The sequence below is a fragment of the Neopelma chrysocephalum genome, unplaced genomic scaffold (genome assembly GCF_003984885.1).
Source record: "Neopelma chrysocephalum unplaced genomic scaffold, ASM398488v2 Primary Assembly neopelma1_119, whole genome shotgun sequence".
NCBI lineage: Eukaryota > Metazoa > Chordata > Aves > Passeriformes > Pipridae > Neopelma > Neopelma chrysocephalum.
The window spans coordinates 5860376-5931922 of NW_020897781.1; the positions used below are offsets into that span (position 1 = coordinate 5860376).

The 71547-nt window shown below is 40.9% G+C and overlaps 2 protein-coding genes across 2 annotated transcripts; both read left to right on the forward strand.

Moving 5' to 3' along the window:
* The first annotated feature begins 5281 nt into the window (after positions 1 to 5281).
* Positions 5282 to 41093, forward strand: LOC113974372 (disheveled-associated activator of morphogenesis 2-like). Its single transcript, XM_027697453.1, has 17 exons — positions 5282 to 5405; positions 15630 to 15734; positions 16345 to 16431; positions 18400 to 18573; positions 19986 to 20134; positions 22271 to 22447; positions 23061 to 23487; positions 23668 to 23830; positions 26767 to 26878; positions 30241 to 30331; positions 30881 to 30967; positions 32697 to 32849; positions 34260 to 34389; positions 34520 to 34552; positions 36294 to 36397; positions 37917 to 38000; positions 40182 to 41093. Exons 1-17 carry the CDS (start codon positions 5370 to 5372, stop codon positions 40284 to 40286), a joined length of 2217 nt encoding a protein of 738 aa, XP_027553254.1. The 5' UTR covers positions 5282 to 5369; the 3' UTR covers positions 40287 to 41093.
* An 11905-nt stretch (positions 41094 to 52998) lies between these two features.
* On the forward strand, positions 52999 to 60163 carry CBLN4 (cerebellin 4 precursor). Its single transcript, XM_027697511.1, has 3 exons — positions 52999 to 53325; positions 54838 to 54954; positions 57649 to 60163. Exons 1-3 carry the CDS (start codon positions 53050 to 53052, stop codon positions 57844 to 57846), a joined length of 591 nt encoding a protein of 196 aa, XP_027553312.1. The 5' UTR covers positions 52999 to 53049; the 3' UTR covers positions 57847 to 60163.
* Positions 60164 to 71547: the final 11384 nt, after the last annotated feature.

Sequence of the window (71547 nt, forward strand, 5' to 3'; positions counted from 1 at the left end):
CTGGGTATCCAAGTGTCCTGCTGGGTTGGACATGCTGCCACTGTCCTGTCCAAGCCACCTCATCCCTCCCAGTTCCCTCCTCTCTCCCTTGGGCTTTATTTCATAATCACAGCTATAAACTAAATAATAAAAATAAGGTGAAATTGAGAATTGAGGTGAAATTCTCCCTCTTGACCCTGCCAGGAAAGGCTGGATCAGGTTTTGGACAGGAGCCTGATTTCAATAGGAATAACTGAATATAAACTGTTCATTTTTTGTATTGAAATATATTATTTCTGCTTCCAGTTTAAGAAAAAAATTGTAGAGACATAGAACAAGCTAAGTTGGGTGCAGCTGTGTACCTTGGGAAAGATTAATGGGTGAGAATACTGCAAAAACGGGCAGAATTTGTGTGCTGAGCATCACTAGATGTCACCCTCGACCTGAATTTAGTTTCACAGACTCACTTGCTCGTCAGAAATTTTAATTTTAAATTACTCATCTTCTGTTCACTACCCCCACCCTTTTTTCCCCCTTGCACTTAATGCACAGGGGACCTCCCAGTTCAGTGGAGCATCAACTGTTGTGCATCGATATTTTTCTTGCTTAAAACCAGAATCAAAATTAGGTCAAATAGAAATACTGGAATTTGCAGTACCATCAATTTCTGTGCCAGATAATCCCCAAGGAAACAGCAAAACCAGAACACCCTGGCAGGGTTTCCTTCCAACATGTTTGGTTGGTTTTCCAGTTTTGTTCAGATCTGGTTGCCACATTTACCATTTCATGTGAAATGAAGAGGAGGGTGTCCATTTCAGCCCAAAAGTTCTTCTTTGCTTCAAAATACTGGACTTTCACTTATGTTACCAAGCAGAGGTGATTTTTAGGTAATTTATCTGATTTAATGATCTTTTTTGAGTTGCTAGGGGTTTCTATTTTTATACTTCTTGGCTTCTGCATTGAGCCAAACTTCAGTGAATTCAAAGAACACTGCAAGGGCTCTATTCATCCTGAAAATCTAAATAATCCCTGTCATATAGCCCCAAATATCTTTGTCTCTTTAAAAATAAAGACAATTATCACTTAGAGGTGTGAGAAGGACCAGGCTCACCACTCCTCCCTCATCCCTTGTCCTGTCTGTGATTCCCAGCTCTGTTTTTGGCATCACTGACTTCAGAGGGGGCACAGAGGAGCTGAAGGTGTCTCAGCTGTGATCTGGAGCTCCCTGGCAGGGCAGCTCATGTGGTAAATGAAGGGTGTCAGGCCCCCAGGATTGTCAAAGTGGTTGCTTTAGAAGAGCAACTAAAATAAAATTATTGAGAGCTCCTAAATCATGAAACTTCCATGGCAGGAGGAATGAGCTCACAGGAGGAAGGAAGGATGGATGGACAGAGTTGCAGACAGACAGATGGAAGAAGGCCAGTGCTTAGCCAGCTAATAACCACTAAGATTTAATGTAAAGAGCAAACCCAACATCCTACAGGTGAGTTACCTCTCTGCTGCTCTCCTGTGCACCAAAAGTTTCTCAGCCTGGTGTCTCTTGTCCCTATGAGATCCAGGCTGAGCTCAAGGGATTGTTGCAGTTCAAGGCACAGCCTCTCTTTTGGTCACTGAGCAGCACATGTAAGTCCTTTCTCACACCAACCCTTAACATGAGGATGTTTATTATGCAGTATCTCAGTCAGTTCCTTGATTAACCTGGTCTAAGGAGTGATACAACTACAATGTGCTTCCTTTGGAGTGGATGCTCTGCCCCTTCTGGTCCTTTCAGCCTTTTCTTCCTCTTTGTTAGAAAAACAAACTGTTTTCTCTTTATTGCTCAGCTATTCTCCCCCAGGTTTTTTTTTCCTGATTTACCCTCAGCATGTCTCCCCTCATTCCTTTCTGCTGATCAGCACCCTTGGTATGCTGGTGGTACAAAGTCAAACCCCCCTTCATGTGATGGAGTCACGAGGAGCTCCACCTTCCTCTGTTTTTCAGCAGCATTTCACAAAAAAAAGAAAGAACCCTTTTATAAAACAGGTTTTAGGCAGTAATTTTCAGGTGAAACAAGTTTTCAGTGAAAGGCTTTGTTTTATCAGCTCTAAAATACTTTCTGAGAGCGTTCCAGCCCTGCTGGAACATTCATGCTTGAATGAGAGGTAAAAATGTTTCTATGAAGTCAATGCTTTATTTATTTATTTAGACAATGATTTTATTCAGGTCTCATTTTTTAACTCAAAATAACTTACCTCATGATGTTCTTTTTTAGGTATGAAAATATTTACGAAAATTCTTTTAATAAATTGAAAGAGACATAAACATTCTTTTTTACTTTTGCCTATTAAACACGTATTTAGGTTGATTAAAAACATACTGGCCATAGGAAGGTTTTTTTTTCAGTTTAACTTCCACAAAAAGCACCAGACAATGAGTTTGCACAGGGTTGGCCACAATATGCTGTTGGAAAACTGCTGGGGATTTAGCATTTCAGAAAACAGGTAGGGAAGTCCCTAATTTCTGGCATGTGAAGTCACTCCCAGGGCTGAGATAACATGAAGCAGGAGGCTGGCACAGAGGTTCACATCTTGTGGCTGGAAGGAAGTTTGGAAAAAGGTGTTTCAGAATTTCTGTTGGTAAATCTGAGACAAGTCAGTCTTTTTAGCCTAAAACCCAGGAGGCTGAGATAATAGGGATTGTTCAGCCTGGAGAAGAGAAGCTTTGGGATGACCTAATTGTGGCCTTCCAGGACCTGAAGGAGCTACAAGAAAGATGGAGAGAGACTATTTACAAGTACCTGAGTGACAGGACAAGGGGGAATGGCTTCACACTGACAGAGGGCAGGGTTAGATGGGATATTAGGAAGAAATCCTTCCCTGTGAGGGTGGGGAGGCCCTGGCACAGGTTGCCCAGAGAAGCTGTGGCTGCCCCATCCCTGGAAGTGTCCAAGGCCAGGTTGGATGGGGCTTGGAGCAACCTGGTTTAGTGGCAGGTGTCCCTGCCCATGGCAGGTTGTTGGAATGAGATAGTTGGAATGAGAGGTCCCTTCCAACCCAGACCATTCTGTGATTCCACGAAAGCAGGTCAGGAGGACCCAGGTGGGAGTGGGACCAGCCTGGGGGATCGTGGCTGGTCAGTGATGGGCAGCAGCAGTTTCAAGTGGGTCAAGGCACAGGCAAAAGGACCTTGAGAGCAAACACACCTTGTGCAAGTACTAAAGAAGTAGCTACAAAGTCATGTCTGACACCAGCTTCATTCCCTATTGTCAGAGTTAATGATTTTCTGAAGCAAAACATGCACTGCTGGTACAAAACATTTACCTCATACATTGGTCAGACAATGCACAAAGTGCTCTTGTTCTTCCACAGTTATTCCAAAACTCTTTCCCCCATACTTTGCATCTTCATTATGTGATTTATCAAGGAGAGTATTTTATTTCAGTTTATTCCAGCAGTGAATTTTCCCACGTGTTTGTTGCAGCACATGAGTCTGGCATATGTTTGGATCGATTAACTGAGAGGAAAAAAAGAAAATTACACCCGAGCCTTTATTAAAGGGAGGTGTAATTAACGACTTCAGATTAATTGAAAATGTTTTCTCTAAGAGTAGCAATTGAGCTCTATCCTGATTAACTGCTTTCTCTCAGGCTTTGTAACCTTGCAGAACGTGCTGTTCAGCAGGCAGTGGAGGGGAAAAGGCCATCTGATATCTGTGCAGAACCTTTATAAAAGAAACCTGTCATTTTCCCATTCTGAAATGTTCTGTGCTGCTATAATCACATTATAAAAAGGAGTTCCTTGGGATTGTTTAATTTAAAAAGAAAATCATAGTTTCTTAAGGGCTGAGGACTCTAAGGTGGAATAGGCTGGTACTAGAAATTTGATTCTGAGTGAATTAGTTGCTATTTTATTTTAACCAAATGACTTGAGATAGCTATCAAAGAAACATATTTCCCGTGATTTCTTTTTTCAGTTTAGTAAAAAATTTCCATCTTCTCACGCTGGATATAGAATAGCCAGAATTGAGAGCATTGAAAGACAATCTTTTATTAAATATTCCTACAGAAGATCTGGGCTCAGTCAGGCCCTGTTACATTATTGGCCTGTGTTAAGTTAACATTCTTTCAAAGAATAGGACTGACTTCTAATCAGTTAAAAGGATTAAAACCTGTTTATATTAGCATATATTGACCTTCCATTTAATTTCTGTTGCCTTAAGTACTCTGAGAGAGTTAATTCCCAATCCTTTCTCTCCCACTTGTTTGATATTGGGGTCTCTCTTGGGTCCATTTGGTTCAGTGAGTGTGAGTTGAAAGGCTCTTGACCGTGGGGCTGAGCTGAAAGAGCAGGTGGGATTTACAGCTGTGGGTGTGCTGGGCTGAGCCAGGGACCAGAGTGGTCCATTGGCACCTCTTCTGCACTGAACTTCTCAACTTCCTGTGTTTCTATTAAAAAGCAGAGGAAGGAGACCCGTCATCAAACCCAAACGTTTCAATTCCTGTCACCTCTTAAAAACTGTGCGTTGCAGGAGACACTTCAGAGCTTTTGATTTTCCCTTTTGCCTCCATTTGGAGGAGAAGAAATGTCAAAATGTGAAGAGTCCACCTTCCAGCCATGTCTGTTAAGAACTTTTAATGTCCAAATTGATTTCAATATGGTTTTGTAATGTGATAGAAACTACTTTATATCAGTGGGAAAACTGAGGTATATTTTCCCTGTAGCTGCTGAACAATTTTTGTCACAGCCAGGGTTAGATTTCAGGAATGTCTTACTGGCAATTCCCTCTTCTAATCACTAGACTCCCTCCTCCAGTACAGATAGCAAAGGCAAAGTTTGAAATGGTCTTTGTCTTTACAGGAATCTTGTACATTAAGCTGCAGGTGCCTTTGTGCTTTCATCCAATATGAACATATTCATGCTGGAGTTTGAAGACACGTTAAAGATTGTTGCTGTCCATAAAAACACTGCTGGGAAAACTGAGCACTGCATTTGCAGTTCCTCAGGCAAACTTCATTACATTTAGCACAAAATTTGTTTGGGCAATTAACATGGGTGTTCCAATAGATTCAATACAGAGTAATAAATCAAGTTTTCAATATTCATGGCTTGGTGATTTCAGGAAGTCCCTAGAACATAAATATCAGTTCAGGAAAACCAAACAAACAACTTCTACATTTTTTGTCTTTTCACGGAGCTGCCATAAGGAAGCAAAGCATCATTATTGTTTCTTTCAGTTCTCAGCATAAAAGGAAGTAACACTTAATAAAAGCCATTGGCTGCAAGATTTCATAAGAGAGACAAGCAGAGAGAGAGAACGAGCAGTGTGGTGTGGAAAAGCAGGTGTGATTCATGAATAAACTGTACTTTGCAACCCTGTAGGATACTGATGAAACAAATAGAATTTTCACAGACATGGATAATACAAGAACACAAGACACTTTTTCACAGGTAAAGGCAGAAATTGTTATGGCTTGTGTGAAAGTGCTATTTGTTGTGTGTAACTGGAGAAGGCATTTCACAACCTGAAAATGGCTTTGCACTTTACTGGCAAGGAATTTGCAGTAGATTGTTTGATGTAATTGATTATTATGTGATGTGAGCTCAGACTGCTGGAATATTTCGGAAAGTGTTTGCAGAAGATGTGGATGAGACAATATTTTTCTGTGCTTTATTCTTCAGAAAGTTGAAACTTGTGGGGTTTTCTTGATACAAGAAGAGGGACAAAGAGATAAAATCAGTCTTTCTATTGCCATGCTAGAGAGGATTTATTAATACTATATATTATCTGCGCTAAAAATTTCCATAAAGTAATTGGAGGGGAGAAAAAAGTGGTTTATATTATAGGCAAAAGCAGTCTTTTGATAATCACAGTGGAATCTGAAGTGATTGATATGCCAGAATTGAATGTACATCAGCTTGCAGCACTATTGGATTTGTCTGAGTGCCTGCCAGATACAGTCTTGTAGCATTCTACCTGTTTCAATACTTGGGTGTTTGGAAGTCTGTTATCTGGAGAATTGAGCAGTGGAAAACTCCTCTCTAAGTCTAACTAGGACAGCTGATGGGATGTATTGGCAGAGGCTCCCTGGTGTGTGACCTGGAGTAAAGAGCAATTAGGAAAAAGGATGGTAGTGATGCACAGGGGCTGAGAAGGTGATGGAAGGGTCTGAGTTATCCTGGGCAGCCACCAAGGGGGGCTGGGGAGGATCCAGCCCTCTTTGCATGATTCCCCTTCTTCCCTGAGTATGGGACATCCATTGGACAGATTTTCTAGGCAAGACTCTGGACAAACCCAGAGCAGTTGAAGGGAGAAAAGAAGTTTTTCCTATTTATTGCTCTTTGCTTTGTCAAGGAGGAGGAAGGGACAGGTGTCTGCCTTCGGTTACCCCCACACAACATCAGCCTCCTTGGCCTTGGAAGGTTTGTGCAGGGCAGTGTAACAGGTGATCCAAACCCTGAGTCCTTGAGCCTGACAGAAATGAATTCCTGCACCTGAAGCAACAATACCTGAAGTGTTGTAAAATTGCAGGTCCCACCTGGCTCTGTTCAGTGTCATGAGGTGCTGGGATCTATTTGGAGAAGCTGTTGATGACTGTGGGGTTGGAAAGGCACAAATCCAGCCTGGGAGTGTTTTCCCTTTCTTTGTTATCTGAAACCTGTGCGTTTATTGCTTGGCACCAACACACAGGCACGAGTGGCAGTGATGAATCATTGCTCTTATTTCTTACCTCAGGTACTGCTGGGGAGGTTGGGGCCAGCACAGATGTGGAAATAACCAAATGTTTGCTACCAGAAAGGGCTTTACATGAATGAGAATCTGAAAACAGGAAACCACAACCAGATGGTGCCACTTCTCACTCTCTTTCACTCCCCAAAGCCTGCAATAAAGCACATGTACAAAGCTCAGGTTGTACAATCGCTAAAACATTTGCAAAACTAAACTGTGTCTGAGAAAAATGTGTGTTTTAAACTTTTTGTGGACTCCTTTCAGAACGTGACTGCCTGTCTTCCTGAGGTTTTTCATGTAAGTCTCCTGAGAGCTGGGAAGATCAAGGTGCAAGGTGGAATGGCTGTCAGACTTTTTGCTTTCCACCCTGCCTTACTTTAATCAGCTACTTTAAAGTACTTTATCCCCATGGCTTTCCCCTACAATTTTCTTTAGACTTTTTGTTAAAGGCCACTTCTCTTAGGTGATTGATTATTTTTTTCCCCCCAATTTTTCTTTCTCTGATGTCTTCCAAGGTACCTTAAAGCAGATTTTCACTGTATACTTACCAAGGGATCAATTCCATTTAAATAAGGCCAAATGATCCCATATCTTCAGATATGTATATTCATGAACATGTGCCCAGCCTTGGAAGCAGCTCTTGTAGCCTTTGAGATGAGCTATTTTTGAAGGACTACAAACCAGAAATGTGATGCTTTGCTGATCTCTTGGGGCTTCTGATGTTTTGACTGTCCAGAATCTGCTCCTTGCAGATGTCAACCAGTGCCTGGGACTTGAGACAGTTCAGCTCCCTTGGTCCTCCTGGCTGTCTGTGGGTTCTGCAGTGAGAAAAGGGTGAGAAATGTTCTACCAGTGCATGTCACTTTGAGGCTGCACCTGTCCTTAAAGCCAGGATTACTTGTAGTTAGGCTAAAACATCCATATGAGCATTCTGAGAGGGAATCAGAGCTCACCTTTCCTTGATCCATCTAAAAGCACCTCAAAACTTGGGAATGAGTTTCTTTTAGATTGAAAGGCCCAGGAATGCTCTGAATTTTCATGTTTGCTGCTTAGCAGGAAGTAGCCCAGTAAACAAAGAGGGTAAGAAATGCCTGTGGGACAGGGATAAAGCACATCCTGAGGTATGTCCTCCTCAGGCAAAGGTGAAGCCCCTCAGCTAAATTTTCTGCCACTGAGCCATTTGGATGGAGCTCCATCTGTCCTGTTTCATCCTCAGCATTGTCCAAGTTCCTGAAACTGGGAGCACAATGAATATTGCCAATCTTTTTTTTTGAGTAGAAATTATTCCCTGAGTTTAAGAAAGGACTTTAAAACTCATCTTAAATGGATGTCCAGAGACGTCTGTTCCTGAGGAATCTGATCCTATTTGGAAAATGTAGTGTCCTTTTGTAGGTAAGTATTGAGAACATAACATTTATACAGACAAGGATCATACTCTGCTAAATCTGTTGGAAACCGAGAAAGAGAAATAGCCCATTTTTACCTAAATATTTTACTTGGATGATTTATTAACAAGCCAGAAACCTGGGAAAAAAAAAAAGTTATGTCAGAAATGATACATGAGCAGGTGGACGCTCGTTGGGGATTTTCCATGAGCTCTCAGACTGTGTTTTGATCAGAGCATAATGAAAGGTTTGTTCATTAAATGTTCCATCTAATTAATGTAAAATTCATGGAGACCCTGGATGCTCAGTTAAACGTGCATGAAATCAGTGTTACATTTTCTGTGTTGCACTTCATACCCTTTGCTTAGCAGGTGTTAACTAAAATGATTTCATAAACCTCTAGTATAATGAAATGAGTCTTGTTCAGCATTTAATAATTTTAGCAACCCTGTTCTTGCTTGATATGAATCTTTCTTTTACAAGACATTAGGGCACAAGATGAGATTGTAAGCCTGTCAGCAGAAAGATGCATGTTTTTCTCCAGAATGATTAGATGTTGCTGTTAAATAGTCCAAGATTAATTTGACTATCACGTTAATAAGCAAATATGATAATCCTCAATAGTTCTTATCACTGTGGATTATTTTAATTACTGTAGCTAAAGGCATAGAACATTATTGTTTTAGTAACTAACTGAAATATTTCTGTGTGAGCCACATTCTTTATTCTATTTCAGTGTATTTTGTATTACAGCATTTAAATTATATCTCAAAACACCAAGAAATGGCTAGGTCAGTTCACACTTAAGTATTGTTTTGAAATCAAGTATAATTTAAAATATTCAGGACATACTGTGTGTTTCTATGGGGGCAGGACACGGAAATCAATGGAAGTTTTACTCTTGCACTGAATGTGCTCAGTGTAAAACTGTCCCTGAAGGCTTTTGAAAATCTTCCTTTAAAATTGGACGTGCCTAACATGAAAGAGGGTTTTCCAGGGACCATCTTTGCATTGGAAATAAACACTCATAGGCTGGATGAGGTTTTCTAAAAGCTTTTAAATCTCTGACTGTCACTTTCCCCTAAAAGGGACACTTTGAAAAGCAGTGAAACCACCTGTTCTTCTCACTCAGGCTTGGAATAAAGTGCAAAACAACCGTGGAAACTCTGGTTCAAAGAAGGAGGAGGTTGGGTTTGGCACAAAGCTGGTAAGGTATCGAAGCACCATCCAAGGCTTTTGCACCTCACAGTGTCCATAAATCTTTTTGTTTATTTCTTCTTAAAGATGCTTAGCAGTGGGAGATTGCACAGTTTTCCCTGGACAGCTCAGTGTTGTCCTTACTGTTTTCCAAACCTCTTTTGCTGTAATTTAGATTGTATTTCCTCTCATCCCACCACACAGGGAGCAACCTGCTCCTTTCCTTTTTGCAGCAGCTGTTTATGTACCTGCAGGCTGTGCCTGCCCCAGCCTTCTCTGGGCTCTGAAATCCAATCCTTCCTCTCTTCAGTTGCAAATCACGTTTTTCCAAAGCTCTGATTATTCTCATTGTCCTGAGCTGGACTTTTCCAACTCTTTTCCGGGGGCATGGAAAACTTCACACCCTATTCCAGTAGAATCTTTTCTCAGTGCTGAGGGCTGCAGGAGGACTTGTATTTTGGCTGTGCCACTGCCTGGAACCTCCCTGAGGGATATTCCCTTTTATTCCAACAGCAGGACTTTGGTAACTGGTGTCACTCTCCAAGCTGCTCTAACTTCTGGGTCTTTTTCTGCAGATAAAGGGGCTTGTGAAGCTGGTAATTCCTGCTGAACATCAGGATTTTTTTTTCCCCTGCTTGCTGAATTATATATTATTGCTTCTCTCATTTGTCAAGGCTGTTTGGGATTTGAATCCCCCTCTCAACCCGCCTGCGATTCTTTTCCACCTTCGTGTCAAAGCCTGAGAATTTAACAACCAAAATCTCTGGCCAACCACTGGATCACTAATGAAAAACTGAGTAGTACAAAGCAGAGTCAGTCTCCCATGCAACACCACTCAATTTATCCTTTGAGTTTCCCCAGTGAAACTCCAGTAATTACTTTCTGAGTGTCATTTCCTGACAAGTTCTCAGCCCTGCTGGAGCAGGAGGGTCCATGCTGGTCTGTTAAGTGGTGATCGAGGGAGAATCCGAAGTGTTTGCTTCCTGTGAGACCTACAAAATGCCAGTTTTTCAGGGGGAAATGTTAAGGCTTTGAGATTCTTCAATATGGTGATATTTTCAATACTAAAAATAGGTGAAGTAGTTGGTATTGTACACTGTGCTATGCACATGTCACAGGGCACCAGTTTACATTTTAAGTTCCTAAATATTTTTGGAAATAGCTCTTTGAGATTTCTTTGTTGTTATAATTAATCACTCTATACCTTTATACCAATAAGAAATGAATTACAACAAAATATCTTCAGGCTCCTCCAGCTCCTACTGAAAGGGACAGAATTTCCAGTGTTTTCAAGGAAATCAAGCTGCTGTTTGATGAATACCTTCTTCTTTGGATAAATGTTGACAGATATTATTCAGCCAGATATAGACCTGAACAAATAATGCAAAACATTATTGCAGATGGATAATTTATGTGATGAATAGCAGCTCTGTTTGACAAATAATATTAGTCTATCTCTAGGACTGGCTACAAAAGATGGTATTGCCACACCAAAATATCACATCAGTCACCTGTATTGATATTTCATGTAAATGGCAAGTGAGGGCCTTTCAGATACCCAGTCACAGGGAGCAGCCACTCCCCTGTAAATAAATGGGAGCACTCAGTGCACTCTGGGCCAAGTTCAAACCTGATGAAAGTGAATATATTAGGAGATGAAAGTTGATAACACCAAACCTAAACTTTAAGACAATCCAAGTTGTGTCCACTGTCCTTAAAATCACTTAAATGACATGTTCAACATGCAGGTAGAGTGAGGTCAGCATAATCCATTGTAAAGTAAGCCAGTGCCTTTGATTTAACAAAAAATAAAAAGTGTTTTCTTTGAAACACAGCTTGGAAAAGGAAGTAGCTACTCTAAATTTCATCACAGGTCAATCACTGCATTACATCCCAACAGTTACCTTTAAGCTTCTCTACTCTACTTGCTTTGCAGAAAGTGTTGTGCACTGTAGCTGGGAGGCACTGAGTCAACAGAAAATCCTCAGAAGGCTTCACCTCAAAGACATTTTATCCTGCTGTTCTGGATCGAAACCAAAATCTTCTATTATTGAAAGCTGTATTAAAAAAACAGACTCCAAAATGAATGGAAACATGACCCAGTGCTGGCTAAATGATGTGTGTATGTTAATCCAGGATATTTCTGGCTGTGTGGACAACACTAGCATTCAGATTTATGCCCAGAAGTTCATGAGATCTCTGTAAAGCAACATGTAGCCACTACTTGACCTTTTTCTCTTGTATTGAGCCCCCTTGGAGCACTGACCTGAGAAGGGCTAAAAGGGAGATGCTGTGGAGCACAGAGTGTGGGGAACAGGCTCCCTCAGCCCAGCCCTCCCTTCTGGGCCCTGCACAGCCAGGAGCTGCTGTGTCTCTTGCTCCTGGCAGTGAGCAGATGAGGATGTTCAACACTGTTAATGTTTAACAAGGACAAGTGTAAGGAATCCTTAACAGCGAAAAGCTTCACTAGACCTGAATAAAAATCACTCCTCATTTGTACAGGGAGCAGGATTTCTGCATGACTCGGTTTTGTTGTCACAGGAAATGATAGAGCTGGGTGCACATTAGCTATGATCTCCTAAGTGAAGCTGAAATAATGTCTCAGCGAGTTGTGCTGGTGTTTGCAATGATTGTGATCCAGTGCAGGGCTGACTGACAGCCACGGTTCTGGCTTTATGTCTCTGTGAGTGCATGTGCACACATTGCAGGAGCATTTTTGCATTAGACTGCTGTCATATCATGATGATTCGGGCAGGACGGTCCACAGAATAAGAATAAGCTGAGTAAAAGCCACGTAGCTCAAATTCCTCTGTAGGTAGGGAAGGGAAAGAGTTGTCAGATAACAAGGTGGGTTGAATTGCCCCCTGGAGGAGCCCAGGTGTCTCAGGTGAGTGCACAGGAGTCACAACCATCCTGTGGCCTCCCGGGGGTGTGAACCAGTGTGTATGAAAGGCTGAGAGTCAGAAAGAAAAGGCAGAGGAACATGTTTGCTGTGCTGTCCTTGAGCAGTTACCCATATCCTGTGTGCCTTCCACTGCCTTGCTCAATCAACTGCGAATGGCTCAGACGATGTGGCTTTAACCCTTCTTTCTTGATTTAGTCCCAGGAAGGTCAGGGAACCTTTGTGGAGTCATTACAGAGTTTCCATGGCGTGGAGACTCTGTGCAAAACCTTCCAGGAGGTCCTCTGAGGGCTCCTGTGAGACTGTGCTGGGTAAATGGAGAGGGGCAGGAAGCCCTGGAAGGGCTCATGTGCAGTGCTGTGCTGGCAGCTGCCCAAGACTAAGCCAGAAATCTCCTGTCTCACCATTAAACACATTTTATACCATGTCTAGGCCAAAAATATAAAAACCTCACCTCTCATTCCAGAGAATGTCTGGAGCCCCACACTCTTCCTTCAATTGTGAATGTTGATTTTTCTTTCGAATCACTTACGTGGCTGTGCTGAATTTTGGGTGGGTGATGAAAATTTAATCTGTGTTAAACAAGCTGCTTTAACCTGGCAGGTAAATGAATGCATTATTAACACAATCTCATGTATTTCCTTAATGTGCCTGCTTTATAATAGAAGCCTTTAATTTTTTTCTAAGTTTTGTGATCCAGCCTTGTATAAAAACATTCTGCTTGGGTTCCTCAGTCACATTCTATCAGGCAACATAGCACAGACTGACTTAGTGGCATTTTGGTGGATAATATGACAAATTTTTTTTCCTTTTAAGAAAAAAATACAACCAAAACAAACACAAGAATGAACACTACAAAATTCGTGTCATGCTGAGAGAAAAGCCCCACAGATACACAGTGATAAAGGTCAGGATCTGTTACTCAAGTCTTGTTTGCAAGTGAAAATACCATGTTAACGTGTGGCTGTCAAAAACCTAAGTGAGCCAAACAGACTTCTGACAAATAATTTTGACAGTTCTCATAAGCTGAAAAATGCCTTTTTTGCCTCTCTTGTCTTTTGAAATGTTTCCCTCCTGCTTACAGATGTGCAGAGAGAAAGAGAGTTAACAGAGGTAGTAAAACAACAGAGTGCTGTTAAAAATAACCTCCCCCAAGCACTGCCTTGTGTGCTCCCTGGGGAATGGATTCTGTCAGTGGTCTAAGTTCCTAACTAAACTCCCTGAATTTGAAAAACATAGAATTATCTGTTTCTCCCCTGTAAACATTGTTTTCTTCATACATTATTAAGCAAATTAAGAGATGTTCCCTGTTGCTTTCATGTCTTGGACAGAATTTTATTTTAGTCTAAAGCAGACCTCGGTGAAGGTAAGAAGAATGAAGAGTTGAGTACTACATGCCTTCCTTTCTGCAACTTTTTTAAAAGAAAAAATATATTAAAAATTAAATTTGAAAAAAATTGTCATCCTGCTGCAAAAATCTTTGAACCCTTCTCCATGCAAAAAGGCCTAACAGGCAAAAATACTCTGCAACTTCCTCTCAAGAGCTGCCATCCTGAATAGACAGGATCTTGCATTTTAAAGCTGGCAGAGCTTAGCCTTAAGGAAACTATATTTTTCAATCCAAATATATCCATACTCTTGTTTACTCACCCAGAGCCTGTTCAGTGGGGAATTATCTTGTTAAGATCTAATCCTACACGGTGCATGTGAGGTTGTAAATATATGGCCGTTTAAATTCAAATACCGAGTGTGGAGGTCATTGTAGGAAACTCCTGTGCCTCTGCAAGTGTGAATGAATTATCAGCCTGTTTTCCTGCTTCCCTCACTGTTCACATTACTGTTTGCAGCTAGGAGCTATGCCATAAGTTACTTTCATATTAGCATTGAAAATTCCGAGGCTTTAAAACCAAAATATTACTTTCACTCCCAGTTTTATTTGTGGGCTGTAAAAAGGGTGTGTCTGTCGGTCAGACACTGGTTCAGATTTTAGAAATTTGGTAGTTTGAAGTGTGGTTGGTGTAGCGTGGTTTGAATAAAGGGAGAGAACACGTGGATTTACCACCTCTGTGGTGGGACTGGTTATTTTTATGTGCCCCATCAGACCTGTGTCAGGTGGCTGTGGTGCTCGGATGGGTGGAGATGTTCAAGAAACACTTCCCTGGAGGTGTTCAATGAAAACACTTCTCTGGAGATGTTCAAGAAACACTTCCCTGGAGGTGTCCAAGGAATGACTGGATGTGACACTCAGTGCTCTGGTCTGGGTGACAAGATGGGGCTGGGTCACAGGTTGGATGATGACCTTGGGGTGCTTTCCAACCTCTGTGATTCTGAGAGGACCTTGTGCTGCTGGGCTGTTTAGCAGAGGATGCTCTATCTGTGGAGAGATGTAGGTGTAGGCAAAGCAGGAGTGGGTGCCTTGTGAACTCCAGCTCCTTCCTAAGCCTCCTGCCCCTTCCTCTTGCTCCTGCACAGCCTGGGGTGGGCTGTTTGCCTGGATGCCCACCTGGAAGAGTTTGAGGAGGATGATTGGAAAGAAAGACTTTACAGCAGTAACTCCTCTCCTGGTGGTGAAGTCGTTCTCCCGGGGGAAGGGAACATTGGATGTTGTGGCTAATTGAGTAGTGGAGCTACTGGATAAAATATCACAAGTTTCTGGGCTCTGGTGGTAAAACCTACACACTCCTTTCCAATTCCCAGTTCTGCTGCTGTTGAGGAATGGATATCACACCCGTGAGCTCTTTGGTCTGTCTCAAAGGAAGGTTTATTCCTGCTACAAAGTCTGTGAAAGAGCTTTGCCAGTGGTGTAACAGCTGTAGCTCTGGGTCTCTGGTGACTCCACTTGCCTTTTTTCTTTGCTTGATTCCTGTTTCCATTGCAATCCCCACCTGGCTCTCTCAAGAGTGACAGAAATTTGTGTGTGAGCTGGTTGGCAGCACATGAAGCTGTTTTGGTAAAAGAAAGGGGAAGTGTAACACCGCCTTGTTAACGTGGTTCACTAAGTTCATGTGACAGCTGCACCTCCTGCTACCAACAACAGTTTGCCCCCTCTTCACCCTGAAAATTTCAAAATGTTCCTGATTTTTCTTTCAAGTTATCTGGTACACAGGACTTCACACACTCAGGGTAAGACACAGGAGATCATGCAAAATTGATGGTTTTGCTTCTTGCCAGACTCTCTAACTAAAAAAGGTTTCCCCCTGGCAGTTTTATCTCCAGATATTACCACCCCATCCCCTAAAATTGTAAAAACCCCTGTATATTTGCTATCCTGTGGACTTTTCCCAGGTTTCAAAAGGAGTTTCTATTTGCTGGGCAGGTTGTCGATAGAACATAAAATATGAATGAAATTGTAATTTTATGGCAGGCACTGGAGCTGTAACTGTCACGAGCCCTCTGTGTCCTCCACAGCCAGGTGAAAAAGCAGCCTCTAAAAACATTTGATTGACCTTTTTATTTTCCAGTTAAACCAGGAAAAGATCCTCAAAATTATGAACATGGTGAAAAATAAAGAAGTGAGCATTGAGGGGGCTTTGCATTTGGCACAGAAGGAGGTGTATGCTGAGAAGGTAAGGTCACTCCTCTGATCTATTTTGCAAGATATTCAGATGTATGAGCATTAGGAGCGTGTCTGTACTGTTTTCAAAGGTACAATCCCAGCTTGTGCAAACACATGCACTCAAGTTTCTAACAAAACAGGATATGTACTAATGGCTAATGGTACCTGTGTCCTATGTAATGGATATTCCATGTAGATGATGCAAGAGAGGCAGGAACACCTTCCACTATCCCAGGTTGCTCAGAGCTCCTTCCAACCTGTCCCTGAACACTTCCAGGGATGGGGCAGCCACAATTTCTCTGTTCCAAGGCCTCATCATGCTCATAGTGAAGAATTTCTTCCTAATATCCAATCCAACCCCACTCTCTGTCAGTGTGAAGCCAGTCCCCCTTGTCACTCCATGCCCTTGCAAATAGTCTCACTCCATCTGTGTTAATGTGATTAAAAAAAGCCAGGAGCATGCTGCCATGTACCTCCATGTGAAATTCTTCTCCAGAGCCTCTAGAGCTGTTTAAACACTGTCTACTGAGGGACATTTCACCTGAGAATGTGTTTGGATTTGGGTGGACAAACGTTAGCCCAGTGCTGGATGTGTTGCTGATTTCTGTTCTGTCTTTCAGGATTCCCAGGATTTGTTAACTGGATCACAATTTAACTTCATTATCTACAAATACAAACACTATCGGTGGCAGAAGCGAATTTTGCAGGTAACCTGTAAGATTGTCCCTTTTGGAGCAATATATAAAAATATATTATGCTTAAGTTGCTGGGTAAATGTTAGGAGACAGCTTAAAAAAATCTTGTGGTTCAGCAGCCCATCAGAGAGGTGTAAGATAGTGAAAAAAATCTCTACTTTTTACACCAGAAGAAATCTGGGGGTAATATCTGACATTCCCTGTACTGAGGCCCCTGGGAGGGCCCTGGAGGGGACCTGATGATCCAAGAGGTTATTTCACCACTGCAAAACACGAGTTGTCCCCAAGGTGATGGATGATAATGGGCTCTGCCTGGGAGTTGTTCTTATTAACTACCAAGAGTAAATGCACACAAGTGATGTAAACACATCTAAATATCTGTGCCTTTTGACAGGACATCACTTCCACTGCACCCACTAAAACCTTGGGAAGAAACGTTCCTGGGATACTCAGGGTGCATTTGGCAGACTGTGCAGTTTGTCTCTGGTTACTCTGCCCTGTGAATCTTTTTTTGGATATTATGAACCCTTAAGGCTTTATTGACTTGCATGATATTAAAGCAAACTTGTGTTGACAACAGCTGATGGTGATTTGATTCCATGAAGTCATGGACAAAGGGTTTATGTTGTTACCAGGGACCTGTATTTCACTGAGTTTTCCTATAGTTTTGACAAAATTTAAAAATGAGCAAGTCCAAATCACATATGCTAGAAGGTATTTTTTATTTACTACATCTAAACTGTAGAAAGTATAATTTCCTTATTTCCCTCAACATCCACAATGTTTTAGAATTAAAAGATTATTTCTTTTGACATAAAACTGATGGAAAAAATGCAGAGAGCTGTAGTAGATGTGGAAGTTATCAGTCTAGGAATCTGGAGTAATTTAATTTCAGTTCTGTAGTTAACAGCAGCCTTCAAAAGTCAGAGATAATAATGAGAATGGTTCTGCTTTGAAGGTTTCCAGCTATAAACAGAAGGCAGGGAAAGGCCACAGTGTGGGTATTTGGCATGGTCTGCACATACAAGTTTTTAATCCTGCAAATATAGATTGGGCAGTGGAAGAAGAATGATCTCATCTTGAAGCAAACAATTTTTAATTGTTATAGCCATGAAACTGCACTAAAGTAATTTTATCAGCTATTATTACTCCATCTATTTGTACACATATGTATGTGTAAAAATAGGGAGGAAGGGATTTTTTTGATTGGGCAGGTAGTAAGAGAACACAGAGGAAATGGTTTTAAACTAAAAGGGGAAATTCTTTACTCAGAAGGTGGAGAGGCCCTGGCACAGGTTGCCCAGAGAAGCTGTGGCTGCCCCATCCCTGGAAGTGTCCCAGGCCAGGTTGGATGGGGCTTGGAGCAACCTGGGCTAGTGGAAGGTGTCCCTGCCCATGGCAGGGGGTGGAATGGAATGTTCTTTAAGCTCCTTCCAACTCAAACCATTCTGTGATTCTGTGACAAAAAACTCTGTGTTAGGTAAGATCTAAATCAAAACACAGTAATATTTATATCAGAAAGTAATCCCTCAACTGTCTCCTCTTTTCCTGACATGGAAGCTGCTGCTATAACCACCTTCACTGCATTTCAGTGCTGGGGCACAGGCTGAAGGAGAAACTGAACCTCTGCTCAGATGGTCTTGCCTTTAGTTCTTGCTACCACTGCTGCTGAATGGGAAGATTCTGCACTGGGTTGTATGAGACAAGGGGAATTTAAAAAGAAGTAATGTGTCAGAGTGATAAATTGATACATATTCATCAAAAGGGACAGGGAAACACAGCTGCATGGAATATCTGTTTGTTTTGTAACTAAAACAAATATTGTATGGTATCTTGATGATGGAATGTCATTTTTTTATCCTATTTATTCTGAGCTGGTCCTTTCCCTAAATGCCTTTGCATGGTGATATTGGGATGTTGTCTTTGCCTTCCTATGACAAGAAGCGACGGAGTCAAGTAATGAGGAATCTTCTATTCCAGATTGATTTCAACACAAGGACCATTTTTAACATTGAAAAAGGAATTATTAAGAAACAGTTCCCTTTCTCTCAAGTCAAAGCCTGTGAAGACACTGAAAGGAGGCGCTTCAGCATCGTGTTTCATGGGCGACAGGATTATGAGCTGGAAGCTGTGTCTCTTGATGATAAAAGGAAGGTAAGTTTTTACAATGCCATGGACAGATTGCTATAAATAACAGTTGATGTGCTGGTGGTACCCAGCAGGTCCCAATCATTGTTATGCTGTGCTTTGTGCAAGCAAAAAAGGAGGAATGTCTTTATTCCGCGTGTGTTTGTGCACAGAACAAAGGGAATGGGAGTTCAAGATAAAGTTTGGCCTTAGGATTTGGGCACAGTTCACTGGGACTGGAGATGTGAAGCCAGCTCAAGACATGATATAAAAGTGGATGCAGTTCTGCAACTACACCTTGAATGTAACCCCTCTGAGAGTGTATGAAAACAAGCAAAAAAACCCTGATGATGTGCACAGTTGAATCTTAATTGAAACTTTCTAAGCACTTTTTATTCTCTGCATAAGGTATTTCTTAAAATGCCTGCTTTTAAGAATGAACAAGGTCATCCTGATGCTGTGAAAAGAAGACCTAGTAATTAATCTTTCACCATCAAAAGAAGCTGAAATGACACAATTAGCAGAGGAATGAAGTCTAGGTGCAACTAATTGTTTAATTAAATGATTCAGTGTTGCAAGATTTTGTATGAGCTGCTTCACTTTGAGATTTCAGCTCCTTTTGAGTTCTACTGAAACATGAGAAAGTCAAGTCACGAGCTTTTCACCCGAGTGCAGGTGTCCAGGGGTGGGCAGCTCTTGGAGTTTGTGTCATTGAATCCACCCTGCACAATTTAGGCTGAGGTACAAACTTTAAACCTCGTGGAAGAATTTGCATCCAAACTTCTGCTGTGACTCATTTTTAGGGGGCTTTTTTTCCCCAGAAGGATTAATTCCCTGTGAAACCCAGCGATTCATCCCACATGCAGAAACCTTTCCTCCAGATGAGCAGAACCTCGTGGTTGATTAGCCTAATTTTCAAAACAGATTATTAAGCAGAAGAGCTCAAAAAGGAACATGTATTTAGTGATAAGAACATCATATATGGCCCTGTACAGCACAAAGAGCTCTTTAAATTCACACCCACCTTAATCCATAATATTTTCCACTGTAGCCAAACCTTCATTTTGTACTGGGTTTGTCTGAGGTTTCCAGCTTAATCAATCAGGGGCTACTTGGGCTTGAACTGATCTGAACAGACATTTTTTCCTAGATTGCTTTGTGTATGAGTTAAAAAAGTAAAGTTAAATTTTACAGTAATCCCTCCAAAATCAAATTGTATTCTCCTTACACTGATGGGTTTAGAATTGTGGGCATAAAGCCAAATTCCAGTTAAGTAGTTTAGCATAAATTACTTATTTTATGTTCATTTGTTTTACCTGTTTGGCTGCAGCTTAGAGTGTTGTCTCTCATCTTTGTACTTGAAAAATCCAACTATTGATGTCTTATTCAAGGGAATTAACATGGAAAATATTCTCTCTCTGCTGCCACTTTTTATCTAGATAATTTACCTCCTGAGCAGAGTTTTACAGAGCAATTCATACAAGAGACCAGTGGAGTCCTGCTCTGGGAGACCTGCAGAATGGGATGTGATACATGAAGGGCTGCTGGATTTGCAGCAAAACACTTCTGCATCCACTGAATGGGTGAAGTATGAACTCTGGGCTGTGGATTTTGTTAAAATTTCTGATAAATGCATTAAGACTTTAATTTGCTGATGATAAGTTAATTATTTAATTGCTTTTGAAAGTTAACAGGTGGATGGCAAATCTGCATGAGATGGAAACTAAAGTAAACTTTCAGTGCAATTGTGGTCCCAACAAACCAAAGTTCTGGTGTGTGCTGGAGCCTGCTGGGTCCATCAGCAACACAAATCTGTAATGGTGATGGTGCTCAGAGGGATTTAATGGTGGGACTTTATGTTTATGCCTTTATCTTCCCCTCCATTCTCAGTAATAAGGACAAGGAGAGACTGGAGAAGTATAGGAGTCCTTCTAGAGAACATTGGCTCACACTGGCCAAATGGCTGCCCCAAAATTCATAATTCCTTCTCAAAATGTTCTGAACTCCCCTCCTGGGGGGTGACCAGCCACGGAGGCCTGATGGGCTGGTGGGTTTGGAGACAGGAATCATTATTCAGTAGGAAATGGACTGTCATGACCATTTCAGCCCCTAAACCATCCCAGATCAGCACAACTTTTGCTTCTGCTTGTTCTGTTGCTGGACTAGTGAAGCAGCCCCAGTGGTTTCACATAGTTTGCTCCCCATTCCACAGACAAGCCACCTTTCCCTGAGCCAGCTCCTAAAATACTTGGGAATTGCTTATGCTATCAAAGGAGAGAAAGAGAGGGGGGGGAAAAGTCTGTCTAGCAAAACTAAGGAAAAGAATTTAACATTGTAATTATCTGCATGGGGCAATTATCTCAGCATCCTTCAGAGAAAATGATTTTAATTGTTTTTAAAAGGCTACGCCTGCATGTCTTGTAAACACTATCCTCAAGTGTGTCCAGGATTTGTTACCTTGCAACACTTAACAAGTTTGTTAACAAACAGAAATTGATTTTTATTTATCTTGTGAAGCAAAGCCCTTGTTGCTTTCTTCTTTATATTAATCCTCTCTCTTTTTTTCCTTTTTTTTTTGCTTTTTTTGGCAAAGTAAATAATGGTGGAAGCATCTGGAGATCCGATTAAACTATAAGTCTCTGCCTTAAAGAAAGGAGAGATCAATATAACTGCCAGCTCCATTAAACAATTCTTATCACTTTGACTGTTTATGTGGGAATAGATGCAATTTATATTTTATGTTTAATTCTTCTGGAGCAGCTAAACTTATTTAAATTCCTCATAGAACACCTTAATCAACCAGCCACACCTTAAAGAGAGAGTGGAGGAAAAGGAAGGTTTGATAGAACTGTCAGAATGATAAAGAAAGGCAGAAATCCTCAAGAAAAATGAGACCACAAATGCTTAAATAAGAATAAAACTCACATACAGTAAAGCCCCACCTGTTGTTGAAAGGGGGACCTTTGTTTTGAGCAGCAGAACAGAATCCCAGAGGGGAGACTAAAGCAGAAGGTTCTGCTGAATTACAAGCTGTGTATGGTCAAGGCAGTGCTTTTCCAGGACTAATTTATCCTTTAAATAGGTTTTACCCAAATTTTGGCACAGTCATTTCTGATGGAAGCCCTTGAGCCTTGCCCTTTCCTGCCAAGTGACTTGTGGGACCAGCATGAGTTCCCACAGAGTAATAGGATTTTTGGGAGGGAGGGATATTGGACTATATGACTGGGAACTAAATTTGGTGACTTGTTTATAGCTTGGGGGCAGTGAAACCTGGAAGACACAGAGGCTCTGAAGCCTTGTCTTATTATGCACTGCTCAGTCACACAGGGGATTCCTTTAAAAGCTCATAGTCCAAATGATCCACCCTCCCAAACAAACAAGAGGAATAAGTGGAGTGGGAGGGACAGAGCGTGGCTAAAAAATTAACAGCACTTGGGTGATTTTTAGTTGATGGTCAGATCTTTGTTTTAGCTCTCATTGGGCATAGCAGCCTGTTCAGAGTTGCTGTCAGTTTACTTATGTGTCAGATAAGAATAAGAAGCCCTCAAAAGAGAATATCTCAAAGCCTTTATGCTTTAGCATTGATACTTTTTGCCTGTCCCATGGAAGATGCTGTAAAAATGTGGAGATTTATTGATTTTAGAAAGTGCCTTAACAAAAGCAAGGCTTGTGTAACTAAGTAGTCAGTGAAGAATGAGCTGTATGTCCATTCCTTGTCCTTCAGGTACTTGGTGCAACTACGTGAAGGAGAATTGACTTTATATTGCACAGGTCTGGGAGGAAAGAACAGGAGTGCAGACCCTGGAGCAAACACAATTAATTTGTCAGGTGGGGATGTGAGTGTCAACAAGGAGAATGGATGCAGCACCTTTTCAGTTCAGACCAAAGATCACAATTATTTGTAAGTATAGTCGGTAATTAATAATTTATTAATGCAGAAGTACTGAAAACAAGGTCAAGCAGCAGAGGACCTCAATGTTTCAGAATAAAATAACAATACTGGAGAAATCAGGCCATCAGAATTATATAGGTTCCCACTCCCATTGCTCTGCAGTGATTTGATGAGGATTTTCAGGAGGAATCAAAAGTACCACATCATGGAACTGAGAAGATAAGTTGAAATACTGCCCACAGCAACTTGTCTATTGTCATGTCAGGAGCCAGGGAAGAGGAGATGCATGTTCAGCTTGGTAGGACAGATGTGTGAGCAGGTTCTGCTTGTGCAACAAGCACAGCAAGTTGTAACAAGCTGTTCACCTTCCCCCAAGGTGGAGAGGAGGAATTATGAGGTAACTGCACCACAAAGTCAATATATGGCAAAACTTCAGCTCTCTAACCTTAGACACATAAGCAATTAACTTTGTCTGAAAAGGTCAGAGTCAGCAGCACTGGGCTGCTTTGACAAGTAAAGCTGCTGAACATCATTCTGCTTAAATCAGAACTATCTGTGGCTGTGTTAGTCAGCATGTTATTTACACTGCCTTGTGTTTATACACAACATTCTTATATTTCAGGTTTCGAATACCCTTTACTGTCCAAAACAGCAGGCCAGAGGATGTTGGCAAGCTCCAGAGTGAATGGGTGTCTCTCCTAGAAAGGTACTGTCAGCTGGGCCAGGAGGCCTCCCTACTTCAGGAGGGATCTCAAGGATGCACCTCCCCTGAAGCTGATTACGAGGAATTTATTGTACCTCTGAATGAACAGAAAGAGGAGACTCTGTACTTTGGTGTGAGTTCTGCAAGGACCAGCCTGAACAAGTCTCCAAGCCCCCAGACAAAGCCTGCAGATGGGGAAGCAGCCCCAGCATCACCATCTCTTCCACTTCCCATAAGTAGGGCCGAGGTACCACCAGCCCCTCCTGCCCTTCCACAGCCCTGCAGCCTCTCTCCAGCAGCAAAGAGAACCAAAGCCTTTCACTGGGATGTTGTTCCTTCTGATAAGGTGAGGATGAAACTGATGGTGGCTGTTAAAGAAGAAAAAAATTGTGTGTATTGTGTCTTACATCTATAGTTATAAAAGTACAGCTGTGCCACAAAATGACCTGGATGCCTTTCTCTGTGTTTGGATGGAACAAAGTGCCTCTGTTCTGGCTTTTACCCTGGGTCACTCCTGTATTTTCAGATTCACAAATCTGTCTGGGGATCACGTGACCCATGTAAGAAGAAAATTGACGTCTCCAGACTCTGTGAACAGTTCCAGATCCAGGACACAGCAGTATTTTCGGGCAATGAGCCTTCAGTGAATCAGCACATCATGTTAGACCGAAAAGTCGCACATAACTTCAGTAAGTGTGTTAATAAGAACTGTGTCCTCCTCTCTGAGCTGGGCTGAACACTGCACACATTTTCTGTTTGTACTTCCTGCCATTCAATAGGCAATGAGACAAACTTCTGGATCATGTTTTAAGTCAATGCCTCTCTACTAATTTATAAAAGAAGACCTCATGGCTGAGTTGCTCCAAATGTGGTCCTTAAAGATGTAGAGGTGAAGCCCAAAGCTTCTTCTCTTCTTGTACAAAACATGTGGATGTGCCATTGAGCTGTGATGTTGTTGTCTTAAAGCAGATATGTGAACTCATGTATGTCACCTGTGAAATCAGTGTAAGACTGACTTCAGAGGCTTTTCAAATTTTGTGGGTTGTTCAGGTGAAGAAAAGTCAACAGGAGCAGGTTGGGAGCCAGAGGTTTGAGTGCTGTGCTCAGTCTCTCTCCTGCACTGAGGTCAAGAAATTCGTGTAGGTGTAGGTGGGTTGGCATAAGAGGCCTTTGAGGCAGCTACAAGCCAGGTTTCAGGAATTCTTAGCCTTCCTCTGGCTGAGGGCTCAGGCTGTGAATGACTGTCTTGAACAGGATCCTTCCCTCTCATATCACAGGATTCTACCAAAGACCTGACCTAGAACAGCCTTTCACAGCTAATGAAAGAGTTCAACATATAGTTCTGCTCTTCCTAATAAAATGATGTAAAGGTCTTTCAATCCCTTTAATGAGAAGTGGTAGATATTAAAGGAGCAAGAGTAATTGTTCTTCAAAGACCACTCTGATTTCTGTTACAGAGACGGCTTTCCAAAAGAGCTCTATAACCTAGAGACGTTTTAAGAAGTGTTACATGTGAAAAGAATTTGGGGCAGTTAATGTTGAAGTTTTAATGATTTCTTCTCTGTGAATATTAATAAGAAAGAATGTATTTTGGAGATCATGTAAAGTTTTAATTGGGAGCTTTAAATGGGGATAACTTGGAATTATTGCATCCCTTGACTAACAATTTGAAGGGTTAAAAGGAAGAGAGTGATACAGAAGTGCTGTTGCAGATAAAAGGATCTTGTAATAGCACTTTTATCTACTAAATTATTGCAGTTTCTTTGAGGAAATTTCTTTCTTTTGGTTTGCAAATAGCACCATTCCTCCTTTTGATCCTGTTCCTCTTACAACTATTTTTTCAATGGGACATTCTACATCCGTTTCTTAATCTTGTCCTTAAAGTTCCATCAGTGAGATTTTTGGCATACACTTATTATAATGGATGTTACTTAGATCAAAAGTTAATTTGATCCTGAGAATTCTGATTAATCTTCCTGCAAGTGCTGCAAACTGCAGTTCTTAAATTAATGAATAAAAGGATGAAGCTCCAAAATTGTCAGTAGGTTAAAATTTTTTGAGAATTTGAGTGAGTTTCTGAACACAAGAGAGAAATGAGAGTTCTGAGAGTAGATCTGCACACTAAATTTGAGTCTAGTGTGTGAGAAAATACAAATAAAAGCTAAGTTATCTCGTGGGTTCTTGTAGACAAAATAAATTTCTGCTGTACAGAGAACAGATATCAGTAAGAAACAAGAAAAACATCCTCAGATTTCCAATGCAAATTTTGAGAGACATTATAATGTATATGTTAACTCAAGAAGGTGAGATCTAATGGGTGAAAAACTGATTTAGGAGTCAAAATACCAGCTTCTGTGTCTTGATTGGTGCCTGTTTCTCTGTATGAGACCCACTTTCCCACATAGAATCCTTATTTTGCCTGGGAAAATACTTTGACAACGTCTGATGACTGGAATTTCTTCAGTGTCTTGATATCATTTACTGAAAACGTTCAAGATGATTTTAAATGCTTTGTAGACAGGTTGTGAAGATTTAAAAATCAACATTTTACTGTGTGTTATTCACTGTTATGGTGATTCCCCACCACTGAAGAGACACACAGTTTAAAAGGCATAGGGAAGCAATAGATACAAGGCATAAAAAGCACAAGAAGGAAAAAAGGAAAGTTCTGCCAGGCTTAGCACTAAAGCACAGATCTTATAACAAAATTCAAAGGGTGTAGAGTGTGTCAGAGGAAGAATAAATGGTCTACACTCCACTGGCCAACAGTCTCTAAAAACATTAACAGCTGCTCTGGGCCACAGCAAGTTCCTCTAACCTGAACAACTCTGTTCCTTTATAGAATTGAATTAAAAAGAAGGTAAATCCTTCCCAAATTCTCCTTCACAATCCCTTTATGTTGCTCAGAGGAGTTCTGGAGTAGCAGAGGCTCCAGGGCAAGTCTCGTGCTGACAATGGGAAGCATTTAAACATTTTCCCTTTCTCTGCTGCTGCCCTTGGTTCACTTCCTTGTGATTCCTTTTTTTTTTACCTCCATCCTTCAGGATCAGTGAGGGAGACAGACAGTAATTAAAGAATAACTGGCAAGACAAAGTGGTCTTTTTGGGAGCAACATCCTTACAAATTTTTACTTGCCTAAATAATGACCTTCACCTCTTTGGGGAAGAGGCATCTTAGTTGCATTTTCTTGTCATAATGCATGTTATGAGCCAGCCCTGTATCAGCACAGAAATCTTAAACATTACAAAAACTCTTTATCAGATTTTAGAATCTTAGGAAGAAGTGAGCACTTCTCTTTCCTAGTTTGCCTTCATTTTGGGAGTAAGTTTTCTTGCTGGAAATTAAACAAAGCGAGTAAACAAAATCAAAACAAATGGAAAATGTAATTCCTTTAACCTTCAAAATATTGTGCCAACTTATTGTACTGTTATGTGGAAAAAAATGATTTTAACTGTTGAGCTGAGTACAAGAGAAATGTATAAATATTTTGGGTTTTTTTTTCCTGTTTGTTTGTTATGGGTTTTTTCTTTCTTTCTTCCTTTTTTTTTTTTTTTAATCTGATAAGTACAGATGAGATATTTTGGTGATTTCCCTTCCCAGTAATCTAAGAATCCTTTTCTTCCAGACATTTTTCTTAAAAGTTTCCGTATCAAACCAAGTGAGCTGAAAGAAAAACTGTACATCATACATGAAGAGAGTGGTGGACTCACAGATGAGCAGATTACAGCACTAAGGAGGTAAATTTGGGGGTTCAGTTGTTTTTGTTTATGTTATAAGGTACCCTTTGGAGAAGGCAGAGCCTTCTGCAAATAATGCAAAGCTCATGGATGGACTGAGACTTTGGATTTATCCTGACTGTGGATATCAGGTTGCACACAGAAATCAGCCCTTGCAACTGAGATTTTTGAATACAGCCCCAAAATATCACTTTTCCCCATCTTTGTAGGAAAGGGGGTTGCAAAGTGATGGCAAATCCACCATGATTTTTTGAACTAGTTACAAAGAGCAGAGTTGGGAAAATAATAAGTTGTGTCAGTGAGCAGGTGTTGACTTGAGAAGACTTTACAACCTCTCCTACTACGGCCTTACAACCTACTGTGGGATGAGAAATGAAAGATTTAAGATTGATTTGGAGACCAGGAAGGCAGACAAGTGTTAAAGGAACTGTGTGAGGCGATGGGATGTTAAGAATATCAGTATGTCAGAGTGGCAGAGATTTGTGAGTTTAAAGCAGAATGAAAATTTCTGTATCTTTAGCAAAACTGAACAGATTTCAGGAGTGTAATCAAACTATATGAAATTCATAGGAACTGCATTGTATCCTTTTGAATAGTTTAAGACACAAAAATAAAGGAAAGAAGTGGGATCCTAGAGTAGTATCTGTTGTACATCCCAGTCCCCATGTGGTACTTGGGCCACTTTAATAAACATATTCACACATGAAAACTTGATGTGAAACTGTTTCTTGCTTCAAAATGAGAAAAGATTTGAGTGTTTTGCTAAAGTGAGCCGGGAAAAAGATGAGGCTGACAAAGAAACTGAGGAAGTAAATAATTGATGTTTCCACTTCTCATGGAATCAGTTTAATTTTGGTCCGAAAATCCTGATCCAAATCAGTACATCAGCAGTAATTTAAAAATGATCTGCAGGATCATGTATGCACTTAGGAAGTGTTGTGAGCAGGAAGAAGAGACAGGTAACATAGAATTAATGTCATTCTGTGACATGGCTTGTGCAGAACTTGCCTCGAGTGTGAAGGGACATGGGCAGGACGCTGAATATTTACATATTTTTTGTGTCCCAGTGTTCTGGAGGACGTTTCCTTGCTGCCCCAGTGCTTTACCAGTTATACCCCACAGTGGTGCAAAATTTTGAGCTGGGGAAAGGTGGGTGGCCCCACTGAGGGTGATGGAGCTCTGCTGCCATTCAAAAACTGGTCTGAAAGGCTCCTTCAAAAAAGAAACATCTTCCTGCAGCACTGCAGGTTCAGTCCAGGATCTCCACGCTGCTGAAACCGGTGTGACACCACTGAGATCCCTGATTTACAGCATCTGGGCTCCTTGCCATCAGATAATAATAGTAATAATGATGACAATGAAGCTTGAAAGATCCTATTTTTTTTCCTTGAAGTCTCTCTTTGAGAGCAGAAATGCTGAGGAAATTTTTCTAGCAATGGAATATGTGAGAGACATTGGATGCTGTATTTGCTGTATGTTATATGGCTTCAAGGATTCAAGCTATGAGTTCAAGGATTCTGTCCCTGAGATTCTTATTTATTGCCAAAATCTAGGAATGCACGTACAAATCTTGCAGTAAAAGGGAGATAATTTTTTTCCACCCCAACAGTTTTAAGGGTGAGTGAAATAAATGAGATGCATCTCAGAATTAAGGCTCGGATTTCCAAGTGGAAAATCAAAGGAGCAGCCAGACATTCTCATGGAACATCAGCACTCCCAAGTCTCTCTGGTACGAAGTGCTGTGGCGGATTTAGCAGGACACTTGACACTTTTGAAAACCTTTCCACTTGATTTAAGTGATTGGTGAAAAACTTTACCTTTGAAAACTGTGGCCTCCAGTCAGTGGAGAACCTGTGGTCAGGACAGCAGTTCAAACAGGATAGTCCAGGGCTGGAAAATCCCTCTCTGTGCAAATTGTTCCTGTCAGACTGTCTGAGCCCGAGCAGGAAGTCAAAATTCTACTATTGGAGAATGAAAAATATTTAAAGTCAAACCCAAGATTACATTTTCAAGACTGTGACCTGTGAGCAGAATGTTCTGCTCTTGTATCCAGGGGTGGGATATTATTAGAAACTTCAGGACTTAATTTGATACGGAAACCTTTCCATAATTCTCTGATTGATTCTTTATCCTGATGTCTTAAAATCAATAGGAAAGCACTCTTTGTCTCTCTAAACTTAATTTTTTTCAGAGCAATGGGAATTTTTCATTGTGCAAATTCCATTAGAGTTGCATTCATGTACAAAGAATGCATTCACATTATGGAATGCATTCACATGTTCTTGTGCTTCCTTTTTCATGGCTTCCATTGTTCAGTGCTTTAAGCTTTAAACCTCCTAGATAATCTGCTGGTTTCAACTTATATACATAAGACATCTAAACAATTTTATAGAATATCAGACATTTGATTAAATGAAGATATTTGCTGTCAGCTTTTAAAAATGCATTCTTTGAATCTGCTTAAAAAGTCAAACTTTTTTCAGTGATAAACACCCTTTCATTTGCCAACAGTTAACTTATTTTTAAATGAGAATTCAATTATTTCTTGATGACAAAGGGTGAAAAAAGTACTATTTTTAATCTGCTTTAATATAGATGTAATAATTCAAACCCTAGACATTATTGAATTGAAATGTCAAATTACTGACAACGGTAAAAAAAAAATCTTACTTCTTGTCCTGTATTTAACATGCTAAAATATTTGCTTTATTTTTTCAATTTCTGAATAAATTATTTTTAATGAAAATGTAGAGCTATCCCCATGAATGTTTAATCACACTTGCTACAAATTTAGTAGGATTTTGAAGAGAAAGAGAAGATAGACCTGAATACTTATTTAAGATTCTTTACACTCCTTCTCATATGTTTGCTATAACATCGATTTCATTTTGCTGAAGATATGCTGTGAATTCCCATAGTGAGCACTCAGACAGGCAGGAGGATCTCCAAAGGAGAACTGTGGTGATGTGTTTGTTTTTCCAAGTGGAGTCAATATTTGAAGACATCAATTTTCTAAAAATCTGTGGCCCTGGAGTTCTGACCCTGGAGAATATATTCTGTGGCCTCGTGCAGAAGGGAGGAAGTTGTGGGTCTGTGTTATGTGCTGTCATTATTTAAGCAAGTGAAAAAACCTGCAAAAACAATGGTAAAGAAAATGACTGTTCCCAGGCACAGGGAAGGATTGCTGAGGTGTCTGTGCAGGGCCAGGAGTTTCACTGATTAAAGAATTAACATGCAACACATAAACCACACTAAATGTAAGAGATTCCAATGCATGGAATGAAATGATTGTTTTATGTTACAACAATTCAGAATGAAGAGGAAGAGGAAGAGGACATTCAATTTTAATTTCTATTTTACAGATACATGCCAACAGCAAAAGATGCAGAAAGGTACCAGTCATTCAAGGGGTCATGTTCAGAGCTGCACGTGGTTGACCAGTTTATGTTAGAGGTAAGAGGCATTCAAAGTCACCACTTGCCATTTCTAGGGCATTCTCTGAGGTAAAAACACTGTTGTTTGGAACTCAAATTTACAATCTCACCCAGAATCAGCATAAGAGGATTATTCTGATAATATTATTCTGATATATATTCAGATTATTCTGATAATATATTCGAATAATCAGAAGAGGGCTCTATGGATTCCTTTGCTTCTCCAAGTCACCCCCCCCCCAAAGTAGGAGCTGATTTATTCTGAACTAGGTTTCCAAAATATACAAACAGAAAATTGTATGTAATTAAACATTCTTGTTCACAAGAAAGGAGTGTCATTGATTTTAATAATGTCTGGCCCTACCAGCATATTTGAATTTGCAGATGCAAATGTGCACATTCAGGAGTGTGCCATAGTAAATCCACAGACCTCAAATAAAATTAATAAATAAGCACAGAAATTAGGAAAACCATGGTGCAGCTGAATTGCTGAATAAATTACAATGTATATGTGCATGTTTTGGTATAAACATGAGTTTTGATTCCTTTTCTGTTCAATTCTGTGCAGATGTGTAAAATCCCTCACTTAGGCCAGAGGTTGGATCTCCTGCTCACTGTCCGTGAGCTCCCTGAGAGCATGAGAGATTTGGAGCCTGTGAGTAACATGAGTCCTTCACAGTGTGTTTGTCATCAAAATCTACCCCTTTGATACTAGAGGGCCAAATAACCTCAATGCAGATCCTTTTTTTTCCTCATATGTGCATTTAACATCATCCTTATTCCACCAAGATGCAAGAAGCAGTAGCTGATGGGCCTGGCAATGGAACAGACTCCCACAAAAGAGGGAGAAAAGAACAGGAAAGGATTTTCAAATTTTTTATTTGGTGTTGTTAAACTTTCCTCTTTCTTTGACCAGTGAGAAGTGAATTTCACCATTAAAATTCAACTTCCTTTGTGGGGAGGTTCTTGCACAAGCTGAAAGAATCAAGCTGAAAGACACAGAGCAAGTTTATTTGACCAGCATTTCATAGAGAATTTCCTCTTTGCAGAAGACTGAAGGAGAGTGTTCCTCCTCAGGATTACAGGACTGAACTGAAATATCAGGAACCAGAGCCCAAGTCCCTCTCTGCCTTTTTTCAGGATGACCTAAGGGTGGGGGGATGCAAATAAACAGTCTCATGACTGGACCTTCCTGTTCCAAGCCACTGCCTTCCCTGCCAGGTTTTGTCTATGCTTTGGTTCAAAACAAGTATTTTGACACGATTCTGCTTCTATGAAAATGTTTCAGAGGTTTTGCTCTCCTTCTGCATGGGAATGAAAACAAAACATGAAAGTTCTGCAAGACCAAGTTGTTGTCCTTTGTCTGGCTGTGACTAAAACCATGGTGACAGTGGACAAAGCTCAGAAGAGGAGCAGATGGAAAACACAGGGGAGATGCCCAGATTTCTAACCCTGCCTGGTGCAGTGCCACACCTTTGCTGTCCTCCAATAAAGCCAAATACTTGAATATTTAGAAGTTATTATATGCACTGTTTAATTTGACTGATATTCGATGTTCACTGAATGTTCACTGATCAGTTGCCTAAGTATTTTCTTACCTATGCTCACTAATATCTGTTTTTAAATCATAGAATATACACTTAAAACTCTATGGGACAACCTGAATACTGGCTTTCAGCCCTCTCTGGCCCTGAGATGTGCTATAAATGTTTTAACAACAGCTTTCAGCTCTCCCGTGTGTTTCCACCTTTCCCTGTTTTTAAGTTTGTGTGTTGGTGACTGATGAAAAGAGGTGTGGTGCTAAAAAAATACAAATTTCCTTGTGGAAAACAAAACCACCTTTTGTGTCCATAGCCTTAGAAGGGAGGTGGCTTCCCTGGGAAAACAGAATTATATTGAGTTTGATTACAGGAAATCATTATTCTTCCTTGTGGGGAAACTGTGCTAAGAATTTTGATAACAGTTTTCAGCTGGTATAAACAGAAGGGAGGGAGGTGGAAGCTGGAGAGCCCCACACTGAGCTCCAGGCTCTGCTTCCCCTGGTACCTGACATTTGGTGCAATCTGGTGCATTCAAACAGCAAAACACTTCTTCTGCAGAGGCATTTTAAGAGATGGGTTGAAGTTGTTTTGGCAGCCAGAGAGGATGTGACCTCCTTTTGGGCAGAGTCACTGTGCCAACACAGCTTCATCTGGCTGGGAGAGTTTTAACTGGTCCTTCCTGAAAACCCCAGGCCTGTTTCCTTGGGGGAGTTGAGTGGGAAGATGTCATTTATAAGGTGTGACTTTCTTCAGGTGGGGACGGTGAGGCTTCGGCACAGGGGCCCCACGGATTTACCCACATTTTCAGTCTGAACTGAAGGAAGATCTGTGTGTGTTTTTCAGCTGATAAACCAGAAGATCCAAGCCAGTAAGCAGCTGCAATCCAGCCAGAAGTTTGTTGCTGTCTTGGAGTACATTTTAGCCATTGGGAACCATCTAAACGAGAAGGCTGGAAAAGAGGTGGCGAAAGGATTTCGATTGTCGTCTTTGGCCAAAGTGAGTAAATATTTTCTTGCTGGTAAAAGTCCTGTTTAACATTATATTCTTGAATGTCTGTGATAAAAAGATGCATTTCCCCATTTCAGACAGCAGCACTGGCTGGGTGGGGGCTTGGTGGCCTTCAGGTACCTGAAAGGGAGCTACAAGAAAGATGGAGAGAGACTTTTTCCAAGGGCCTTGTGCCTTGTGACAGCACAAGGGGGAATGGCTTCACACTGACAGAGAGCAGGGTTAGATGGGATATTAGGAAGAAATTCTTCCCTGTGAGGGTGGTGAGGCCCTGGGGGGAAGGTTGGTCCCTTCCAACCCAAACCATTCTATGACTCCATGAATCTAAGTGTCTTTTGCAACAAGTGGTACATGGCCATTTTAAGGTAAAATTTCAAAAGCAGAATTTAAACAAATTAACAAATTGAAAGGGAGTGAAATTTCCTGCAATGCTTTTAACCCCTCATCATTGCTCTGCTGGATGATTTAATAGGGGATGAAGGTGGGAGTTGTGATCTTCACTCTTTCCTGACAGAGATCTGCTGTACAAAAAGCATCATTTAGTTCTTTATTCTCTAATTGTCTCTTCACTGACCTACCACTTGTGTGACATTAGCCTGAGTTTTCCATTAGTTTTAAGCAACCTGCTTTCCCCTCTTCATCAGAATTTGCCGTCAGAAAATGCTGCTGCTGAAAATAGGGGTTTTTTTCCCCTTCCTCCATCCAGCAGTTGCAGAGCATAATATTCTTATCCTAAAAAGTAAGCAACAGATTCAAATTTCCAAAGCTGCTCGTGCCTTTCATAGTATTGTAAAATTATGCCTCATCTGTAAATAGAAGAGAGAAGGATTTTTACTTTGTTTTTATAAGATATCTTTCCCATCTGGAGACTTTATTATATGAGTGAATGATTTATAAGTCTAGTGACAATTCTGAAACACAACTTGCATTCTTTTTTTTATTATCCTTATATATAATGCCTGTAATACCACATCTATCATAATGAAAAATGCCTACAAAATCATTTTCTGCCACAGAGCATCTTCCCAGATTCAATTAAGGAACTTTGCTCTCTTCATGAACACAGCACACTACTTCTAAGTGGAAAGGAATAATGACTGTGGTTGTGTGGAGGTCCAAAATCAGTTGCAATCAATTAGGATACCTTCAGTTTAAAAAGATCTGTGTGAATAAGACAGAGAAGAACAAGGAAGGTCAAGGGATGTGAAAGTGGAAAGCTGATCTTAATCAAGAATGTGTGTGAAATGGCAGATTGAAAAGGAGAAGTTTAATTTTGTTGTTCTCTATTCTTGTCAAACTTACCTGGAAACTATCAACAACCCTGCTGTTCCTTTTTTTATTTTTTTTTTCAAGGTGTAACAGCTCAGTCTGTCAATCATTGCTCTGCTTTATTTGCAGTTACCTCTGCTGAGGGGTAAAGAGAGGACGTTCACTTTGCTTCACGCCCTTGTGGAACAGATCCTCTTACATGAGCCTGATCTGGCCACATTTTCTCAGGAGTTGACAGAATTTGAAGCTGTTCCTGATGGTAAGAGGAGGGAGGGGGGAAAAATAATCAACAAATAAAAAATTAAGTCCTTCAACTTCTATAGAAACTCCCATCCTCACGATATGAATGATAATTATTAACATTCTTTTCCCCCTCTCTTCCTTTCCAGCTTCCATGAAGGGCCTCAGTGCTGAAGTTGATGGTATGTAAATGTGGTCTCTACATCCAGAGAAAGGTTTTCATACATTGTGCAGTCATTTGGAACAGGCTTTCATTGCACTTCTGTAGTTTGTAAAGAGAGGTAAAGGTTCAAAACGTTGAGGTGAAGAGTTGCTATGGTGATGCTTAAGCTGCCATGTTACCTAGAAGAAATTAAAAAAAAAAGAAATAACTAAAGTGTGTCCAGATGGTTTAAAAATGTAAAAAAAAAAATATACTGCCCGTGGTAAATAGAGTTTATCATAAAGTACAAATGTTAAGTGCTACAAATGCTCTATCAAAGTCACATCTGTAGCAGATTCTCTGGGAGCTGGGAATGCACCAGGAGAAAACTTTCTGCAGCTCAGTCCTGGACTTCAAGAACTTCTTTGAACCAAACTGGTTTCCTCCTCTAGAAAGGAGTCCAGCACCAGTGAAGTCGAGAGAAGGGAACAGAATAAGGTTGTTCAAATGTCAGATTGGTTTGGGGAGATATTTACAACTCACCATTGAACAGTGCCATGAGATGCCAGTGAGCTCAATGGATTTTAGACTGAACTCTTGAAAGCTGGTAGGGATAGCGTCTGAGTGGGTGCCAATGACTTGTATGATGTGGAAAGTTTATAAAAATCTACCTTTTGAAGATGTGGAATGTATGCTGACCATAACTACAGACCAATATGTCCCATTCCAGCCTTTGATAGCATGTCTATATCTATATGTCAAATTTTGGGTTGAAAAACCCTCGCACCCCTTCTGCTGGACTTTGCAAGTCAGCCAGGCATGTAGCTTGAGGCTACTGAAGTGTGTTTTATTCTGCTCTCAGAAATTCCAATCAGCTTTTTAAGAGACATAAGTAACCAAAAATAACACTATTTACCTTCATTCACTTGTGATCTTCAGTGACAATGCAATTCAAAATCATGAAATATTTTAAAGACAGTTTTGGAAAGCCGTGGCTAAAGTGGTAAAATGGGCATGGAACCAGAAACCACCTGTCAAAGGAAGTGATTCATGGGAGCTGGAGGAGATTCACTGGCTTCTTCCCTTCCTGAATTCCTGATGGGCCCAGCTTAGTCACTCTTCTGGGTCCCACTCACCAGGGCAGAGAGGGAAGACGGCCCCAATGCCACGGCACCAGCCTTTCTCACCATGTCATTCAAGGCACATCCTGGAGCTCATCTGCTGCAAGTCCTGCACGAGCACAGGGGGAGGAAGATGCCACACTACAGCCTGGGTCAGTTCAGGACCAAGCCCCCAGAGGCAAGGCTTTATCCTCTTTCTCCCCATTTCCCAGTGTGGGAGCTCCCAGGATAGCAGACCAGTGTTGCGCTCGGTGCCAACTGACAACATTTCTCACTGTGCATAGAAGAGAATTTTTGTTCTTTTATCTTTAAAGGAACCCTGAACTTTCTACACAAAAACATAGGTTTGAAGTGTGTTATTTTCATGGCTAATCCCAATGCCCAGAGCTAGGAAAGGCCAGATTTATGACCATTGCATTACCATGCTATCGACCTCTTCATTATTCTGCAGCGATGTGATGTGATCACATACTGCTTTTTCCATAATAAAATATCCCTTTCAGGGTTTCTACTTCAAAATGGAAAGTTAATATTCCTGGATGAACATATTATAGGGCCATATTCTCCTAAATTTTCCTTGTGTCCTAAATTAGACATTTGCAGTCCTTTGGTCACATCTGCATGCTGGTGAAATTCCTCCTTTTCTTTCTCTTTTGTTAGTTTTAAGAAAAGAATTGGAAAACATTATTCAGTGCAGGAGGCTTATTAAACCCAAGACAATCAAGGCAACACCCCAGGAATTACAGTTCTGCAAGGAACTAAAGGTAAAGCTACCACAACTTTCTTGTGGGCTGGAGGTAAATTATGAATAATCTGTTAGTTTGTCTGAGATCTGCCCTGACAAGGGAATCAGGAGCATTTGAGGGAAAGTGGTTTTTTATTCCCTTCTGAGAGTATTTCACAGTGTAAGTTGCAGCATGGGAAGGCTTTTCAGAGTTTCTGCATCTCCTGCTTTTGCTTCACCAGATAAATGGGATGGAGTGGATGAGGAACAGGCAGCCCCACAGTGGCCCATGACAAGCACTTTGCAATAATAGGAATTTTTGAGCACACATAAATTTGTAATGATTTCTTCTGCCTTCAGATAGAAGGGGAGATAGCACAGACAATCATAGAATCATTTAGATTGGAAAAGACCTTTGAGAGCATTGAGCCCACCCATAAACCTGTCACTGCCACGGCCACCACTAAACCATGTCCCCAGGTCTCCCACCTACATGTCTTTTGAATCCCTCCAGGGATGGTGACTCTACCACTCTCTGAGTAGCCTGTTCCAATGCTTGATAATCCCTTCAAAGAAGACATTTTTCCTAATATCCAATCTCAAACTTCCCTGGTACAACTTGAGGCTGTTTCCTCTTGTCTATCAATGTTACTTGGTTAAAGAGACCATCCAAGAAACACCATCCAAGGCCATGCCTAAATTGTGATTATAGGCTGATCTAAGGTGGCTCTGCTTGTGCATCATCCAAGGCCAGGCCTAATTTGTGATTATAAATTGATCTAAATTTATTCTGCCCTTACTAATTACAGAACAAGATGGGTTGGAGGACACAAGGGGGAGGAAGCTGAGCAGGCTGTAGGAAGCCCAGCTTTGGCCAGGAGTCAGCAGAGGGGTTGATAACTCAAGTACAGAGAATTAATAACTCAAGAGCACTGTTGTGCTGCTTGTGAGCTGGGCCAATGCCAGTTCAGGGGTTCCCCACTCTGGTGTGGACACGTCCATCTCTGCTGTCCCAGGTATCTCTGTGCTGAGCTTCACTGGGCAGGGTCAGCATCTGCTCAATCCATGTGTTTCCTTCTCCTTTGGAACAGCTTGCCAGGTGCTTCTTCCATACATGTTCAGCCATCAAAAATACATAGATTACAAAGGAACCATAATTAAGAAATTTAACTCCAAAACTTAAGTTTCTAAGGTCCTATTTCTGCTTCCTTAAGAACCAGAAGCTGGAAGCATTTGCTTCACATGCAAAAAGGCCAAATGTGGTGGAAATTAAGACCTTCTGATGCTTATCTAGTTCTGCCAGTTTTAATAGATTTAGGTAATGTCATCAAATAATGCAGTTAAAATTGTCTAACCTTGATGTTTCTTTTTTTTTCCATCTTTGATGTCTTAATACTTGCAAGGAAATATGTGTGCTTGGTGTAGGCTTCTCTTTTGTGAAATGTGAAATTTTTGTGACATGAAAATTTTGACTTGAATTATCTTGTTTTCACTGCTATTTAATTCCTGCTTTAATATTATACTCCTACAGCAAATTAAGAAGTTTTATTTTCTTACAGGATTTAATTCAGAAATATGAAGGGGATCTATCCCAGCTGTCAAAAAGATGTGATGAAATGAAGAAGCTTTATAGCAACGTACTGGTACATATTATATTAAAATGCAATGAAAATAAATCTACATTTCTTTAAAAAAAAAAAAAAAGAGGGGGAAGAAAGAAGCAGAAAGAAGCACAAGAAATTCCCATGTGCTTGATAGTATACAGTCTATAGAAACAGAAACAAAACCCTCCATCTAACAGTGGTCAGAGGTTTTAAGCAAAGGGGTTGCTGAAATACAGTGCTGACCTCTGAAACCAGAATAATGTCCTGGTTTGGGGAGTGGGACATGATTTTAAGTGTGGTGGTGGTTTTTGTGGTGGTTTTTTTTCCTCCCCCCTTTTTTTTTTTTGTCAGGGGGAGGGATTAAAAGTAGAGAAGTTCAATGATGAGCAAATGTTACACAGAAGGTGCAGCCAGGAAGATCTTTGGGGACCTACCTGAACAGACACTGCAGATTAGCGAGATGTTTGACCAAGGAAATTTAATTAGTGATGTTTTACTAAAAGTGATATTGTAGGAATGCACAGGGGTTTCCTTGTGGCTCTTGCAAACTGGAATAACACCTCAGTTTAGGGCAGCAAGCCAGATTAGTCTGCAGCACATAAAGAACTCTGTCCCAAGCCTTCAAAAAAGTTGAAAACCAAGAAGAACATCTGAGACTCTTATTTGCATCTGAAGAGGATTTCATTTTCCATGTAGCTGGAAGTTTCCTCAACCTTTAAGCCAGTTCCTTTTTGTCTTCATTTCCCTGTTATCCTCTAAATAACTTTTTTGATGTATTTCTCTCCTTTAGAATGATTTTTTTTTCCTTCTGAACAGTGTTATTGCCAAGCAGATCCTTTTGCATGTTTATAAAGCATCAACAAATGTAAAGCAAATATAAAATAGGATGGGTGACCAAAGGCCACCTTATCATCCCAAAAGCACTAGAAAGGTGTAGTCCAGCTCTCCTGGAACAGCTGATCTGGAATTGTGTTGGAGTAGCCATGGAAATCATGTTGCACATGACCCAAAACTCCACAGGCCTACGTTGATGTTTTTATATCCTGCTTATGAAATCAATAGTGACCTTGGCATGTGACATTTCTGTGGGATGAGCAATAAGTTGGGGATAACTGCCTGTGGCATAACTGTGGGCTATCAGCTCCTCACAGATGGTCATTAGCTCCAGGAAATGCCTCTCTCATTACTGTTTAACTGATGGCACACCATGGGCCAGATGTGCCAGAGATGAAGGGCTTGGAGAACCCAGGAGGTGCAATTAGGAACACACAGGCAAAACTATTAATCAGGTGTCAGTGCTTAATGTTGAAGTTTTTGTGCCTGGATTATATTTGAGTGGTTTCTGGTGCCGTGTTTCTGACTTCCAGGCAGAGGGTTTGCTCCTAAGAGCTGTTAGATGGTGTCCAGGTGGACACTTTTAGGGAATAACAGATCTGCCCAAACCTCCTCCTGTATTTCAGCCGCAATTTGAAGTTGTAAAATACAACTTCATTGCTGTTCTGCCTCAGGAGAGCTGATCCCACAGTTACAGGGGAGCTCTCAATTACAGCCAAGGTCAATCTCTTTTTGGTGAAGCCTTTGGAGCATGTTCTTTGGATTTCATAGAATCACAGAATGGTTTGGGTTGGAAGGACCTTAAAGATCATCCAGTCCCACCCCCTGCCACGGGCAGGGACACCTTCCACTAGCCCAGGTTGCTCCAAGCCCCGTCCAACCTGGCCTTGGACACTTCCAGGGATGGGGCAGCCACAGCTTCTCTGGGCAACCTGTGCCAGGGCCTCCCCACCCTCACATAGAGGAATTTATTCATTTTTTTGCCAGTATCATTCACATCTTTTTTAAAAACTTCCTATCTGTTCACCTTTTTCAGATTACAGAAGGAACAGGGAAAGGCTCTTTGATAAATTACTGTCTCGCCCAAAAATATTTGTTTCCCTATGAATAATTTTTGTTTGTTTGCAAAGCAAAATGACAGAAAAGGGAAACTTTTTGACCTGCCATGAAATATAAACCATATTTAGGATTTCAGACAGCTCAAAGTTTTCTTCTTCCTCCTCTTCCCCTTCTTTGTCCACCTCTTCTTCCTTTTTATGTTAATATTAACAGTAATGAAGGTATTTAACTTTCATCTTGCTTTTTAAAATTTCATTAAGATCCTGGACATGGTTTAGATTCCTTGGATATACTAATATTAAATATTTTTGTCTTTCAAATTTACAGGTAAAGTTTGGGGAGCCACAAGACCTGGACTCCCAGGAACTCTTTGGATGGATATCTTCCTTCATCAGTGAGTTTAGGAAGGCCTGTGCTGAAGTCACACCATAAGGAGAACACAGACCTTATAGAGAGGTGAGGGAAAGAGGAGTCCAGGAAACAAGATTTATTTGGTTTGTTACTTACTGATAAAAAGCACATAACCAGTATCTGTACAGCAGAACACTTGATTTTGAGAGATATTCAGTTTATAATGTGTCATTTGTAAGTGGTATTTGTAGAATCCCAGATGACTTAAGAGCCTCTCTCTTAATTTTTCCAATGTACATGTTATAGTACCTTGAGATTCCTGTATATTTAGAAAGGAAACACTTCTGACATTTTATAACTTCTCTTTTCAATCTTCTCCTTTGATACCCGGTCTTCTGACTCAGTTTTAACTATTATTTTCAGTGAGTAAGTTTCTGCATGGTCTTCTGATTTCTAAATAATACTTTCCCAAGTTTAATAATGAACTGGGGAGCTGTTACCCACAGTGGAGACTATTTAACTAAAATTCTAATTTGTTTTTCTGCTATTAAAGCATTGAAGACTTAGTATGGAATGGAGAAAGTATCTGGCTGGGTGTTTTGTTTTGTAGTACAATAAAATAGTGCTTTTTATGGCTAATGTCATGCATTGGGATAAAATGCTACAGAAATCAATCAATATGTGAGATTTGCATTTGCAGGAAGACTAAAATGTCAGAGAAGCAAAATAAAAAGATGTCACGAAGCATCTAAGTAATGGATATGGGAGGTAATTATCCATGGTTTTGAAAAGAGAAAATACTTCTGTTGCATTTGCTGGCTTTTACATGTTTTTAATTAGAATAATTATCTAGACCTCAAATAAATGAGAGGAAAAGGAGGCCTCTAAATGCAAAGACAAAATAGATGTCTTTAACACTAAATGCAGAAAATAGCTTAAAAGGTCGTTGAAAAAATTTGGCATTTTCTCTACCAGTTCTGCAAACAGTGTTTGAGAAAAAGTGTTTTACCTGATTTATTTCAGGTCTGACTGCCCAGGTCTCGCAGTGTTTGGGCTTTGATGGAAATGCTGAACACTCTCCCTGACTTCAGTGCTAAAAGGAGTTTGGGCTAATCCCCCTGAAAGGGTTAGATGCACTTACATCTAAAAATTACATTATCACAGCTCTCTCTCAGCTGGCAGATAACACTGCTCCATATCCAGCACGTCCTTGGCTGCTCCAGGTGGGACCACAGAACGTCCAGGAGTTTAGGAAAAGGGCCAGGAAGGAGCTGGGCACCCACCAGTTGGGTGCTGCAATACGTGGATTTTTAGTGCTGGTGTCAGACAGGTGAAGGACAATCCCCACAAGTGCAGAGACACTTGGACAGTGGAAAGTGGAGGTGGAAGAACCCCGGGATTTTGTTTCTTGTCTTGGTCTCAGTGCTCCAAAGGGCAGCACAGGGGGTTACAGCCGTGACTGGGAAAAGGCAGAAGAGTGTTCTTGCAGCTAATTAGGAAGAAATCCTTCCCTGGGAGGGTGGGGAGGCCCTGGCACAGGTTGCCCAGAGAAGCTGTGGCTGCCCCATCCCTGGAAGTGTCCAAGGCCAGGTTGGACAGGGCTTGGAACTACCTGGTTTAGTGGAAGGTGTCCCTGCCCTGGCAGGGGGTAGGACTGGATGATCTTTGAGGTCCTCCCAACCCAAATCATTCCATGATTCCATGATTGCAGCAGCAGCCAAGTAGCCAGTGGGATCCCTCAGCTTTGCACCACCAGTGTTGCTCCCCTCCATCAGCTCTTTCATGTGTGCACTTGCAAAGGGCACAATTTTGTCTTCTCAACAGCCTTGTCAGGACTTTTCTCCCAGTTAACCACGTGCAGTCATCTTTCTCAGAAGCAAAAAGAGCAAAATAAAAGCAAGATTAGTACCTCTGATACTTATTTTATATAAAAATATTTACAGAAGCAAATAAAGGGATTTAATTTTACAGAAATATTGACTATATTTGCCTCAGGTCAGCATCAGATCAGTGAGATCTGGTTGACCCTGAAGTCAGTGGCATGTATCTGTGTATCAGGAGCTGCAGCTCACACCCCTCATTTCTGGTTGAAAGGGGAAAATGAAATTCCCTTTTAATTTCTTGCCTCTCTATCCCACAGTGCTCTATACAGGACATGCACTGTAAACACTTGCAGGTTTTGATGCTCCAAAATCTGAACTATCTTCATTTATATGTGAATCATGTAAGATAATCCTGAATACAAGAGCCATTTCCATGGTATCAAGATCCCTGCATCCCTGAGCAGTGTTCGTGATGGTCATGATAAGTTCCAGGTTTTTTCTACCTTGGCTCCAGAGTCCTGGGAAGTCTCTTTTAACTAAATAGATTTTTTCTTTTATTTTTCACAACATACTTTTTTCCCCCAGTCTTTTTTCTCTGTTATTATATCTAACAGCCTGGGCTTGTTTTATAGCTCAGCTGGCATGGCCTCTTCCAATTAAAAATATATCCTACATAGTAGTCGATATCTGTGTCTTTGTGTGAATATCCTGGAGCATTAATTAAAAAAAAATTAATGTCCAAATATCTTCTTGTCAAGAAGTTCTCTCCCTTTCAGAGAGGAGTGGGATCTTCCAGGGGAGAAATGTTTCAATTTTCCCAAATAAGCTCTTTCTTCACTGCATGTGAATTTCAGAGACCTCCTGATTTATATGTAAAATAAATAGACCCTGTTCTCTACCTTGGTCTTTATTTCTTAAGTGTTATTTAGCATAAGCTGGGTTTTTCAAGTCTTATCACTTATCACTGTACACTAAGTTTTAGTGGCATAAAGAATAATAGTTTTTATGCCTCAACATGTATTTGAAATTATTTAGACAAGCTCAAAGTCTCCATATGGATGATATCCTTGGAATCCTTCATAGCAGATGATGATTTTATCCTGCAAACCTGTAGTCATAAAAATCTAAGCATTGGATGAACCTCTTTGTGGAAACTGGCACTATCAGGAGCAACCTGCAAGAACTACAGGTTTATTTGTATATAGTAATTTATATTTGTAAATAATATATATTTATATATAATAATCTGAATCATTTTTTCCCTACAAAACCCACAGAGCTGACTTTTGGCTTATTATTTAATATGAAAGCTGAAGGGTGGTGTTATAAGAAGTTCTACTCAGTGAAATTATCTCAATATTGAGCTGTGGGAAGTAAGGCTGTGGGGCAAATGCTGCACAGATTTTCCTTTTTTGGTAGCTCAGCTGGGTAAGACCTGCTCCCTGAAAAGCAAAGAAACTGAAAAGGAAGTGGAGATCTCTTTTCATACTTTGTTTCCCTAAAATGCACACTCTTGGTAGGATGAGCAGTATTTCAGCAGGAACAGGAAAGGTAATTTCTGTAGCTCACATTAGACATTGGTGTTGTTCACCAAAAACATGACTCAGGGAAGAAACTCCCAGAAGAAATCCCTGACTTTATCCACCTGTCCAGAGTCTCAGTGTTTTCTAATCTGCCCCAGGAAATGCTGTGAGAAATGGAGCTCCTACAGGGACAGGTCACTGAATTGATCTGAGCTCCCAGAGGGGCCTGTGTTACACCTGCACCACCACTCACAAGGGATTTCCAAAAAATAGGTTTAAATACAAATATCTTTCCACAAAGGCAGAAACTTCCCAGAATTTCTTCGAACCAAAAATATAAAGAGCAGAGATTATCCAACACTAGACTCAGTGGAAAAAACTGAACTCCCAGAAATGGACAATTATATCCTGGGGCAGTGGCTCAACTTTGCTTTCCAGTTTTCCTCTTTTTTTTTTCCTTTCCTATTTGAATTACCAGGCAACAGGCAGAGTGCTCCTGCTAATTTGTATAAATGAACAGTCAAAATAAAAACTGTGGTCACTTGGAAGGTGTTCTGTGCATAAAAGCCCTGATGTCACTTATGTGTGCTGGTCTTCTAGTTTGAATTCATGCTTTTCAATTCCAAACAGCAATTTTAGGAGAAGGGAAAAAATGGTGGTAAGACAAAGTGAACAAGAACGTGGGGTCTCCAAAAGGGAGCCTGTTGGGCACTCACTGTACAACAACTAAAGCCTCAAAGTGTTCTTAGAAAATGCTCCTGTGCTTAAGAAGTTGCTGCTAATGATGATGCTCAGAAGAACCACAAGCAGGTTTCAAGCTGCTCATCTTAAAGAAGAACATATTAAAAGCTTCAAGCCAAGAGGCTGCTTAAAGAGCCCTTGGAGAGATCCTTCCCTGCCTCACACACAGATGTTTGGATTTGGATATTCACAGAACCGAGATTTGATTCCCTGATTTTAAAGATGTTTTCAAGCTGCCTAAGTGCTCAGGTAGTGAGTTTTCTCAGCAAATTAAATGTAGTTATTCGTTTTTTTCACTCTCTCTGCTCACTGCCAAGGTGAATATCCCAGAAGTTGAACCACCTACTTTCTTCCCAGAGTAACAAAGAAAAGGAGAGCCTTTGAAAACTCTAACTCAGACTTATGCAGGTATGAATATTTTGTGCAAATAATAATTTTATTTAGCTTTAACTTGAATATTTCACGTCACAGCATGTTATTGCACCTGACATCAGATGTCTAAGCAGAACAGTGGGTTTTTTTGGGTGCACATTGAAATAATTGCAGGGAATGCTAAATGGCTTAAGCCTTAACATTTGCTGCCTATTTACCAAGGGATGAATTTTGCCCATTGAAAATGTTTTAGTCAAGGGCAGTCAGCAGTAATTTAACAACAAAACCCCATGAAGTAGCTAAATATTGCTTTAAGCTCATTTCACAAATAAGACACTTGAAACAAAAGGTTTCAGATGTAAATTTGAGGTCTCTGGATGCAATTTAAAAATACTGCAGTGTGTTTTGAAGCATCAATAACTGACACTCTTGCTTGCACAAGAGTAAATAACTGGTGATCTGTGCTCTGGTGATGTCACTTGCTTATAAGCATTGACCTAAAAAAACCCCCCAAACCCCAAAGGTTATTGTTCATAATGATCAAGTACTGATGAGCATATTTATGCCAAAATTCTTCTTGTAGCTCCTAGAAATTTTCCTGAAAGGATGTGCCCTGAAATGAAGGAATTATAAATAGAAATTTGCTCAACTCTTTTTTCAAACCAGGAACTTTTCTCAGTCATTAAATAATTCCCAGATAATATCCCGAGTTCCTGGCATTAATGCTCACATTGAAGTTTGTTGCTTGGAATCCTGCCATTTAAAACAACCTGATCTCTCACTTTGTTGTCAGGAATTAAGCTGATTAGGAAAATTAAACCCCATCCAAATCCCTTAGATTATGGATTTACTGAACTTGCCCTGTGAAAGGACAACGTGGCTGGGATGACTCTGCTCTCCAAGCCTTGGCTGCAGTTGATGAAGCAACTCCCCAGTTCTCAGACCGAATGCCCCAAAGTCGTGCAGAGCCTGGTTTTAGGGGCATAAATCCTCTCTATCCATTTGTCTCTCTCTTTTTGGAAGCAGGAAGGCTGCTCTGACACCCTCCCCAAAGGGCTGGAATACAGGCAAAAATTAACTTCTGTCTTAAAGCTTTTTTATCTGAATCCTTTGAGACTCAGGTGAGTGCTCATTAGCTTTTATCTTGATGAACTATCCCGAGGAAGAACTCGGAGCAGCCATAGAGAAAGCTCCATGAAAAGCAGTCAGTGAAATTCTGTTGTCTGCTGAAAGACATCCAGTGTTTCCAGCTGCAAATTCCATGGACTGGGATTGATATAACGCTGGGAAGCATGTTAGGAAATGACATGTGGAATGGAAGTCTTGGGAAAGGACACCCTTGCCAAGGACTTTGAGCTTGCAGTGATTATTGAACACAAGCAGCTCTTCAGAAGTTTTTTGACTGTTTGGGTGGCTTTTAAATTTTTCTTTCTCTTTTGCTTAGTATTTCTTCTCCATATTTTGATATATTTTTTGGAGCTTAAAGGAGTTTTGGCAGAATCACAGAAAGCAGGAAGCTGGAAGGCACCTCTGGAGATCATTTACTCCAGAGGAGGGTGTCCAAGACCATGTCCAGAGTGGGTTTGAATCTTTTTGCTGATGGAGAAGATGGATATTTCACAATTTCTCGGTGAATTTAACATTTCTGGAAGTTATTACCAAAACAAAGGCTGAATTGGGCCTCAGGAGCCTCATTTCCTTAAAAAATGAGTTAAAAAATTGACGAGATTGTCACTTGGGAAAGACACCAAACAGCCAAAGGAGAGAAATAGGGGGGTCTGATGGACTTGGTTCCTTAGCTGTGAAATATATGTATTGTTTTCTTCCCTGCATCTTTTTAAAGTGCTCACTATGACAAGGATATATAACAGATATTTCTTGTTCTTGACATCTTTGCTTGGGCAGAATCAGAAAGGTCTGGTTAAGGATTCCTCAGTGGCACGTCCAGGAAATTATTCAAACTTAATGGAAAATTACTTTTAAAAGACTTGATCTTTTTCCATCCCAGGGGTGCCTGCAGTTTACCTATAAGGAGTTCTAGGATACATGTATTTAATTACATAATGTTGGGGTCCTTTGGGGTGAATTTGCTTCCCTTGGGGAGTTTGGGGGGGATTTGGAGGACTTCTAACCCAGCTCTTGCAGTGCTGTGCTCTCCATGCACATGATCATCTTCAGTGGAATTGTCTCTGTCCTTATCCATATATGATATTTCAACAGGAATATTTGGAGGAGTCTGCTATTAACATCTGGGGAATCACTGCTTATATATGGCTGTGTCTTACAAAAAACCTAAACAATAAAAGAAAGAAAAATTAGCATTGTAATCCCCACTGCTTTTCTTGACATAGAATTTCTATGACAAGAGCAGTTTTAAACATTTATAGGGACACACAAACAGAAAGCTGAAATGTGAAATTATTTAAACTATGTATTAAATACCCAACCAAGGAGAAAAATGGGTTTCTGTCAGGATTCCATTTTAGAGAGATGGAGGAGAAGCACTACTTGGGCTTGCTGGAGGCAAGTAAACCTTGGAAGAAAGTCTTGCATTACTTTGCTTTGATTAAAAATCATCACAATATTTACCCAGATTCATCAATTCCCATCTGCTACAAAGGTTAGGTTGCTCATACTTTTTGTTTATCTCTAAATATGTTGCTAAATTATAGCTGAAAGTTATTATACCAACTAAGGAAGTAGGAGATAAATTAAAAAAAAAAAAGCCAAGAATCTTTTCTTTTAAAATTATCTATTAAACTTTAATTCCAAACACTGTAGGTAATGGTACAAATACAAGAGAAAGAGAAATTTGGTCCTGAATCCTCAAACAGGAGGAGACACAGAGATAGTAAAAGACTTGCTATTCCAGCTGCCTGTATAGTTGGTAAATGACACTGAGTTATTTAATTTCTCTGACTGAAAGACTCATTTACTCCCTTTCTAACCCACATCCAGTTGTGAACTGCAAATATTGAAACTCAATAATTTACACTTGATGTTAAACATCTTACAGGTTTAAGCTGCATGAATTATGTGCCCTCCCTAAGTTAGTTCCACAATTTAAAAATGTGTATTGAGATTGTAATATTTGCCATCCAAATGACCTCTTACCAGAATACTAAGTTGAGAAAATGGCACATTGGTGCAGTTGACACTAGTTCACAATCTAATTGTTTCCTTGACACCAAATTAGCATGCTGTACACAAAATATATTCAACAGTTCAAGCTAAATTGACAACCAGCAGATTGTGGAAGCCTTTGCAAACTCCATCCTGAGCTCACTGTTACCACCTGGTGAAATGGGCTCTGGAGCCCAGAGCAGGTAACAAACCACGATCCTTCCCTCCTGCCCCAAGGGAAAGCTTTCCCTGCTAGGCTATTTTTATGGTTTTCTGACCATATCATCGGATTTCATTCCATTTGGGCAAAAATCACACTTCTTGCCTCATTAAAATGCAATTGAAAAATCTAAGACTGTTGCACGGACCAGTGCAGTGCTTTGCAAAATTATTTATTTCGTAGAATTGCACAAATGTATCGGATAAACTAGAAGGAAAATATGGAAGAAAAGAGGAGTTCTTTCCTAGACATAAACTGAAATACAGTAGCAAAACAAGAATTAAATTTTACTTTATAACAAGTTATACAGCTGCAAGTACCTGCTTTAAAGGCACGTGAGTTGATTTTATGGTCTTAATCCACCAAAGCCCTGTTCTTACAGGGGGGTCAAACATGTAAAGTAAAAATATTTCCTGGAAATATTTTGAATAAACATAAACACAAGACATACTAAACTGTTTGTGGATAACTTAGTGGAAATTAAAGATGAAATTCACTGGCCTGTAGACGTTGCAAACAACTGAATCACATCGAGGATCTCTGAAGGAACAAAAAGAACCTACAGGGTCACATTTTGCTCTCATTTTCACAGTGATGTAAACCCAGACTGAGTCGATTTGACTCAGTGTAACAATATAACTGTGGAATATTTCCAGACATCCATCAAGGAGTAACTGCAGGACAAGCTGCTGGGAGGACTCGCAGCATCTGCCCAGGAGTTTTTCAGACCCTGACTTGCACTTGGGCCTTAAGTGTGCTCAGTTTTGCAGTGTTGGTCAAATAAAAGGTCTGGCTGCATAAGAAATGCTGAATAAAGACCTCAAATGCCAATGCTGTCAGCATTTCTGAACAGTTTTACCTTTACACATGCAGGCATCCTGCTGACTCATTTTCTTAATCACCTCTAAAATTCACAGGGAATTTTAAGATTCCGTTTCCTCAGAAGGCCATCAAAACACAAATTTATCATAGCAGAGTGTCAGGGAAACTAAAGCAGCCCAAGAAATATAAGTAGACAATTGTTTTTCATTGTTTTCTCTCTTCTGCTGCTGCAGAATGTTTAAAAAATACTTGAAGATGGGATGGATTGAGGAGAGGTACATTAAAATAGGCAAACATACAGAAAAAGCTTACTTAAAAATCCAGGGAAGGTTGACCTTAAGATGAAAATAAAGCAAGGAAAAATCCAGGTTTGATTCTGCATCTGTCTGAATTAAAGACCACAAACTTCTGTTCATTGCAGTCATTCCACACGCACATGAAGATTTTATTATATTCCTATAGGATCTCTTTACATTTTATGCTTATATAAATGAAGTGAAATTTACTTTATAAAATATTTAGGGAATCTTCTTAAGAGCCTCTAAGCTCATTAGGCAGGTGAATTTGTCTTGGATTTGGCCAACAAACTGTTTAACCAGGGGAGAGCCACAGGCCCAGCTGTCTGGAAGAGGAGCTGCTCTGTACGGGAGCCAAGAGCCAGATGGAGACGACAGCCAGCTCAGGAGTTGCAATATCCACCCTGAAAGGATGTCAAAAGATGGGAAAAACTCTGACCACTGAGCTGATAAACAGGGGTTTGAACTGCCATCAGCATTCTGGCTTTGAATGCACCCCCTGTGCCCCCTCATCCCTCATTAGGGTGAGCTCAGCACAACGCGGAGCTGGGGGTTAAATCCTGGGGGGAGCTGGGGGGTGCTCAGCCTGCTCCCTGCAAGAGCCTGCTCCACACTCAGCAAACAGAGAGCTCGGCCTGACAGAAGGGAAATATAATTAGGATAAAGAATAAAGAGAAGCAGAGGAAGGAGGGCTCCTGTTACCGAGGGGTTATGGAATTCACGAGGCCTCCAGCTCAAAAGCAGCAGAGGAAGTGTGAGGCAGATTATTTCTCCCTTTTGTAAGGCAAATGACTAATTATACAAAGCAAGATTTTTTTTTTCTCAAAAGAGATTTGAAAGGTATCATGCAATATTGATACAGAAATTGTAGTTGATGCAGGTTTACAAGGCAAGTGGTAAAAGAAAATGTAAATGCAAACATCGTGTTTTTTCCTTTTTCTCCCTGTGGCTCTTCCTTTTGTCAGAAAGCTGCCTCAGTGCAGAAAGTTCTCTGTGAAACAGCAAAATCCTTCCAACTGGATACAGTTTTAGGCTTCCCCTTCTGTGTCCATTATGGAGAAGAAGCTGTGAGCTTAATCCATCTGAATTTCCCTTGTTGAGTATTGTTGCTATTAGTTTTACTCATTTTTCTTTCGAAGGAAGAAGAAAAAATAATGCCTGTTAGAGGGAGCTGGATCAATACTAAGAAATTCTTTGTCAGATAAAATAAGAACAATCATTAACCTTGTTGCTTATGAATGTAATGCAAACTCCTCTTTTCAGCTCACCTTTTCCACAGCATCCCCAGCAAACTTCCCTCATTTTGCTCAGCAGTTAAATCCCAGCTCAACCACCCAAACAAACACTGATATTAATAACCTTGGAGCTCTCTTCCTGCTGGCTGGGTGGGAAAAAAAGGAGGAGACGTTTCATGATATGGTTCAGGTATTTTCATGATAGGGACTCTTCAGTTTGTTTACTTAGGCCTGGATTTGAGGCTGGATTATGGATATTATTTGTAGATCCAGCCTCTCCGGGAGCAGCACACGAAGATGGTCCACAGCCATTCCAGCAAAATATCTATAGAGACACATGATGTCATTGTCCACAACAAAAAGAAATTAGAATCAAGTTGTCTGAAATTACTGTAAAGTTTTTAATCTCTGACAAATGGTTGATCTCTCAAAATTATCAGCAGTTTCCAATTCCAATTGAAGTTTATGTGCATGTTATAAATAGATTTGCTGTTACTTGTGCAGAGTTAAGAGGCTACTCAGCAGCTTGAGGTGCAGATGAGTTTTTAAGTACAAGATGTTGAAATAGTGTGAAGTATTTATACATTTGTATTTATTCACAAAATATTGTGGCACAAGAGGTTGTCACACAGCTTTGTTTTGTAGGAGTCCTTCAAACAGGTGTTCAGTCTTTTAATGTGGAGATCCAATTTCTACAAAAGGGACAAAGTTGTACTGCAAGTATTTACTTATTTTCTTGTTTCCTTTCCTTGCAGTAAGTGCAATTTCTCAGTTGGACTCTTCTATTCATCTTTTTGGTGTCACTGAGTAAGAGGGTATTGATGCATTCCTAGAAAACAGTAGCATTTCTTTTTGTCTCTTGCCTGATGAATGGGATTCCTGAGTCTAGCCTTCTGAATTTTGGAGGTTAATGCATTTGATGCTTGTTAAGAGGAATTTTGCCTGCTTTATGGCTTCTCAAAGTCTTTGCTGAGTTCTGCAGACTTAATGCTTCACCCTTGGTTTTCCACATCAACTGAAAAACGGTTCCAGCTCATTTGCCTGCAGAAAGTAGTAGTTCAGTAGAGAGGGGATTTTGGTGCTTTTTATTGCTACTGTTAGTCTCCTGTTGCTTCTTTAATTTGTTTTGTCTGTTAGTGCCCCGATTTATGGCCAGCATTAGTTAGTGCACAGAGCTGAGGTGCTGGGTCTGTATCCCAAGCCTCTTCCTCGACAGAATGGGAAGGCAGCAAGATGCTGGATTTCTAAAAATCATTTGCTTGGTTTTACAAACTATTGGCCCTTTGTTGGTGTTTTGGATGGAACCTGTTTGGCCAATTTAGCTTCTGGGAGCACTTGGTCACTTCTGCCAGTCCCTGAAGTGGGTTGAGGTTTCACCATGAGATTATTTCAAGCGGGACCAGGTGATGCAGGAAAGATCCTCTCTGGAGGACATCAAGCAGCACCAAACCAGTCATGGTTTTAATAATCTTGAAATATATGGGAGTACTAAGCTAAGGTACCTGCTCCAATCCTTCCAGCACACATCAAAAAATAAATTAATAGTAGACAGAGGTTTAATCAAACCACTACCAGAAGCTGCCATGTGGCAGCACCATGAGGTGGTACCTGGCCTTGTTAATACTCAAAGAGCAGATAGTAAAGTCCTGTTGGTGATGTCAATGTGTGTGATGGGCTTTAGAAAGCTGCTTCCCTCCTGGCTGTGACAGGGAACCAGCAGCAGCATGCACGGGGTGGGGGGTGTCACACCAAAATTCAACCTGCAAATCCTTGCACAAGAAGTCTGTGTCCTGGAGACTCCTCCAGGTTTAGGGGCTGCCTTTCGAGCAGGTTGCAGCGCTTTCCCCCTCCTTCTTCTGAAAATAGGGGAGGTTGCAATGCTCTGGTGCTTTCCCTTCGGCTTTGTAGCTGCTTAAAAAGTTGCCTGGGAGGACTGGAGTGTGTGTATGAGTAGGGGGCAATTCCAAGGGGAGGGTCGCTAGTAAGGAAGCGTCGTATGTGCCCGGGTAGGTGAGAGCTGGGCAGGTTTGTTATGACATAACTGCTGGAGGGGGGGGGTGGAATTTGTGGCAGAGAGAGCGGGGGAAGAGAGAGAGAGAGAGAGAGAGAAGTGGAGTCTGCAGCACCCTGTCAGTGCTATCAGAGACAGGATCTGGCAGCTTTGGGTTGAACTACCACATCTCCGCTCCACCACTCCGAGCATCCTGGATCTCCAGCTAGAAGGGGAGAGGGAGCCGAGCAGCGGCGATCATGGCAGCGTCAAATGGCTTTATTTCTTCGCGACCTCTCGTTTCTCTCTCTCATCAATAATTCACCTGAGGGCTTTTGTTTTCCCCACTCCCCCTTCTCGCTCTCCTTTTTTGATGCGGGAAGGGGGCCCCGGCCAGCGCGCATTTTGTCCGGCAGCTTTTCGAGGCGTGTTTTAAAGAGCTCGCGAAAGGACCCGGGAAGAGGAAAAAAAGAAGAGAAGAAAAAAAAAATAAAAAAAAAGAACGGCACAAAGTGGTGGCGGGGAGGGGGGGGGGAGGAGGAGGAGAAGAGCGGGAGAGGAGAGAAGAGACGGAGGGGAGAAGGCGGCGGAGAGAAGACTTTGAGCGCGGCGGGCGCGGCGCGGGCGCGGGTGCGGTGCCGGGCGCGGTGGCCGGAGCGGGGCGCGGAGCGGCGGCGCGGGCGGCCGCGGGTGCGGACCATGGGCTGGCGGCTGCTGCCCGCCGTCCTGCTCGCCCTGGCGCTGGGCGGCCCCGCCGCGTGGGCGCAGAACGACACGGAGCCCATCGTGCTGGAGGGCAAGTGCCTGGTGGTCTGCGACTCCAACCCGGCCACCGACGCCAAGGGCTCGTCCTCGTCCCCGCTGGGCATCTCCGTGCGCGCCGCCAACTCCAAGGTCGCCTTCTCGGCCGTGCGGAGCACCAACCACGAGCCCTCCGAGATGAGCAACAAGACGCGCATCATCTACTTCGACCAGGTGAGCGGCGGCGGCGGCGCCCCGGGGCATCCCCGCGGGGCCGGTGCCTCCCCCGCGAACCTCAACAGGTGCCGCCGCTTCCCTAAATTCCCGCACAAAGTTGGGGGGCAGGGGCGGCTGCTGCGGGCACCCCCGGAGCGAAGGGACCGGGCAGGGGGGAGCTGGAGGGGCTGCGGTTGCCCCCCGGGTATGGAGAGGATGCAGGGGAGGGCTGTACCGGCCCCTCCGCAGCCCCCCGGGGACTGGGGAGGATGTCCCCCGGGGATTGGGGAGGATGTCCCCCGGGGATGGGGAGGATGCAGTTGAGGGCTGTACCGGCCCCTCCGCAGCCCCCCAGCCCCTGGCGGATGGAGCCCAGTAAGTTCCCGAGACCGAGTACGGGGAGATGCCGCGGCCGCAGCACTCGGGGGACACCGACGGGGGGACACGGCCCCAGGGGGCTTGGGGACGGGGGTTCTCAGGTGTGAGCAGCCTGTGTAGGTTTTAGACGGTTTGTTCACCCTTTGAGCGGGGAAAGAAGAAGGAATTTCAAGGGAAAATCTTTAAACTTTCCCCGAACACTCCCAGGTTCACGGCACAGCCCCGTGCAGCTCAGCACCAGTATTATCGTGCAGGTGCCAGCACACGTTTCAACACCGGCTCCTGTCCTGGGGCAGGTCCAAAGTAATCGAGACTGATGGCTATTCTTCTTCCTACACCCTGTTGTAATGAACAGTAAATTGTTGTGACAACTGGGGTCAGATATGTCAGACAGCCCAATTCTGGGAGTGTGAAATGATCATAACTCCATGGACATTCCTAGTGGCTTTCTAGGGCTGTGCCTGGCATAAAGGAGCCTGAAAATAGCAATTAAGAATAAAGCATAACTAAGCGGAAAGAAAGCACAATCTAGTCATTAGAGAAGATGGGCAGCATATGGATGATGCACTCATTTAATATGTTCCCCTCTGTTACTTGTCTCTGTTTGATCAAACTCAAATTATTGTTAGTACAAAAACAACTGAAGCAGCAAAGGCTCACAGCCAGTTTTTCTGGGATGTGCCAGGTTTTACAGCAACTCTGGCTGTAAACTGGGGAATGAACTATATCATTCATGTGTGTCCTTCCTCACAGCTTGGCACTTTGAGGAAGACAGTGTTGGCTTGACCATTGCTTTTTAAAACCATTTGCCACTCCCAAAATTAGTGGTTTTGATGTCATTTTTGGGGAATGATGAACAAGAATGCTTTTACTTAATCCCCTCTAAAGATGTAAGGAAGAAAGGACTTGAAGGTGTGACACAGTAGCAAAGTAGGGAACAATTTCCACCCTAGTTTGTTTGTAGTAAAGCTGTACTATAAATACAACTAAATATCCATAGTATGAGCTATTAATTGAGAGAACATGAATAAACCAGCTTAGATGTAGATTAAAAATTTTCCATGGGTGAATGTTTTTTAAAATTATAATCTGTGTTTTTATTTAGTACTTAATTCTGGTATTAATTCCCATGCTCTATTTTTCTGTTTGTAGATCCTTGTAAATGTGGGCAATTTTTTCACCTTGGAGTCTGTCTTTGTAGCACCAAGAAAAGGAATTTACAGTTTCAATTTCCATGTAATTAAAGTCTATCAGAGTCAAACAATTCAGGTACGTCGATCAAGTGTGATTGTAAAATCTTTTCCCTAAATTGTTTGTTTGGAATGAGATCTTCACTGAACACAGGAGTACTTAACACTCTTTCAAGGAAAAAATGCTTAGTTTACAGCAACCTGTGGTGTCGACTTCCTAGTAGCTGAGTGAATTAATTTAAACTGAATAGCTGAGATAATACAGGATCCTCACCTCAGATAAATTGCCACAGCTTCACTTCTATCTCATAAAACTGGGGTGATACAAAGAATTCAATGAATGAATGATCCAGTAGTAAAAGAGAGCTCTGAATTTCACTTAATTGCTTAAATACTATTGAAGAGTCATATTTTCCTACAGGTTAAACTGTCTGGATCACAGGAATTCTGGGAATCCACACCAGATTTGACTATTTTTGTAACATTTTGACTTGGCTAACAGCTCCTGATGCCAGGTAGCTCATCATCCCCTTAGTCTGCTGTGGGCCAAGGTTAGTCAACGTGGTCTACTTGTTCTGTAACCACAGCAAAATGCTGTATCTCTACAGGGATGTCTTCTAAGGAACCTTTATAGCACTTTAAATTTTTTTTTTCACCATATAATGTATAAAAGATGTGTCATCTATTAGAGAAAAAGGAGTAATTCTGCACTTTCTTCTGTAGCTTAATAGCAGCTGAACTGCCTAATTAAATATAAATATGTACTGGCTTAGAGGAAAAGCCTCTAAGTTCCTGAACATCCCTTTGCTGAGCCAACAGTAAATTCCTTACAGTGCATTCCTTAATCTTCATGCCAGGTCCTGCATTTTCTGTGACATACATCCTGGCTTTCTAAATCTGGATTAATATCTGTGGCTTCCTTTGTTTCCACCCATGAGACTACCAGACTCAGAGAAGTATCTGATGCTTTTCCATGTTCTGTCTTGCTCCTGGATGTGGTTTTCAGAGTGCAAGGCTAAGGTGAAGCAGATATCTGCAGGAGGAGTGGTCAGATATTGCTTTGTGGCAGCTCTGGCTCCTGGGAAAAGTGTAAATGGTGGAGATGGCAGAGAGCTGGTGCAGGACACAGTCACATCCCTTCAGTTTACAGTGGGAAATCCTAATTCCCTTCAGGGCAATGGCAAAAGCCTTAAGTGAAATATTGACCCCATGAAAATCCCTATAATGGGCTTATAAGCTGTTTAATGTGCTCGAACTTTGTTCTTTTCACTCTCTCAAATGCTGAAGGTTGAAATGGCCTTGAATATCTGCATGCCAGCCACTTCACTGGATTTAAAATGCATCTTGCCAAGGAAGATGCCAAAGCCAGTACCATGGTTATAGAAGTCCAGCACAGGCTGGTGTTTCACATACCAGGGACTCAAACCTGGGAGTTCGGGGCAGGTGACAGGGAATGTTACAACCTGTGACATGGCCTGAAATATTTAATACATCGAGAGTTTCTAAAGTAATGGAAGTTTTGGCACAGTTAACGTGGGACCATCGGGTGCAAACCTGTGATGGGTAAGGGTTGGACTTTATGATCTCAGAAGTCCCTTCCAACCCAGCTGATTCCATGATTCTATGATTCTATGATGTGTCTTCTGCTGTGATTAAAATTGTTGTAAGATGCTCTGCAGGGGAACCCAACCTAGAGAGATGGTACAGAAGGAGTGGGATAAATCAAAACCAAGCAATGAGAACCAAACCCTTGATGCCCTTTTTCTGCATGTTTGATACGTAGGAAGGAGAACCAGAAACCATTGCAGTGGAACAAACTGGTTTGAGTCTCATGCAGACTTTAAACACCACTAAATCACCCAAAGGCTTCCTACACAAGTGGTATCACTGTGCTCCTGGAACATCTGTTAGTGCCATTAAATATCATTAAACTGCAGTTTGTTCCCCGAGGACATCTGATTAAGTGGATTTCCCAGATAGGTGAATCCCAAATAAGGGCCAGATTCTGCTGCCCTGACTTCTGCTGAGCAGTGATTTATTCCGTGGTGACTCCCATTAAAATTAATGGGAGCATATGCAAGGCCAGCACAGCCCATATGAAAGAGTATTTCACAGTTCACCCCTGTGTGACTGCATTAGAGCTATCTAAAAAGAAAAAACAGAGCTAACAGTTTGCCATGGGGGAAATGAAAAACGCCTGGATCTGTCCATTCCCTCAGCCCTGCCCATCTTTGTGTACAGAGTGTCTGTGATGCTGCTTTCAGAGCAGAGGTTGTGCTGACTTTCAGAAGGGTTTTACAGAAAATTGGAGCCAGTACCGTGGTTTATAAAGCTAAAGATTGGTTCTAGACTTTAAAACTAAGCTGCCATCAGCGATGGGAGGGACAGAGATTTTGCTGCCAGTGAAGTGTGAGCTCCCAGCCCACTGTGGTGCCTCTGACACCTCATTAAGTGGCTGCATCACACCTCTGGGGGCCCAAGTTTCTTGAAAATGTCTTTTTTTTTACACTCCTGAGTATAAATAACCCTAAATAACCCCTGACATAGGCAAAGTGATGCAAACTGAGGTGATACCTCCCTCAGCTGCAAGTCCAGCCCATGGAACACCAACACGCTTGTACACACCAATTAAATGTAATTATGAGCTTAAAACAACCCAAAAACCAGTGAAGATTGGGACCTTAGCAGGGCTTTTATTCTGTAATTAATATTCAAGGGTAGTTCTTGGTGTTTTGCTGTTAATTGGAGCTTTTCAGTGGTTTTTCTCTTGCAGGTTAATTTGATGCTGAATGGAAAGCCAGTCATTTCTGCTTTTGCTGGGGACAAGGATGTCACACGTGAAGCTGCCACTAATGGAGTCCTGCTCTATCTGGACAAGGAGGACAAGGTTTACCTGAAACTGGAGAAAGGTAATCTGGTCGGTGGATGGCAGTATTCTACGTTTTCTGGCTTTCTGGTCTTTCCCCTGTAAAGTCAATTTTCCTGTGACATTCATCCAGGTGTGGACTCATCATTGCCTCTGTTACATGAAGATCATTTTATCATCATGGGATTGATGTTTCTTTATTGGTTTTTCATGGGTGAATATGGATTCTCCCTATGGATTTTGACCCCATCTGAACTACTCAGAAGTTTCACTGAATTTTGTGTGTTTAAATACAATATATTTGGACTGAGACTAAAGCAGACAATAAATATTTATGCTTAACATTACAGTCTAAAGCTGCCTGCAAGATTTATTCCAACCACATTTTCTGGACTTACTGGCTTCATGAGAGAAGTGGATTTTCTTTAATTATGAAAAAAACTGGCAACCAGGTCTTTAATTTAGGAGAGTTTGAGTTCAGACTTCAATCAAGAGTTAGTGTGTTGCTGCCAAAGAACTGTATATTGATATATTGGTCATACATGTTTTTGTCACTGGGACTTTACTGCCATGATCTATTCCATTGTCTTGAGAGAGGTAATTATTATTGATAAGTGGTTGACTTTCATTCTCCTCTGAGTGTTGTGTGTTGGATGGTTCACCCAGATATTTAAGCTCTGTCAATGCTCACATCAAGTGTAGCCCACATAAACTAAAGGGTCATGGATGTATTTTAGTCGGATATGAAAGACATTCCTCTTTTCCACCTGCTGATTTCTAAAAGGAATAGCAGGTTATAACCATTAAGACAAAACTTACCAGGGTTAAAGGTGATCATTCAGGCACAGCTTTGCAAAACAGCTTTGCCCTGCAGGAAGTCTCACACTTGTTCTTCAATTTTAATTAACATGAATGATAAAAACTGCTTTATTAAAATCCTAAGGGATTCCTTCCTTAGCCACAACCACTTTGTTAGCTGGAGATGAGATCCCCCTTGTTTGTATTTATGTGTATTTTTCAAACCTTCTGTTGTGTTAAAGGTATCATCTGATTTTGCCTTAACTCCACAACTGTATATAATTTTAGGTCATATATTTAACAAATGTTAAATCCAAATAGCTGGTACCTAACTTGGTACAAAAGCTTTTCAGCTTTTTGTACAGGTCACATGAATTCATAAAGTTATTTATTATATCATTGTTACATAATAAAGATTAATATATGTTAGCTTAATTTTTGACCTTCGGATTTTGTAAGTTGCTTCACGCTATTTTTTTATTGGATATAATTATTATATGCAAAATGTAAGCTTTTGGGATTCACAGAAACTACCCCAGGAGGCAGGAAAACTGCCATAAGTTAGTCTGGCAGAATCCTAGAGGTAATCAGAAGGATCTAGAAATAACCTATGCATTTTATTTGAAAAACAAAAAGATTTAGGGAGAAATCCTGACCTCACTGAAGTTAGTGTTAAGAATCACATTGATTCCAAAGGGTTTTGGATGAAACCTGTTGCTTTAGGTTTTTACCATCAGCACGAAACTCCAGTGCCATCAAATTGAGTATTAAATGAAATGATTTTCACAGGAGCTGCTAATGAAACCTTCATCCCTCGTGCCCAAAATAGACACTGAATTGATGGATCTTTGTGCCTTGCATATTATGAAGGATATGGTTCTAATTAAAAAATACTGTGTACTTGAAAATGTTTCTGGATGGAAGGTCCTGCAGCAACTGGGACCTTCCCTAAGAGCCAGTTTAGGCTGGGATTTGCTGCTTTAGGTGACCTGGTTCCAATTTGTTCACTTGTTAGTCAAGTGCAGTGCCATGTTGCTCTAGCTGCTGTAAATGGATATTTCATTGATTTAAAGTCAGTTGGTTGGTTGATGCTCCTGATTAAAACTCCAGGGAATCAGTGCCACAACACTGTGCCCAAATTCCTCATTGTTCAACACCCAACATATAGGATTTTTTGGGCCACTTCAGGAGGGTAGGTGGGAATATTCCCCCTCTACGAGACAAGTCAGATAAGGAGGTGATTTTTTAGACACAATATTGAGCACTGCAGTTCGGGAGAAAGTGGAAGGACATGGCAATGAATGATGATGAATGATTTACAGGGCTGAAAAATATAAAAAAATTATTATGACCAATCAAAAAGTGTTACTGCTGTACCCCCAAAATGTGTGTATATATATATATATGTATATCTGAACCCCTTGGGATTGCAGCACATAGTATGCATGATGTTATAAAGAGGTTATTTGTAATAAGGGTTTATTTCAGAGGGGAACATCAATATTTTGTATAAATTGGTAAAATCTGAAATCTCACCCAGTGAAATATACGTGATGTAAAAGACATGTTGCTACACAGACAGAAGAAAAATGGCATTAAAGGTGTCAGTATACTTTCAGAATGATCAAATGTATCTAACTTCTTTAATTTATAAACATATCATCTTTAAAAGCCGCCTTCAGCATTCAGCAATAATCCTGAACTACCTTAATATAGTGGTGATTTCCCCTTGGCAAAATATTTGTGGTTGCTTCAGTCCTCAACAGTTACTTAAACTTCAGCTAGAGAGGCTGGGAAGTTATTCAATTAGGGAGTTACATTTTAATGGAAATATCCTAAATTTTTGCCATCAGCTTCTAAAATCAATATTTTGCCGGGTAAAGGAGAAATTTCACTGGAGTCCCTGGAAAGCAGCTCCTGTTATTGTCACACAGTGCTGAGCACTCAGAGGTGGCCCTGGGGATGGGCAGGGCTCTCAGCTCACATTTAAATGTCTAAATAGCAACAAACTATGGGGTTTAGACCACAACTTGAGCTACTTTGCAGATCTTGCACTCCTTTTTATTGTGTTGCCCCAGAGGTACATCAGTAGGAGTTACTCCCAGAAGAGAGGGATGAGCCAGGTCTGGAAAATCCCATTTCTCTTCTCTCTCCTCATTCCTTTTTCTTCCCTTCTGCCTTCCCATGTTACTTTTCCAGCAGTTTTCCTGTTCAGCAGCAACAGCTCGGGAGAAACTTCACATTTCAAAAGGTATTTAAGATTAGAGGTTTGATTTTTTTTTAAAGAACTTAAACCTGCCTTGAGCTGCACTGTAAAGGTTAGAGCTGGTTTCCTGATCCTGTTCAATTCCATGATCCAGTCCCATTGGTTCTGGTGAGAGCAGAATTCCTCCCTCTGTGTGTATCCCTGCTGCAGAATGTGCTGAGGATCTACACCCACAGCCTTGAGCATAAATCCACTTTGCAGTGAACTTTGTGGCTTCCAAAGGTTGATTGTGCAAGAAAACCTTTTAGCCACATGGAGTAAGGACAAAAGAAAGAAATTACTTTCTGAAAAGAACAGATATATTGTTATTGTCTGTGATCTCTCTGTTTTTTAATCTGTTTTATTTATATTTTATCCCTATTTTATTGTAAAATTAAGGGAAAAAACCCTCTCTATTTTCTTTTCTTTCACTCCTGAGTGATGTAAATGTTGTTGGTAGAGCCAGGTCTCCCTGTTCCTCCGGGTTCACCCAGTGTAGAAACCTGCTCTGTTCTGTGGATTCCTGTGTGCTATGAAGAGTTTAGGCTGCACATGCCAAATGCCTGAAGAGCCAAAAAAGATACTGTTCAAAAGAGCCTGGGAGCAGCAGTGTTTTTGGAAAAGGCACTGAGGTAGCTTTGAAATTTTCACAAGCTCTTTTGTCTCTACATAAAAAGGAAAAACTAACTTTGAAGCATAGAGAAAGGAAAAAAAATTCCTTTTTTATTTTTTTTAATGCAACATTTTGTATTTATTTTATGTTACATCATTTTCTAGTAGTACCTGAACATTTTCTCAATGTTAATTAAATTACTTTGGCCAGGTCATGGCAGAGTAAGTGTTGAAACCTCAGTGTTACTACTGAGAAAATGGAGACAGTGTTTGGGAAACGACCATTCCCAGGGTGTCAACACATCCAGTACCAGTGACTGACTCTGTTCAGTTTGCTAGATCAATCCTTTTTCTGATATGAGGCATTTTTTTAAAGCAAATTATAGTTTTGGAGTAAATGGCATTCTGGTGTATTTCCCCTTTCATATTATATCTAAATAATATTCCTAGAAAATTGAATGCAGCGAAACAGTTTTAAATGCCCCAAGAATTTCACAATCAACTCTCAACTATTTTTTTTTTAAGCCCCCAAAGCAACACATCTGCACATACAGTATCTTTACAAACAGGTTTTAGAGAGAGAAATGCAAGAAGCTGTGTGTCACAACCACAACGAGGAAGCCAAACCATTAACATGAAATATGGGCTGAAGCAGAGAAACACATAAATGTTCTGCTCCTTTTAGAAGGGGTTCTGAGTTGGTAGCATGTTTTACCTTAACAATTAATTGCCCTTCATATTGTAAGAGCTCTTTATAATATTCAAACTATTTGTCTTCTGAAGACAACATTAACCAGCTGACTCAGTGTAAATAAGTGAAGGTTCCCAGTGACAGAATTTACTGGCTGGCACATGCCACAACAACATATTTTCTGTGCTCTTGCTGTCCAGAAAATAAAGGCCCCATTGAGGAAAGAAATTGTCTTAGACACTGAGCTAAACTTATTTATCTGTTGCTGCTTAGGAATGGGGAGGGGAAAAAAAACCCTTTCCTACCCTGGAGCACTAAGGAGAATGCACACAAAGAATAATGATAAAATCAGTCACTGTTATATAACTGATGATGAGAATAATGGGGAAGTGGCTTGAATAGTGTGTTTAGTGAGAGCTGTGATCTGAGGCGTTTGATGGAAGTGATCACTATTTTAATCTTCACAGGTTGGGGGAAGGGAAGAGCCAGTTGCATCATTTTTAACAGGCTCTTTTCCTTTTTTTATTCTCCTCTCCCCCCTCCACACCATTTCCCTTCTGTTTCGTGGTCCTGCTTGGCTGCAAAGGAAAAAAGTGATCAGCAACGATCTAAGAAAAGTTCATTTTTGAAGAGGGATGAGAGGTTGTTTGGGGTTTTTTTGCTGGTATCTGATGTGGGGGGAAAACCCAAAGAGGAGAGGGGGGTAAAACAACAAAATAAACCTAAATATGTTCCTGACCCAGCATCCAGTTCAGTGAAATACCTAAATATGTTCTGCTTATACATGTAAGACTCTTCTACAGTGTGTGATTCTGATCCATCCCATTACAGCCACCATTTGTCATCTGATGGCTTTTGGTCCTGCTGGAGGAAGCTGGATGTAGAAGGGTAGTACAGAGCACTGGAAATTATCAAATAAACCAGCTTTATCTGTGTGTGTGTGTGCCTGGATTTACTCCTGCACAGCAGGTCCCTCACCCCTGGGGCGTTTCGGTGCCGAGGGCGAGCGTGGGGATGAACGGTGACACACTTGGAAACCAGCTGTGAGTGTGGATGTGTTGGAATCACTGCTGACATAAGGAAAATTCTGCATCCTAGTCTCAGAGTGAAGAGTTTTAGTGGTGCTGTATAATCCTACTGCTGGAAGGAGGGAGGTCTCCACGGCACTGGGCACAGTGACCAGAAACAAGACCTGCCCAGGTGGAAGGTCTGTATTGACCCAAGTGGAGCTGCAGGAGTCTGAGCAGTGCTGTGGCAGCCAGACAGGCTGGTGGCTGCCCTGGAGCTCCACTCAATTTAAAAATCAATGTTTGGGGGTTTATATTAAATTTAAAAATCAATGTTTGGGGGTTTATGTTATCCCTTTCTTTGCATAGCAAGGTCTATTTGAACATGTGGGATTCTCAAACAAAGGGCGTCTTTAAAATTAACACTGACGGGAAATAAATGTAACCAAAAAAGTCTACAGCAAGGCTACATTTCTCTGAAGTTGAAGCCATGCAATTAAGTAGCAAAATTAATTAAAATAAAGATATGTCTGTGCTCTGCTACACAACTAAATATAAAGGAGCAAAATTGATTCTGACCTCTCTCCCATGTACCTACAAACCAGCTTGGAAGCTCAATACAACAGAGAAAGAGCTCATTATTCCACCTTTTCCCACTGCCCAGGAGTAGAAACAGCTGCAGGGCAGCATTTTTATGAGAGGCAAGTTAGTGCCAGTGTTGGACCATCTTCCTGGGACAACAGGGCTCAGTGCAATTCCTCCAGAGCCTCCCAAGCACCTGAGCAGCCTTCACAAGTCTCCCACCTACTGCAGGTTGGAAAATGTCACTCAAAACAATTCCCAACCAGAAAATACCTTTGGGATTCAATTAATATTAGCAAAAAGCAGATACATTAGAAGAAATGATTTTTTTTTTTTGGCAAAAAAAAAAGGAGAAAATTATTTTGGATCCAAAAGCTTTTACATTTAATTTTATACTCATTTTAATTTGGAAGATTATGTAGGTTCAAAGAGAAAAGGGAAAGAATTGAAACTGAAATAAAGCATTTGAAGTTTCAAAATAAATATTTGCAAATAAAACATTTAAACATTTATACTGCTCTAAAGTGGGGGGTTTTTTGTTGTTTTGTGAGGAGTTTTTTGTGGGTTTTTTTGGTGGTTTGTTTGTTTGATTTTTTTTGCTTCTGGTTTTTTTTGTTTGTTTGTTTTTTGTCACTGGAATTTAATTTAGGGAAAAATGATACAGTTTTGGAAGTTGTTCAGATTTTTTTTTATTATTATATTTCCAAATCTCTCTCTCTCTTTTTTTTTTCTTTTAACGTAAAGCAAACATTTTGCCACAACCATTATTTCCATCCTACTCACTGATTTTCTAAAGCACACAAAAGTGGCTGTTGAAAAGGCCACACAAAGATTTCATAAACTTCTTCTTTAATTTCAGAAGGTACCTCTAATATCCTGGGTAAGGCTGTTTTTCTCTACAGTAAATCTGAGTTTAAGGTGTTCAAAAAGCATTGTTAGATTTTTTCCCCCCTATTTTCTTCTGGAAAGCTCAGCTAAGGAATTTGGTTTTCATGATGCCCCTTAGGGTCCCCACAAAGTAATAAGTCAGCATCATTTTCTAGCTACAGTTGATAACATTTATTGCTAATTCTTTAAACCCTTCTTTAAGAGAAAACAAGTCTGCAACCTGCATTGCACCCACAGGAATAATCTTTCTTTTCCTCAGTTTGGTAATTCAATTGTGACTTGTAAACTTGTGCAGTTGTAGCAAAAAAAGTATACAGTCAACTCTAATCTATCTTGAGGAAAGTAAAAAGTGCTTACCAGCACTAGTGTAGTAAATCCTGACTGCTTTATTAAATAAATGTAGAATTTCTCTCAGAAGCCTTAAGGAAGAAGAGTTTTAAAATATCTGAACAATTTAGCACGTTTTGAAGCTGAATTGATTGAATTTTGGAGTGAGATTTAGACTGATGACATACCAAATCCAACTTAAATTACCTTGAAAAGTATAGGCACTACTGATGCCTTGAATGGTAAAAGACAAACCACCTACTGGAGAAGTTCTGAAGGATCATCATCTTTCTGGTACTGGCAAAATAAAGACTCTAAAAAAGATCCCAAAGCTATTTATATTTGTAAGTCAGACCCTGAAGAGTCTTTACATAATCACTACACACGCAAGCAGGACAAGATCCAGCAGACAGTTAAACACATGTATAATGCTCAAATCTGAGGTGATTTCATGGATTTTGGTGCACTTGCTGCCATGTCTGAAGTTGTGCATCTGCTTTATTCTTTGTTGCACCAACAGAAGAGATTTTAAGTGCTTTCAAAAGGGATTTGACACGCAGGTGGCCAAGAAAACTCCTCTTGCTGTGCTAAACTCAGGGCATCGCTCACAGATGAAACCTCCTCCCCTCTTCCAGGAGGCTCCAACTGAACTGGAACAGTGTGGGTGGATTTGGGCACCTTCAGAGAAGGTCAAAATCACGATGAGTCAGATTAGTATTCATTAAAAAAAAAAATCTGCTGTTTTCTGGCAAAGGAAGGGATATGACAAGATAATAAATCTTAGAACCATCCCCCCTTTAGCCAAGGTTGGGTTGTGGGAGCAGATGTTTTGCTTTAACTGCTGTGCCACAGCCCCCCACCTCCCACCCTCATTTTGGGGTTCTCCTCATTGCCCACCCAATGGAATGGAAAATTGTGTTTTGTACGTAGGGGGACGACAGAAAACAGGGATACAGGGAAATCAGAAGCACCAGGTCTGCCCAGTCAGTTGAATCTGACCTGGTGCAAATTACCCAAGATAGGTTTTTAATACCTTTTGTTGATGGAACATGATGCAGGTGATGAAGCAGAGTGTTGTCCCACACCTACTGGGATTGACTGGACTCTGCAAGAGTGGGAGGCTGCAATTCAATCCCTCCCTCAGTCTAGTCCTGTATTTTACAGAGAGAGACAGAATAGATTTCATACATCTGAGTCATTAGATAGGTTTTGGAAATCTAAACTTGTTTATCATCTCTAACATTTCATGTATTTTTAGTTCCCCAAATAACCAAGAGCAGAAGTGCCAGCATGCAGTGGGTTACAAAATATATTACCCTTTAATGTATTAAAGATGCTTTCTCAAAATTCATACTGGCATTAGAAACTCTCACATTCCCTTTGGCATTTCCTCTGATGTTGTCTACACAGATTGAGGAGAGTGGTTGGTATTCATCTTTGAAATGGTTAGGAACTGGATTATTTATGTATTTATGCATTTCTAGATGCCCATTCTTTACCAAGAGATAAGAAGCTCCCCTTTAGACTTAGAAATATTAGTTTGAGTGAAGTTGTAATACTGCAGAATGTGACTACACTGCTAGGAACTGGTTACAGCAAGATTAATTTCTGTGGCAATGAGCTCCCAGGTCACTGGCCTTGAACACAGCACTGCCATTAAAATGTAGTTAAAACAGTAGTTTAGAGACAATTATGAAAGGTTTCCAGTATTGGCCATATGACTGCTTTTAGTTCACCTGCAACATGAATTTTCAATGGGAGGAGGCTGGAGATCCTGGTTAGTTACAGAACTGAAGACCTTTAATGTAACAGCATTAAATCACCTTAATTTAAGGCCAGACTCTAAATTCAAATCTCACATCTGTAGGAGATGGAGTGAAATAACTCCCACCCTTTAAAAGCTGAGTAAGGTGCTCAAAGGCAACGCAAAATGTAACACACCAACAGTGTATTTTTTTCCCTTTGAAGCTGGAGATTTTTGGAATTGGTCACAGAGGAAGTGAGCACCAGACAGCACAGGGACGTTTCTTTGCTCCCAGCTCTCTTCCAGCTGCTATTTAACAAAAATATTACAGAATCCAACAGCACACTTTAGCACAGTTTTCCTGAGCTCTGTGCTCATTCTGCAGGCTGCAGAAATACCTGTGAGCCACATAAATACATTAATGCACTAAGTGAGTGTCAGGGCTCAAAGTGCTTAAAACCTGGGTCTCGTTCAGCCCATCAGTTTGGGGACTGATGGCTACAAAGGGGGAACTGGAAAAGGTTCGAGCTGAGCCCAGAGGGACACACTCACACTCACCTTGAGGACTTAATTTGCAAGCCTTGGGGGATTTTTGGCTGTAAAAGGAGCACAACTGACTGCAGAGTCTGGGATTCAAAATACAGAGAGTTAAAGTGTGTGTATGAGGTGACAAGACCCTCTGCTACTGTTTCTTTTTCTTTTTTTGAATGCAGCCTCAAGTATACAAAAATAAGAAAAGTTATGCTTAATTGCAGTGGTGTGGCCAGAGCTGAGCTACTCACCAGATGATATGTGTGTCCAACAGATCCTTAAAATACAAAGTTCTTTCCTGATATAGGAAACTCCCTTCAGAAAGTGGAATGAATTGCAGAGTGACGTGAGAAGAGGGTTCTAAGGTGCAGTCTTGAATTTCAGATTTCTAAGGATGGGGGAACTGAACTCAACACACAGAGTCCTAATTCATCCCTGAGATTTTAGTAAAAGTCACATCCAAATATAAAACAGAATTACTTCTAGAGAAATTGTGGGAGAAAATCCTATATATTTTGTACTGGGACTTGAGCTTGAGTCAGTGTGAATTTTCAGTTTAGAGGTAAAACAACCTTGGAGGAGTGTAGATGAATGTAGCTGATCAACCCTTTCAAATGCAGGGTGTATTTGCAAATACAAAGGAGGGGTCACAAGAATTGAACTTGCTGACCTGCTAACTGGGCCAGTTCTGCTTCTTTCCACTTTCCACTGGAGATGGTTAAAATTGTCTCACTCCCTTTTGTGAGGCTCTGACTAAACCCTTTCATTCACTGTGTCTGCAATTGCTCAGGAAGAGTGAGAGATACTTTCTATTGAATTTGGATCTGAAACCTGTATAGACTCAGCTCATCCCTAACCTGGAGCTGAACTGTATATTCTTTCTCCAAGCCTAGATCTGATGACATTTCAGCATCATAGATACGAACTTTCCTTAATGAGAAGGACTGCAGAGCCTTCACAATGGAAGTCAGGGGTAAAAACATGGAAACAGAGAATTATGTCCTAATGGGACATTCCTGTCTAGGGGCACTGGCACTTCCTTTCCTTGCATGGTGATAACAAAGCTGTTTGCTTTGTCCTTTTTGGATGCTTTAGGCATTTACTAAGTGGCCACAACTCAGAAAGGCCTCTTTTCAAGGAACTCAGTTGATAATTCTTCATTCTCCAACACAAAGAAAGCACAGGCACAAAATTAGTCCTGACTATTAATAAAGATATATGGAGTCAGTGATGAGCTCAGCATTCCCCTCACAGCCTGCTGACTGTTCCCATGAAGTCCTACTCACTTCCTTTTCCCAAGGTTTTCTAAATGTGTTGTGTAGACACAGGTAACACAATCTTAAATAAATAGCACATTAATGTGATAATTCTCAGCCTATTTACTAAGGCCACCCTCCTTCAGATCTACACAATGAGGAAGGAGTGGGATAAAGGGAGGAGAAGGCAAAGGGTGTGATGTACAGGGCAGGAAAGCAGTTACAGAAACTGGGATACATCTGGGAATCTGGCTTGTTTCCCTATTTCCATCAGCTCAGGGATGGCCAAAATCAAACCATCGGTTCGAGTTCTTGTTTTAGTTCAGTCAAACTTGAGTTCAGTCAGCAGAGCCACAACTACCACATGCCAGACAGAAAGGAATTGAGGCTGAGGCAGCTTAAGAATGACCTCATTGACTTATGGGATAGACATTTTGTTATTTGAGAGGGATTGTAAGTGCTGTAAGGACTGTGAACAGAGAGGGATCACACGTGATAAGGAAAGTCAGTGCTGATATAGGAGAAATATCCTACTGCTAACAGAAATCTTAGTGTTGGATCACACTCTGCCTGCAGCCTGGATCTAAACAGGCAGATTAAAGGTCAAAATAGGAGACTAAAAGTGGAAAAATAACATTTCTGGGTAAGCTGCTAAAAACCTTTATCAAGAGTGGCTCAAGGTTGTTCCCATAAAAACCTCCGGTGGAATCCAGATTGCTGGAAATCTTCAAGTGGATGTTTGAAAAATACCACCCAGTGAGAATCCGGAAATCTGAGTCCTTTGGAAGGAATTTGTTAAATGCTGAAGTTCTCACCCCTTTTCTCCCCGTCCTCACCCACCCCATGGATTTACTGCATCAGGTCTTTAGGATTCATCTCCCCGTTCGAAGCCGCAGCCTGTCTCCATTTGGGTGAAAATAAACCCATTTATTGTCTTTTATGAAGCAGCAACATCTGGCAGGACAGACACTGCAGTGTGTGGTGCTGCAGCTTTCTCACGTGGTGCTGTCTCACCCTCCCCTGAGCTGCAGAGAAGTTTGGTAACACATAAACTCCCCCCCTGAAACTCTGATGAGACTCTTCTGAGCTGTGCCCAGTCCATCCCTAATGACATTGAATCGCTTTAGAACTCAGAAGAAAATTGTGTTAACTGTGTTATAAAAGAGGACTTTGCAAAGTGCAGAAGCCTGACTTGCTTTCTGCAGCATTTACTGTCTTTTTTAAATTTCAAGTGAATAGCTCTTCTGACAAACGTGAAAGAAATGTGTTTATGACATGATGATCTCAGTTCTTAGATACCTCAATCCTGGAATGTGTCATCACTTTTTACTCAAGTGTAGCTTTTATTGTAAGTTTCCCTCATTCTAGTTTTAATGAAAATTTAAGAATGGAAGGAAAATATAATCCAGATGCTTAATTATGGCATAAGCCTAATCGAGTTTATGCATAACAAAAATGTCAAGGCTTGTGTATTCTGCTAGAAACCCTCACTTTTAAGCAATGCAATTAATTATACTTGAATATCCTGGAGGTTTATTGCTTCAGATAAAAGCATTCCCAGCACCTTCTTTACTATTATTTCTCGAAGAAAAACAATGTAAAATAAAGATAATTGAAGTATCTCTGACAGACAGGTTGTTTTTTTTTAAGGAACTGTGTGGCTTTAACAAAGAACCTCCTTAAAGAAAGTTATGAGTAACTACTTTGCACACAAAAATTTGGTTTATGTCAGCCTAAGTCATAACTTACTTTATTCTGTGCCTTTAAATATAACATTATGCATTTACATTGGTGATCTGGATGCCAGCTTAATTATCCAATGTCAGCTTCTGTAAGACTGATAAAACTATTAAACCAGAAATTCAGTCCTAGGGTGGAATAGTGCTCCTAAAATTGAGAAACAGCCCTTTAGTTCTGTCAGCAGAACTGGCACAGCTGAATCTCCTTCCTCTGTGGAAGGTGTTTGGTGCAAGGATTGCTGGATGGAGCCGTGTCATGAACACACACAGAGCTGAATCTGAGGGCTGTGCCTTCAAGAGTTGGAGGAAGCTGGCTATTTTATTGTGATTAGGATTTGGCACTAATTTGATTGACTGCTGTATGCATCTTGTGGAAGAGAAAAAAGAAATCCATTAAAATGTTTCACTCAAATAAAAGCCCCCAGCAAATTGCTTTGCTCACAGAGCTGTTTGCATGAGGAAGGAGCAAGGACATGAGAAGCTTTTTCAGACTCCTGCAACACGTTTTCTTGATAAAATGTGTAATTCCCTGTTACTCATCGTGCATTTTTGTCATCGTGTCTGGCTGTAAGAAACTCACCTTGATTTTTATCAGCTTGATTTTAGAAAATCTGTTTTTCTGACAGTCAGATTTAGCAATAGTTTCTTATGAAGCAGCTTTCATTTTGTTTAATCAATGGTATTGATTTCCTTTTAAATATAAAGATTTCACAGTTCAATACTGGATGCAACAGAAGTGTTTTAAAGTTGAAGCGACTGCCTGGTTTGTTAAGGTCTTCTCTCAATAAATCCCCCTTTGTTTAGCAATTTTGTTTAGAATAAATCTTTAATAATTAGGTGGTTTTGACCCTTAATAGTGAAAGATTTCTTACATGTTACAACAAAGGTTTTGTCAGTGTTCAAGACCCCCTATATACATTGCGGATTGTTTTTTCTAATTGCTGCTTATTTCAGTAAAATACCATTATATAGATTTATTTTCATGTGCTCATCAGCAGGTCCTAATCTTCACCTCTTTACCCTGGGTGGCAATTTGTTGTATTTGTGGGCCCATGGGGTGCACAAACACTTCTTAGAGTGATTTAGGTTATGGAATCTGGCTCATTTCTCCGTGTATAAATAAAGATATTAGGATGAGGAGTGTGGCTCTGCCAGGCTGGGCTGGACCAAGTGTATGTGTTGCTTTCTATTGTGGGGTTCTTTAATTTTTTGTTGGCTTTATTTTCTAAAATCTCTGTGCTTCTTTGGATTCCTATTCTTTTAAAATATTCCCTCTTTCCTTATTTCCATTCTTGAGGGAATGAAAAACAATTAAGAGCCTATGAACAAAGAACAATTCAGAGCTTCTCCTTGCTCAGTTTTCTGAGTCTTTTCCTTGAAAATGTT

Excerpts from the sequence above, each read along its gene's own strand:
- LOC113974372 (XM_027697453.1), top strand. The coding sequence starts at position 5,370 with ATGGATAATACAAGAACACAAGACACTTTTTCACAG. Across the intron at positions 23,831-26,766 it reads AAAAGTCGCACATAACTTCA|ACATTTTTCTTAAAAGTTTC; the intron begins GTAAGTGTGTTA and ends CTTTTCTTCCAG. Across the intron at positions 32,850-34,259 it reads GATTGTCGTCTTTGGCCAAA|TTACCTCTGCTGAGGGGTAA; the intron begins GTGAGTAAATAT and ends CTTTATTTGCAG.
- CBLN4 (XM_027697511.1), top strand. The coding sequence starts at position 53,050 with ATGGGCTGGCGGCTGCTGCCCGCCGTCCTGCTCGCCCTGGCGCTGGGC. Across the intron at positions 53,326-54,837 it reads GCATCATCTACTTCGACCAG|ATCCTTGTAAATGTGGGCAA; the intron begins GTGAGCGGCGGC and ends TTCTGTTTGTAG. Across the intron at positions 54,955-57,648 it reads ATCAGAGTCAAACAATTCAG|GTTAATTTGATGCTGAATGG; the intron begins GTACGTCGATCA and ends TTTCTCTTGCAG.